Source organism: Canis lupus, chromosome 34 (genome assembly GCF_003254725.2).
Source record: "Canis lupus dingo isolate Sandy chromosome 34, ASM325472v2, whole genome shotgun sequence".
NCBI classification, from domain to species: Eukaryota; Metazoa; Chordata; class Mammalia; order Carnivora; family Canidae; genus Canis; species Canis lupus.
The window spans coordinates 42,169,585-42,241,673 of NC_064276.1; the positions used below are offsets into that span (position 1 = coordinate 42,169,585).

A 72,089-nucleotide genomic window follows, 5' to 3' on the forward strand; every position below is an offset into this window, starting at 1 on the left:
TCCAGGTTTCTAAAGTGATTGTTTTTGGTAGTATTATCCAGTTCTATCACTGTTTGGAGAACAGAGAATTTGCTCTGCCTGTCACTCTACCATTGCAAAAGCCTGGCTCCCCAGTCTCTAGAGAGTAACTTTAAAAAGAGCCATTGCCACATCACAACTGTACTCTCATTAGTGGAAGGAAAGAGAAATCTCCAGAAATGCACGCTCTGCACAGTTGGAATGGGCCTGGATAGAGCAGGAATTGACAACAATTTAGTTCCTCTTTTCCTTCAAGCATGTTTATTGTCTACATTTCTCAATATCTCAATGGTAAAAGAAAAGGATAGAACTGCCTAAGCCTATATTTTACAAAATAAAAGAGTTTGAAATCTTCATAGAATAATCCATCCATCAAGATGCAAATTGCTACAGCAATTGCAGATCACTCTGTATGCACAGAGAGAAAACATTCGCCTGTTATTATTGTCCATGGACCATATTGATTCACTTTAAATATTTATGAAGTTTTTTACTTTATAAATATATAAACCTGTTATTATAAAGTTTCCGTAGCTCTTCTTTCTCTAACTAGGAAGCCAAGTCATCAAAAACCACTCCCATTTATAATGCAGTCTGGCTCAAAGGTGATAAATGTAATCAGTTATTATTCTTCAGGGCTATTAAGACACAAATAAGTCTGTTTTCTCATGTTCTTTCGCCTGCACATACCCATAAACACAACCACAAGATATTCCTGCTTCAGATGCTGCAAGCTGGTAACCTCTGGCTGAAGAGTAGATTTTATTTAGCTCACATTATAACTTTTTAAATATGGAGTTAACAACTTAAAAAGTATAGATTTCATATAAAAATATGAGTACCTGCCTTTCCTTTCCTTTTTTTTTTTTTTTTTGCGAAAAGATCTGGAGATATCAAATCTAAAAATACGTATCCTTTTTAAACAAAGCAAGCAATCTTCAATATGGAATCCCCACCTGTCCTGGTAGTCTCCCTAATACCAAGAACCAATAACAGCTACCATTAATCATTTCACTTGCATTACTTTTCTTTCTATGGTAGAGAAATATTTCATCTAAAAATGTCTATTTTAAATGGAAAGAAAAAATAGAAACCCAGAGGGCTCTTTGATTATCCTTTCCCCAATCCTGCTCACTTAATTATGCTCCCTGTCTGGCCCTGTCGAGACATTGGAGTTTGTGATCACCCCTTTTTATCCCTAGATGAGAACCAAATAATCTCTTGAAATAAAAATAAATGAAGATTGTGGGATTCTTGCTTATCAGGATGGCCTATACCAGAAGGGAATCAAGAAGCTAAAATTGATTATATAGTCTAAGAGTCACCTGCCCAGTTTCTAGAGCAAGATACTTGAATTCAAATCCTGACTTTGCCGTTATGGATTGTGTGATCTTGGGCAAATTATTTAATGTCCCTGATATTCAGCTGTCTTATTGTTAAAATGGGGATAATAATAGCATTTACCCAGTAGGGCCATTTGAGGGTAAAATTAAGTGCTCAGAACGGTGCCTGGTTAGTAGTAAATGCTACATACATTGTAGAACCAAACTAAAATGGAGTCCCTTACGTCAAGGACAAACGGAGATGTTCAACGCAGGTCCATAAAAGAAACCTATTCCTTACAGATACTTACAGCTTTCTCAGAAATCATCAGAGGACACCAGCCAATCCTCAAACACCAAACCTGTTCATGGCACTTCTGAATTTTCTTATCCCCTCGACTCAGCTACCCTGATCCAAATAAGCAAGAAGACCACTAGGCGGCCAGTTAGCTGAAAAAAAGTCAAATAACTTCCATATTTATCCTATGAAAGTCTCGTAGTCTGTGACCAACCCAGAACTCAATGCTGCCATAGCCTTGAGTTTCCAAGATTGCAGGTCAAAAGCCTTGCAAAAACTCATCATTCTGCTTTGTTTGATTCAGTAAGCAGAGTCTGGTTTTTGACAACATGTTCGCTATTATTATCATAAGAAAGGAACTGTCCTTATAAACATTCCCACCTTGTCCAGTGTCGTTGTAAGTGGCATAGTTGGTAAAATTATCTAGCCCCAGAATACATATAAACACTTTGATGAAATTATGCCTACACAATTAAAATTAAATAGCAAAGCAATTATCGAATAAAGTGAGCTAATGTAGATGGTTAATTTGCCTGGATAATTCATGTCCTAATTTTTTTAATCTTATAAAGTAGGTAGTAGAGCTCAGATCCCAAATGTCTAAGTCTCTACATAAACTCTCCAAATTCAATTGGCCTACATATTCCTAATTTAAAAATAAATAAATAACTTGTTTAAAAACAATAACAGTTATGTCTTCAACAAGAAGTTCGCCTCACGGCTCTACAAATATTCATGCCTCATCTAACTAGTAGTCCCTTGAGCTCACATTTCTACCTCTGACTTTTTCCTTTCCAAAGGAAAAGCAAACTTCCTTCTCACTGTCACCGAAATCTCTATGTGGATGGTCAGGGACTTATGACAGGGTGGCAGGATGATATGGGGCAGGAAAGGAAAGAAAATAAATCATGTACCTAATACAAAGGAAAGCACAGAGCACTAATTGTAATTTTATAAAGAAGAGAAGATACGCAAGTATTAATTTGTCACATGCATGTTCCATAAATGCACTAAGGGGAAATACATGGACATGAGTACCCTTGAATAAAGTATAATGAGTCTTAACTATCTTGCCTGGAAGCAATCTATATGCTGAAACGTTGCCCAGCAGGACAGGGAGATCCTTAGCAGCTCTAACCTGCACATAAAGAATCTTTCCCAGGCCATTCCAGTTCCCAAAGGCTCTAGTTTCAACTCCAGGGCAATTTATGATATCTACCGGAGACTCTCAGGGCAAAGCAAGACATTATATTGGCTGATTTGATGAATCAAGTCAAAGTAGCCACATCAAAATGTAATTCTCAAGTCACGTAACCTACAAATATTCTTCATCTTTACCCCAATCTTGCAGCCACGGAATAAAGGGTAAACTTCAGGATGAGACATCTCATATAACAATTAATTTTTTTCCTGAAAGTTTAATGATTCTTAGAAAATTACCAACTTGGACATTCTAGATGCTTCCATGGAAATAGAGAAATGCTACAATGGGCAGTTTTAAGTTTCAAATGGGGCCACTAAAGAAGACATTAATAAAACAGTGAACATCGGGTGCCCGCCATATAATAAGTACTATAAAAAGTCTAGGGGTCAAATAAGTAGCCAACTTTTTCCTACTCCATCCTGTCCAACAAACCCTCCCGGCTTCCAAATTCATTTGCCAGCATTAAATTCACCTTTATGTAAAACTGAATTAAGCTCTTCTGGATTAAATAATTTAGGACAACTGGAAAAGAGGCAAAATACATTTTTCTCCTTTTAAAATAGTCACTTAGAAAATAAAATATACCCACAATACTATAAAACACCCCCACAAACAGCACATATACTTGAGCAGAGCAATATAAGGGTCCCATGTATTTTTAGACCAATGCAAGCTTTGGACCAAACAAGGTGGAGGGAAATAAAGAGTCGGGCAAAGGTCGCCTGGAATCTAATCCTGAATGCGGACACTCGGCCCCTGTAACCCTGCACAGAACACTGTTCCTCTCTTGGACCAGTAAATGAAGAGACTAGATGAGATTTTAAAAGTTCGTTTCAGGGATGCCTGGGTGGCTCAGCAGTGGAGCATCTGCCTTCGCCTCAGGTCATCACCCTGGGGTCCCCGATGGAGTCCCACATCGGGCGCCCCGCAGGGAGCCTGCTTCTCCCTCTGCCTGGGTCTCTGCCTCTCTCTCTCTCTCTCTCTCTCTCTCTCTCTCTGAGTCTCTCATGAATAAATAAATAAAATCTTTAAAAAAAAAAAGTTTGTTTCAGCTCTGATGAGAGCTTAATACAAAGAATACCAAAAACTTTCAAAAGGCTTATTGCTGTATTCCATAATGATTGCTTAAAATTATTAGGCAAATCCTGAGATTTTCACTTCAGTGGTGTTTATTAGGACAGGCTTGGTTCCCAAACTGAACCTTTACATACACACGGTATATACAGAACCAATCAGTACAAGGTAGAGTTAAATGTGAAATCCTCCGGGGGTTTAACCCGAGGGAAGATGATATGTTTAAAAGGACAAATATCCTCTAGAAAAAATACACAAACACACATTTTTCATGCAATTTTAGAAGATTCACAAAACCTTAGATTAAATTTTGAGAAAAACTGGAATTTGAATATGGGAGGCAAAGGGGGGTTTTACTTAATGAGAGCTTCCTAGCCCCTGGGGAGAAGAGTATCTACATGGCATTTTGCTTAAAATCTAAATGCATTGTATTCGACAGCCACCTTATGACATTACTGCAGCTAGTCTCCAGCTAAAATTCAGATCTCTTGAAACTATAAGGCAAATCCAGCTTTTTAGTCATAATTAAGCTTTCAAAAACATTAACAGAATATTTTCATTCATTCATTCTGAGAAGGAAATGCTGTTCATTTTCATTCAAAGACCTGCTTCCTTTTCATTCTAAAACAAAACAAAACAAAACAAAACCCAAGGAATCTGAAATAAAGCATGATGAGATGCCCTCTTGTGTTTCTAAACAGTTAATGCAAGGATTTTTTGAATTCTAGCAATTTGGAGGATTTCATATTAAACAGTGAACACAGCAGGATTTTAAAATCCTAAAGCACTTCTGTTGACCTCCAGCGACCGGAATATCTCCTTATGCAACAGAAGTTCCTCTTTGCCAATTAAAAAGTCCTCATTCCTCTCTCTGTGTAATAGCACATCCTGTTCCTGGCTGAGAAGAAAATAAAATTAACCTTGGGCTGGCGGCTGTGCGCCTGATTTCCCTGGGCGAGTGAATGAGCTCACCAAATGTATAAATAATGTGCCCAAGTCTCCTTCTTGCTCAGGTTTTTTCTTTTTTCTTTTTTTTTAATTTTCATTGCCCAGAAGCCTGGAGCACAATTGCAACCTGCTAATATGTTAATACTTTCACCAGGGCTTGATTCCAGTTGCTGAAAAACCAATAAGATAACAGTAAACACAGAAGGATGGCCCAAACTTCCTGTTCTTTGTTGGCAGGATTTTGGTGTGCAGCTTGCAAAGTTTGACAAATTATGCAAAGAAACAAATGTAAAAGGACAGTTCGGAGATCTAAATTGAGGTGCTGGAGCTCAGTTGTTTTAGTGGAACTGCCACTGGACTGCTGCCAGTTGCATCTGGGCAGGAAGGAAATGCAAATTAAAAGGAAAAATTAGGCCATTTTAGAGCAAAGCGATTTTTCAGCAAAAGCTCGGTGCTGACACTAGCGAATAAAGAAGGTATTATTTAGTGTTAGATTGGATTGATTGATTCTTTTCCTCGGTCATTCTAAACTGCGTCTTTGGCTCTTTCCTGGAGTCACCGAGGTGTTTTGATTAGGGCTCGTTATCTCGGCAGAGTACCAGTTGTCATCTTTGTTACTTCATACAACCCAAGATCTATTTATTTTAGAGATGGACAACGGAGAGGGAGAGAGAGAATCCCAAGCAGAGCCCCCCCCCCACACACACACACACACAAGCGTGGAGCCCAGTGCAAGGTGGGACCTCGTGACTCTGAGATCATGACCTGAGCAGAAACCAAGTGTCGGTACTTACCCAACTGAGCCCCCCAGGCGGCCCCATACAACCTCTTCATCTCATCGTACTACAGAAAGTGCTTCTGTCCTCATGTAGGACCTGTACACTTGACTGAAATCAAAGGTAATTGCTTTTTTTTTAATGGTCTTTCCATCATCTTCAAAACTTGAACAAACAACAATTTTGATCTAGAAGATTAAACTTTGGAATCAAAGCTGGATTTTAGACACCTCTCTACTACTTACCAGTCCTGAGAACTTGAGATCCCTCCACTGTAAGAGAAATACTGGTTTCAATTAGATCATCAGGTGGCTGTTAGAATAAAATAGATACATATGGAAATGCACTTTGATACTACTCTTCGCACAGATTTTTATTAAGTCATTTAATCCTTACAACTTCATAAAGATTATTTCATCCCTATTTTACAGATAAGAAAACTGAGGCAGAGAGATTAAGTCACTTGCCCAAGGTCTCCAACTACTATCTGAAATCTCTGAGATGCAGACCCACTTAGCCAGAGTCCAGAGCTCCCACCACACCACCTTTACACATACCACCTTCCAGTATGGATGTCAAGTATTGTTATGCATTCATTCATCAGCTCCATATCGACCATCTACTACCATAAGCCTCACATTCTGATTACAATTGGAAATTATCAAATCAATGAGATTTGTATTGCTTTTCATTTTCACACTCTCCATTCTTCACCCTCCAGGAAATAAAGAGAACAGGACCTAGGAAGAAGAAAGACGACTCAAAACCCATCACTGAGACCCTTTTGAAAATAATCACACAGAATTTTGAGACGCTGCCATTCAGTCGAGAAGACCCTTTGTGGCATAGACTCACCTACCATTGGTAGGAAGAGTTGGAGGTGAGGAAGGCAATGATGCCCAGCACACAGTGTCCCCTCCACAGGCAGGTGTGCAGTCTGGACCAGGGTTTTCAGCTCACTGAACAGCAGAATCACATAGTGGCAAGCCTCAACTCCCAAGCCACCTAAGCCTCAGCCTTCTTCAGTAGGTCATCACAGGGCCCAAGGAGACGATGTCCATGAACATAATTGTTGGACTGTGAAGGGCTCTTTCATGTTAGAGGTAAAGACCAGGAGACTTGCAGCAAGCGACTCCTAACCTCAACAAAGACTCCAGAATTGGCAGCTGTATACGGGAGACATAGATATATTTTGTTTTTTAAAATGGGAGAATGGGGGATTAAAATCTCAGAATTTGTTTATAATTATTTAGAAAAAAATGACCGTTAGAAAAAGGGTAATTAACAGTTTCGACACTAATAAGGCTTTCTCTTCCAAAGCAATATTCTCCTAGAACTTCAAATAAGTTTAACCTCATTAATCACATTCTCGCATAGTAAGTGGTCATTACTATTAGTTATGTATTTTTAAGAAAGGGAAAATTTAAATAAAATGAGAATAAATGGAACTGTAATATAATAACAAATATATATTTTATTTTCATGCTCAGTTTCTAGCACAGAGCTCCAAAACCCTAGTAATTTCCTAAGTGATAGAGATGAGAGAAGTGTCTTGTTATTCAAAATAAGCCCCTTCCAAACCTACCTGAGTTTGTGCTAAAGTGCTGACTGCTGGATAGGTTTGGGTGGGAATTAGTTGCCAGAGGAGTCAATCAAGTGATTAGAAGGTTAGAATTTCCAGCCCCATTCTTGACCTTTAGAAGGGGAGAAGGACTGGAAATTGAGTTAATCATCAATGGCCAATGATTTAATGATTCATGCCTACATAATGGAACCCTCATAAAAAAACCTAGATAGTAGGGTTCTAAGGGCTTTCAGGTTGGTGAATGTATTCATGTGCCAGGAGCATGGCCATCCCAGACTCCACTGGGACAGAAGCTTCTACACTGAGGACTTTTCTGGATCTCACCTTATGTACCTCTTCATCAAGCTGTACATTTGTATCCTTTATAATAAACTGGTAATGGTGAGTGTTTTCCTGAGTCCTGTGAACCATTATAACAAATTATTAAACCTGAATAAGGGGTCCTGGGAACCTTTGATTTGTAGTCAAGTCAGATAAAAATGTGGGTAACCTGGGACCCACTAACTTGCAATTGGCATGTTAAGCTGGGAGCAATCTTATGGGTTGGGAGTTCTCTTAACTCTGGGTTGTTAGCATCAAAATTGAATTAAAATGTAGGAAATCTAGTTGGTGTTGACAGAGAACTAGAGAATTGCTTGGTGTGGAAAATCCACACATGTGGCATCAGAATTATTGGTAGTAAAAACAGATAAGAGAAGGGCTATCTGGGCATTTCTACACAAAGCCACAGCATGTCACCTGCCAGGGAAAAGATTCCTCTATCAGGGAACATGCACATTCTCTTTGCTTGGAAGTGTCAACTCCTCTTTGAAAACGCTGGTTACATATGGACTCTGTCTTCTATAATTTGCCATTCTGATAAACAGTAATGGTATTAGCTTGGAAAGTATAGCATCCCTCTCTCATCATATCCTTCCACCCATCTTCTAGGACACCTAGAAAGAAGAGGATCCTGGGGGCTCTTGTCAATCAGTTCTCATCACACACCACATCACACACATACACACCGTGCATGAGAGGGTACACAGGTTCTGACTCTGAACTTGCTGGTAGAAGCTTCATGGACATAGATGGAATGCATAAGAGATTCCCTAAGTTCACAGTAGCCACTCAAGAGGTCCAAGAGTAACCCTAGTTACTCTATAGTGCCTAGACACTCTTCTTTAGAAAGACCTATGGAGCCTAGGAAGAAGCACATCATAGCAAAAGGGATAAGTCTCATCTAAAAATGTACCACAAAACAGAAAGTAGTTAACACACTGTTTTCCCAAAACCTAACAAGGGGAGATGTAAATTCTGTAGATTTGGGGGACATGTATCCTGAAGGGAGAAGAGCCAACTAAGTGACATGGGATTACAGATCCTGGAAAATGCTTTAGGGATATAGACACTGATTCTACTCGACATGGCGCTCTACCCTTTGACTAAGAATTTCCAGTGTCCACAAGCTACTAGCAAGGCGGTCTTACATTTTTAAATGCTAATTTAAAAGAATTTTTTTTCTTTTTATCTTGGGCTGAAATCTGCCTCTATTAACTCACATGTACTAAACCCAGGACTTCTGCAGTAATGAGAATAAGTGTCTATGACAGGTCCTGAAAACTAAAAAGAAAGATAGTTACCAGTCCCTCTCCAAGCCTGCTTTTCTCCAAACTTGCTACAGTTCCCTTTGAAACTCAGATGGCATGGTTTCTATGTCTCTCAAAAGCCCGAGAAGCTATGTTTTGGGGTCTAATTTCAGTGTGTTTAAGAATATCTGAGATGCTTGTTACAGATGAAGACTGCCAGTCTCCAGTCCCCCACCATGTTCTAATGCAGGTGGGACATCTGGGATGGGCCTGGATCAGAATGCATGGGCCTCCCCTCCTGACACAGGTAGCCTATGGCCACACTTGAGAGAGTGCACTAGTGTATTCTTGCAACACTGAAGTATGACACCACAAACTGGACATGGTCCCCAAAACTCCCTCCTACTAATTCAGGGCCCAATGAGACCCTTACCTTCTCTGGTCTCAACACATGTCTATTTCCAAAGCCTCACCTCTTTTAGACAAACATTTTGTCAATCCTACCCTTTGCTAATATAACTGCAAGGTGCATTAACTGTGATATCTAAGTGAGCATGCTTCACGTATGACCCAAATCAGAATAATGGGAGTTCTGTTTGGATGTATCTTATGAGGGGAGCAGACCTAATTCAAAAGCAACCTTTCAAGTCCTGATGGCCCTGGCTCTGCCTAACGGTGAAAAGTCCTGACAGACCAGGAATATTCTTTTTTTTTTTTATGATTTTATTTATTTACTCATGAGAGACACAGAGAGGCAGAGACACAGGCAGAGGGAGAAGCAGGCTCCATGCGGGGAGCCCGACCTGGGACTCGATCCCAGGAATCCGAGATCACTCCCTGAGCTGAAGGCAAATGATCGACCACTGAGCCACCCAGGCGTCCCAGCCTAAGAATATCCTTACACACTGATCTCTTTCTAGTTGAAATTTGTCTTTACTATTATTATGCTCTTTAGAAAGTTTCTTACTATGTTAAAGGTTATATGCCTGTTCTTATTTTTGATCAGACCCTGTCAATATTCTTCATAACCCCCCAACGTCACAGGTTCTGTTGAAAATTACAAGATCCTCTTCTGGGAAAAACAAAGGACAGAACAGACTATTTTCAGCTGGGGTCAAATGGCAAGAGAAAAAAAAAATGGCAAGAGATCTAGTGTCCTACCCAGCAGAATAGTGAGGTGGAAAACAGGCACTCCGGGCTCAAGGATGAGTCGGGAACAAGTACGAAGTCCTGTCCTGGCCAGGTATCTGATACGACCAACAGAACTGAGATCTCTTCATGAGCAAAGACAAGCGTCCATATCAGATGCAGGCGTGTCGACCAGAATAGAGACTTTTCTTGTCTCTGATCTAAGCAGAGAACTTTGGAAGAAAGCAGTTCAAGAGCCAGGCTGGTTCAGACACTCCAAAAGAATAATGTTTATAGAAATAAAACAGAAGATACTGATCATCAACATTCATTAAACAGTTCAGAGAGGCCCCATGTACCCATCAAGCAGTTTCCTCAAATGGCAACAATTCATGCAACTATAGTATAATAGCAAAATTCAGAAATTAACAATCACAGATCTTACTCGGATTTCTTTTTTTTTTTTTAATTTTTTTTAATTTTTATTTATTTATGATAGTCACACACACACAGAGAGAGAGAGGCAGAGACACAGGCAGAGGGAGAAGCAGGCTCCATGCACTGGGAGCCCGACGTGGGACTCGATCCCGGATCTCCAGGATCGCGCCCTGGGCCAAAGGCAGGCGCCAAAACGCTGCACCACCCAGGGATACTCATCTTACTCGGATTTCACGTGAGGTTTTTTCCCTTTTAAAAATACTAGAAGGTGGAAGGGGAGGAGGGCGGGGGGTGGGGTGAGAGGGTGACGGGCACTGAGGGGGACACTTGACGGGATGAGCACTGGGTGTTATTCTGTATGTTGGTAAATTGAACACCAATAAAAATTATTTTATTAAAAAAATAAAAATAAAAAATAAAAATAAATAAAAATACTAGAAGGAAGGAGCACCTGGGTGTCTCAACTGGCTAAGCAGGTGCCTTCAGCTCAGGTCATGATCCTCAGGCTCTGGGATCCAGTTCCCTGCTCAGTGGAGAACCTACTACTCCCTCTCCTTCTGCCCTGCACAACCCCCCCCCCCCCCCCCGCAGGTCACATACTCTCTCTCTCTCTTTCTCTCTGTCTCCAAAAATAAATAAAATCTTTAAATAAAAATATAAATAAATAAATAAATAAATAAATAAATAAATAAATAAATAAACAAACAAACCTACCTGGATTTTAAAGTTTTTATTCAAATGCCCATTAGTTAAAATACAGTGTAATATTAGTCTCAGGTGTACAATATAGTGATTCAACACTTCCATACAATACCCAGTACTCATCACAAGTGTAAAATTTCACCTGTTTTATACACACTCACTTCTGTTTCTCTGTGTGTGTGTACTTCTATGTAATTTTGTCATATATGTAGATTCATGTAATATTATATCATGAGACATGATCATGATATATTATGATACCATAAGATCATACCATGATAATATTATCGGGTTTTAAATTTCCTAAATATAGTCATTTAATCTTTATACTTCCGTGTTTTGGCAAGGTTATTGAATTAGCATTGTAGTGATAGTCATCCTCAATATTAATCAAAGAAATACTATTTGAAATCTTTTTTCTCCTTTAAATCAGCAGGTTTTTGTTTGTTTGTTTGTTTTTTAACTGACAGTAGTTAACTTCAAAGTATGGTAAGTCAGGCATTCTTTCTTAGGAGAATGTTGCTCTTAGAAGTCAAAATCAGTAAAAGTGTTCTAGCAATAAATGTGTATCAAGAACCTTTTAATGTTTCACACCCTTTCTTCTAGCAATTCCCCTTCCGGAAATACATACTAAGAAAATAATTAGAAAGTCAGGCAAATAATCCTATTTAAAATCGCTCCAAAAATGATAAAGTACCTAGGAATACACTTAAAGAGAAGAGAGACCTGTACTCTTAAAACAATAAAACATTGATGAAAGAAATTGAAGATGACGTGGGATGTTGCCTTTTTGCTTCATCCTCGTCCTATCTTTTGTTACCATCACAGGAGTGAAAGGTCACTGCCAGCTGAGGGGCTCTCAGCCTTCTCAGTAAGGCAAGGGTGATGTAACACTACAGTAGACACATGATCCATAAAAATAAATGTGGGAAAACCAGCCACAATGGGGAAATGGAAAACACAATTTCCCTTTCCCATACTGTCTTCTCCATTACTTTACCCACACATGCACCCACATGTTGGCCGGCTTACTGTGGCTTAGGTTCCAGGGGACGTTGGTAAAAGCGAGTCTCGCGTTCCACGTCCAAGTGTTCCACGCACACTCCCGCCGTGGCTCCCCAGCTATGCTCCTGCCCGAGCCGCGTCCCCGCAGGATGGAGAGGAGAGTGGGAGGATTCCCAGACACCCAGGATATTAAGCTTCTTTAATGGCAGAGGATATGGAAACCTCCATGAGAGGGTATAAAGTGGCAGTAGCACGAATGGGAGCAAGAGCTGTCAGGTCTTGCCCACACTCTGCAAGGGGATGCATGCTGTGGGGACGCCACCCTCCCGGGGGTGAGAACTTGCTACGTGGAGGGAGCCTTTTCCACCGAGACCCGACGCCTACCTGCTCTGGAAATAACTCAGCCTACGCCTGATTACAAAACACCCAAGTCCTCCCTAAGTTCTCACAGCCACGTTAGGAAAACCAAACCACGTTGGAAAACCAAAGGTGCTTTTTCCAGAACCACGCTCCTCCTGGACTGAGGCTTCTGAGTGGCCGAGGTGCATTCCTAGAACTGTCATTTCCAAAGCACCCCAGAGCCTCAAGCACTGCTTTCTGGAAGTGCCACGGGGACAACCCACAAGAGACAGTGATGCTGTTGCCGAAAGTAGTTTGGCTGCCAAGTACTTGGCAACGTGCTAAAAGGCAGGACAGTCTTACTGGCGGTTCAGGACCTCTTGCAAAATCAGAGACCAATGTACTCTTCCTGGTTTTTTTTTTTTTTTTTTTTTTTTTAAGATTTTATTTACGAGAGAGAGACAGAGATGCAGGCAGGGGGAGCAGCAGGGTCCCCGTGGGGAGCCCGATGGGGACTCGATTCAGGACCCGGGGTCACGGCCTGGCCGGAGGGGCCGCTCAACCCCGGGCCCCCTGCCTGGGCCTCTTGCTTCCAAGCTCCCTTTCTCTCGGGCCAGAGGCTGTCATTGCCAGCAGCCTGGGGAGGTGATTCACGTTGCGAGTCTGTTGTCCTCTGTCCCTCCTTCATCCTTTGCAGGAGGATCAGTGAACTTGGCTCCCCGGCCCTCCTCTCCGGCTGGGTTTGCTCCTGGCAGCCTCCTCACCCTCCTGCCCAGTCCCTCTTGGAGGACGAGCCGGCAAGGGAATGAGCAGCTTCATAGTTCTCTGCTGTGACCACCGTTCTACCGCTTGGCAGCTGGCGAGCAAAGGAGGATTTCATCTCTGGGCTCAAGGACTTTGCAAAGTCACCACCAGGAAAACTGGAGCCTGTGCTGGATTTCAGGGGAGATTTGCTCCCTCCTAACCACCGTATTGCAGGTGGCTGCCACTTTGGAATTTATGGGCTCATGGGCCAAAGAACAAAAGCCAAGAATGTGAAAAGGGGGCATATTTCCAAATAAGATCTTGCCATAATTTTGCTTAAATACCTTCAATGGTTAGCCACTGCCAAAATTTTCAATTCTATTATAGAATTCAAAACCTTCTTAAATCAGAGACCACAAACCAGCAGCCTAGCTAGCACCGAATTTGTCTTGCAGATATAGACAATGCGTTTTAGAAAAAAAATAGAATTTCCAAGAGACCAAGGTCAAGGGGCTTAACATAAAAATCTGGATTTTTGTCCATCTTGGCCGGCATTACTGTATAAGGTTAAATAAGAAGCACTGTGGATAAACACTGCAAGTAGAAGGCATAGAAACTCTTCTCCATAAAACGTAAAACAACGTATTTAGAAATAAATAGAAAAGGGTTTGGAAGGATAGCATTATGTTAATAATACCAGTTACCTCAAGGAAGGAAAAAGTGAGATTGGGGAAATGGAGATTCCTTATATTTAAGGAATATTTCCCCTTTATAAAAGTTCTGAATATTAGTGAAAATGTATGTATGTCTGCTTGTGTGATTGAACATTAAGCAATGGAAAAAAAGAATTTCTTGTCCCTGAGAAAGTTCCTTCAGGTCACGTACGTATACTTTGAAATCCAGTTGTTATTCAAGCGCTCTGTTGTACAACCGCGTCACAAAAATGCAGAGTGATGGGAGAGAGGAAGAATTAGCCCCAGACTCCCCAGGAGTTTTCCCAGTTTTGACTACAATGGTATACTGCTGGGCAGAAAAGCTCACATCACTAAATGACAAAGTCCCAAGTTCTCGTCCTTCGGAAAGCAGTAGCTTTGCGCAGCCCCACCAGTGCCTGCATGAGGGAGAGTCAGGGCCTCCCAGAGCAGAAAGCAGGGCCTTCACCAGCCTGCGGTGCATTCCTCCTCCTCCTCCTTCTGACTTTCTGGTAAATGGCACTATCCCACTCAACATGCCAAGGTTTTAAGTGAAAAGCAAATTTTCCAACAAATATTAATAATAAAGTGCTTTTTAGGGCTTATCTGATCCTTACAAGGGCCTTACAAGTATGTGTTAAGTAAATCAATCTCTGTCAACTAAAAACTAATTGTACTTAAAATAGGATGAAGCATGTGCTCAAGTGTTTTCATAATTTACTGAATTAGAAGTTCATTTTAGTACCACCTGGCCATATGGGTAAAACTCTCCTTTCTGCAGTGGCATCCCAGCAAGAGCCAAGCACACACAAAATGCAGTCTCAGTTGTTTTGGTCCAAGCAGTCATTTGAAATCTTGGCTACATATTCAAATCACCTAAGGAGCTTTTAAAAACCCCTGGAGACCTGGGCACACCCTAGAGCAATTAAATCAATCTCTGGGAGTATGGCCCAGGCATAAAGTTGTTTTTGCTTTTTTTTTTTTTAAACTTCCCAGATGACTTCAATGTACCAACTGCTCAAACTTCAATACGCTTATGAACACCTTACATAAAGACCTTACTAAAGGGTTAATTCAGCAGGTCTGGAGTGGAACCTGGGGCTGGCACATTGGTGTTTTTTTTTTTTTTTTTTTAAGATTTTATTTATTTATTCATAAGAGACAGAGAGAGAGAGAGGCAGAGACACAGGCAGAGGGAGAAGCAGGCTCCATGCGGGGAGCCCAACGTGGGACTCCATCCTGGGTCTCCAGGATCACACCCTGGGCTGAAGGCAGGCACTCAACCGCTGAGTCACCCAGGCTGCCCGGCTGGTACATTTCTAAGGACCTCCAAGGTGATGCAGCAAGGATCTGGTTTCTAGAAACTTTCATACAGAAGCCTATGGAGATGTGTAAGAAACATTCACTGCAGTATTATTTGTAATAATAATGAAAGTCACCTAATAGTCCATCAACACAAGGATGAATTAATTGTGGCATACACAGACAATGGAACATTATATAGCATTTAAAATGTATAAATTATGGCTACATGTAACATCATAGGTAAATCTCAAAAGGCTGAGAAAAAAACTACAAAGGTATTTGCACACTATGATGTCATTTAAATTTTGAAAGCATAAACACTACATATTGTTTACAGATATGTATGATATTAATATAACAATGTACATGAAAATACTACCAGATTCAAGATTATGTTTATCTGGAGAGGGAGAAAGATTAGAACTAGGGAGAGGTACATGGGCATCCGCTGAAACCATGCTTTCTCTTCAAAATAACAGCGTATAGCAAAATGCTAGGATTTGATGGTGCTGGGGAGCTTGGTGATAAGTACCTGCAAGTAAGATAATTTCATTATCTTCTATATTTTTCATCTTTGAAATAACTTCCTTTTGGCGGGGACTTGGTCTTTGGTTTTGGGGTCAAGGTAATGCTGGCCTCATAAAACGAGTTAGGAAGCATTCTGTCCCTGTCTATCCTTTGAAACAGCTTTAGTAGAATAGGTATTGTTTCTTCTTTAAACATTTGATAGACTTCCCTTGGGAAGCCATCTGGCCCTGGACTTCTGTGTCTTGGGAGGTTTTTGATGACTGCTTTAATTTCCTTGCTGGTTATTTACCTTTTCAGGTTTTCTATTTCTTCCTGTTCCAGTTTTGGTAAGTTGTGGGTTTCCAGAAATGCGTCCATTTCTTCTAGATTGCCTAATTTGTTGGCATAGAGTTGCTCATAATATGTTTTTAAAGATCGTTTGTATTTCCTTGGTATTGGTTGTGATCTTGCCTCTTTTGATCATAATTTTACTAAGTTGAGTCTTTTTTCTTTTTAATAAGGCTGGCTAGGGGGTATCTTATTAATTCTTTCAATGAACCAGCTCCTGGTTTTGTTGATCTTTCCTACAGTTCTTCTGGTCTCCATTTCATTGAGTCCTGCTCTAAGCTTTGTTATCCCTCTTCTTCTGCTTGGATTAGACTTTATTTGCTGTTCTGTCTCCAATTCCATTAGGTGCAAGGTTAGCTTATGTATTCGTTTTTTTCCCAGTTTTTTGAGGGAGGCCTGTTTTGCGATGCTTTTCCCCCTTAGGACTACAACAGAACTTGAACTTGGCCACAGCAACTTCTAGCAAAATACATCTATGAAGGCAAGGGAAACAAAAGCAAAAATGAATTATTGGGACTTCATCAAGATAAAAAGCTTCTGCACAGCAGAAGAAACAGTCAACAAAACTCAAAGACAACCTACAGAATGGGAGAAGATATTTGCAAATGTCATATCAGATAAAGGGCTAGTTTCCAAGATCTATAAAGAACTTATTAAACTCAACAGCAAAGAAACAAACAATCCAATCATGAAATGGGCAAAAGACATGAACAGAAATCTCACAGAAGAAGAAGACTTAGACGTGGCCAACACACACATGAGGAAATGCTCCGCATCACTAGCCATCAGGGAAATACAAATCAAGACCACAATGAGATACCACCTCCCACCAGTGAGAAAGGAGAAAATTAACAAGACAGGAAACAACACATGTTGGAGAGGATGTGGAGAAAGGGGAACCCTCTTACACTGTTGGTGGGAACTGGTGCAGCCACTCTGGAAAACTGTGTGGAGGTTCCTCAAAGAGTTAAAAATAGACCTGCCCTACGACCCAGCAATTGCACTGCTGGGGATTTACCCCAAAGATACAGATGCAGTGAAACGCCGGGACACCTGCACCCCGATGTTTATAGCAGCAATGTCCACAATAGCCAAACTGTGGAAGGAGCCTCGGTGTTCATCAATACATGATGGATAAAGAAGATGTTGTTTATGTATAGAATGGAATATTCCTCAGCCATTAGAAACAACAAATACCCACCATTTGCTTCAACGTGGATGGAACTGGATGGAACTGGATGATGCTGAGTGAAGTAAGTCAATCGGAGAAGGACAATCATCATGTGGTTTCACTCATACGGGTAAGATAACAAATAATGAAAGGGAAAGGAGGGGAACTGAGTGGGAAAAATTAGAGAGGGAGACAAACCCTGGGAGACCAACAAAGGGTTGAGGAAGGGGAGGCGGGCAGGGAGGATGGGGTGACTGGGTGTCAGGCACTGAGGAGGACACTTGACAGGATGAGCACTGGGGGTTATACTGTATGTTGGCAAGTTGAATTTAAATTTTAAAAAAGGTAAAAAACAAAACAAAAAATGCACGCATTTAAAGCTACAGAAAAGTAAGGAGCACCGAGGTGGTTCATCCTTCCAACTCTTGGTTTCTGCTCAGGTCATGGTCTAGGGGTTGTGGGATGGAGCCCCTCCTCAGCTCAGTCCTCCTCAGGGAGTCTGGCTTGAGATTCTCTCTCTGCCAATCCCCTGGTCATTCTCTTTCTCTCGCTCTTAAATAAATAAATCTAAAAAAAAAAAAAAAAAAAGCAGCTACAGAAAGGTAAGAATCCAAAAGAGAACACCAACAATTGATATTTATTTTCCCTTTTCAGTAGGAGTTTGTTTTCAATGTTACAAAGCCCAGGCATTTTGCCCAGAAGACAATAGCAAATACGTTGGTTTGCTGGGATGCAAAGTTAATGGAAATTCAAACCAACGTTTTTCTGTAGAGAATCACAGACCTAATCAGAAACTTAAATGTTCTGTTCATTGGTAACTCAGAGAGACTGATTCTAATGCGTAGCCACAGGCACGTCTGGGTGAATAGCCTACGGACTCCCTATGTTATAATGTTCAAGTAGTTGGACGTTATGGAGAGAAGTATAAATAAGGTTTTCTACAGTTCTCAAAAAATGATGTGTGGGCTTTGGGGCGTATGCATAAGGATGAAGTCAACAAGCTCATGTCCTGCTGTCTTACTACCTGATATCAACCCTGCAGCTCCATCTGGGGAAGGCTCCTGTCTGTATGGAAGGCTGTTTAATGGATAGCTATGGATTTGTGGTTATTAATGTGCCTCGGTTTAAATATCATGAAATAAATAAGTAGGTCATTATTGACTTAAATACTCTTCAGTAAATGTAATAGTATAATTGTGATTGAGTTGCATGAACTTTTTACATTTTATTGTTAAATATAAGCAAGTTATTCATCTTAATTTCTATGTTGTGAAAAATAACTTGTCTTCTCACAGAAAGAGGTGCTTATTTTAAACTTTTTGTACTTATAATGTATCCATTTCCTAAGTCCTTGATTTAGTCACCTTCCAAAAATTATATTTGACAAATGCTTTACGGGAAAGAAAGGGCTGGCCGCTGTGTTGTTCTATCAGCTTCTTCTATCACCTCTATAGCCAGTGACCTGCATTAGATTCTGTGTGTCTAAACTCTTAGAGTGGCTTGTTTCCCCAGTTGGACCCTGATGACTGGTACACCGTACAAACCACATGCTGCAGGAATGTTCCCTTGGCATCTGGTCCCAGGCCTGGCACATGGCAGGTCCACAGCGACTGTCTGGGTTTCCTATTGCTGTGTAACAACACAGATATTACAGTTCTAGAGGTCAGAAGTCTGACTAGGCCTCACTGAGCTCATATCAAGGAAGCTCTATGGATGAAGCCATTTTCTTACCTTTTTCAGATTTTCCAGCCTGTATTCCTTGGTTTGTGGCCCCATAGTATATCTTCATAGCCAGCGATGGTAGGTCCAGTCTTTCTCTTGATGTCACCACTCTGGTTCTGACTCTCCTGCTTCCCTGTGTGGGGACCTTCGTGATTCCACTACAGCCACATGGATAATCCTAGATAGTCTCTATTTTTGAAGGTCTGCTAATCAGCAAGCTTCATCCCATCTGCAACTTTAGTCCCCCCCTTGCTGTGTAATAGAACATAGTCATAGGCTCAGTTGTTTCTAAACCAGTGTAAATACCCTTAGATAGTCATTTCTTGGTTATGATAAAACATACTGATTAAGTTAGGGAAACACTTGTAGTTCTTATCTCCTCGTGTAATAACTCCTACTTTGGACATAACCTAAATCACTGACTCCATCAACAATGTTTATTGAGTTCCTATTTTGTGCCCCTGCTGCTTATCTAAGAATCAGCATGTGCATCTTCTAAACATTGGTCTCACAGTGGGAAAGTTTTCTTAAAAATTTTGCATAAGAATGTTTATTGCAGCATTATTTATAGGTTTTCCAGGATCCAACATAGCTCCTGGCATATAGTCTTCAATGAGTGAAATAGACAGATGAACAAACCAACAAAACAAACCAACAGCTAGTAGATGCAGAAAGAATCAGAAAATCACCATTGGTAAATAAGACAGGACTGATAGGGTTCACACAATCACCACTGGGTGCTGCATGTGTGATAAACAAGGTGACCCATCATCTCTAAGGCTCTTCCTTAAGACATTCATTAATTCGCTCCGGTGGAGAAACCTGGGGAAACCTGGCAGACACCATTTTAACTAAGTGACACAAATATTTCTAGTAACAGGACGAATCGGCGTTGTTTACCACCTGAGAAGACATATGGAGCAAACGAACAGCATCACTTCTGTGGTGTGAACAACATTTTGTAGAGTAATGGTCTATATTCTACCAAAACATCAAGGTCACTGACAAGAAAAGGGTCAGCAGCTGGCCTGCAGCCCATTTTCCCCTCTCTACTAGGGAACGCGGTGTGTGTGGGGGGGACTTGCTCAAATCCCCTTGTGATCCTCCCAATGACATCTCCCAGCAAATCCACGAATTCACTTTTCTATGGAATGCTGATAACAGGATGTTCCTGGCCTGTCTGGAATTGGTTATGGTAAAGAAATCTGAAATTTATGAATTTATGCAGCATAGTTGTTTGAAAAATATCACATAAGGTGTGTAATTACACAAGTATAGAGCTTCTGCAATTGAAACAGCTCATCCTTTTGTGTTGAGCAATGGATCACGTGCACAACTCAGACCTGGGGTTAAATGTGAGCTGGATATTACTGTCACAAGAGGGGCCTGGGAAGCATCATCAGCAATCCTGATTTCCTCATGTTTCACCTATTATCATTACTAAAGCTTAGTTCTGGGTAATATCTTTGATTTTGTGGCTCTGATGATCCAACCCTCTGTTCTGTCATGAAGGAGAAGGACAGACTGGGGAAGTGCTGAGTATGGAGAGGGGGTAAGGTGGGTGGGGGATGGGGTGACTGGGTGAAGGGCACTGAGGAGGACATGTGATGAGATGAGCACTGGGTGTTACACGATATGCTGGCAAACTGAATTTAAATAAGATCTAATTAGGGACGCCTGGGTGGCTCAGTGGTTGAGCTGCCTTTGGCTCAGGGCTTGATCCTGGGATCCCGGGGTCCTGGGATCCAGTCCCCCATTGGGTTCCCTGCAGGGAGCTTGCCTTTCTGCCTCTCATGAACAAAAAAAATCTTAAAGAATAAACAAAAATAAACCATAATTCAAAAACTTTTTAAAATTACAAAAAGAAAGAAGGAGGATAAAAGAACACAGGCTAACTAAATGTGTGATCTCAGATCAGATTCTGGACCAAAGAGGAAAAGGAAAGAGAAGTTTCTTGCTTATTTCTTTAAATATTAAAGGAGTTTATTAGGGAACTGGGGAATTTGCATGGAATCTGTGGACTAGATGTCAGTACTTTAACAATATTAAGGTCTTAATTTTGATGGGTTTGCTATAGCTATTTAGGAGAGGGTCTGCGTTTTTAGGGATCTTAGGACAAACTGGTCATCATGCCAGTAACCTACTCTTAAAGGATTCAGAAATAAGTTATATATACACAAAGAATAATAAGGTAAATGTGCTAAACTGTTAGCAACTGAGGAATCTCAATGCAGGTAGCATATCTACTATTTTTAAACTTTTCTGTAAATTTGAAATTATTTCAACTTAAACTAAAACATAAAGATGTAATAAGCATGTTGAGGCAAAAAAGTACGAGGGGTGCCTGGGTGGCTCAGTCAATTAAGTATCTGTGACTCTTGATCTCAGCTCAGGTCTTGATCTCAGGGTCATGAGTTCAAGACCCATGTTGGGCGTGGAGCCTACTTAAAAAAATAATAAATTAGACATTAAGGATTAGGCTTTTTAAGTGAAAACTTGTTAAAAGAACATATTAAGTGTAAATTGAAATTTATAATAACCAAGACATCAGACTTTAAAAGTTTAAGTCAGGGCAGCCTAGGTGGCTCAGTGGTTAAATATTAAATAAAAAATATTTTAAAAAATGAAGCAATGATATGATTTTATATTAAATGACAGAAAGCTCTTCATTAAGAAAAAATATTTTATTTTTTTTGTAGATTTTATGTATTTATTCATTCATGAGAGACACAGAGAGAACGAGAGGCAGAGACACAGGCAGAGGGAGAAGCAGGCCCCATGCAGGGAGCCCGACGTGGGACTCGATCCCAGGTCTCCAGGATCACGCCCCGGGCTGAAGGCAGCGCTAAACCGCTGAGCCATCCGGGCTGCCCAAGAAAAAAAAATATTTTAAAGTTTACATACTATGATCTCAGGGTAAAAAAAATTTAATGTGATGGGATCCCTGGGTGGCGCAGCGGTTTGGCGCCTGCCTTTGGCCCAGGGCGCGATCCTGGAGACCCGGGATCGAATCCCACGTCGGGCTCCCGGTGCATGGAGCCTGCTTCTCCCTCTGCCTGTGTCTCTGTGCCTCTCTCTCTCTCTGTGACTATCATAAATAAATAAAAATTAAAAAAAAAAAAAAAAAAAAAAAAAAAAAAAAAAATTTAATGTGTCTATATTCAGCCACATAGATAGAACAGCAGGAGTATATACACCAAATATTAACAGTGGTTATGTTCTGGTAGTATTTCAGATGATAGTGTTTTTTTCCCCTCGTTTTCATTTTCTCGTTTTTTAATGGTAAAATATATATAGTTTCTAAAATATGAAGCGATAAAAGGATATTTATGACTATGTAGAGGTGAAGTGGAATAGTTCATGATCCTTTTGGTAATTAGGAGGCTAGATCATCTGCTCAAAGGGACGGTAGGGGTGGATGAATTAAAAACAGTGAAAAGATTTGAAACTGTTCTTGTCAGCAGTGTGTTAAGGGAGCAGAGTATGGAAAGACCTTGGATTTGGAATTGAAACAATTCAAGACCCATCTCTGCCATTTTGTCTCGTCTGAGCTTTATCTTGCTGATCTCTTCTTTGTAAGAAAGATCCCCCAAAATAAAAGAGTTAAGCTGAATTATGCTTTATAGATGGAAGCACTTAGTAACATACCACAACAATCCTGGAAACTGTGACTTAAAGAAGGTAGCATGAGTTCGTAGTGGTTTAGAACTTGGCACAGTTGCACAATTTGGCAACATTTCACTTGTTGATTGAATGGATGTGTATTGAGAGTAGAAAGTGCCGATCTGTAGAGGTGAAAGATGCAGTCCTGGCCCTTTAGGTTCTTACAGACTAAGGGGAAGACAAGTGATGAAAGTATAATATGCAAAGGGCCATGATGGAGCTGTGTTTAGGAATCTGGAGAATACAGAGAAAGGGTGCCCCATTTAAAAGGAGAGGACTTTTGAGTTATCTTGAAGAATGAGGAGTTGGCAAGATGTAGAGGATGGGGACCAGAATGGGGAAAGATATTCCAAGGAAAGGGAGCTGCATGTACAGAAATTCAAGAAGTGTGTTATATTAAGGGTCATATTGACAAACCTAAGAGCCGAAGTAACCCATCAAGACCACTCATATAAGATGGAGTTGAGTTGGGACTTCAGGTAGGTCTTTGGGACATGAGAATACTAGTTTCCTTGAGGTGGTATAGCTATTGTCTAGAGGTGGGGAGGAATCCATCCCACTTTGTTTTGTGTGGGTTAGTATAGTAGATCAGCTATGGGAATGTTGCAGTTGAACTTTTTACATGGTTATTTTGAATAACTTTTGCTTGAGCACATTATGATTGCAGGTATTCATAATCTTGCTTTTGCAAATGTGTGATTTGTGGCAAATATTTTCACACTTAAACTTTTTTAAAAAATATTTTATTTATTCATGAGAGACACAGAGAGAATGAGAGGCAGAGACACAGGCAGAGGGAGAAGCAGGTTCCATGCAGGGAGGCCGACGCAGGACTCGATCCCAGGACCCCAGGGCCACGACCTGAGCCAAAGGCAGATGCTTAACTACTAAGCCACACAGGTGTCCCAAATCATTGCTTTAATAGTTTCAACATATTCTATTACATAATTAAACAATGCCTTATTCTTGGACATTTAGATTACATTTAACTTCTTGATGTTATAAACAATACTGTGGTGAAAATCTGTCCATTTTGACATAATTTGTAGGTCTCAATACAAACTTTTTATATTAATAATAAATACCAGTTAGATGCCTAAACAATTCAGCTCAAATAGAGCTAAATATCTAGGTTGGAATTATTCTACTGCTGTCTATTTTGGATTTTTATTTCCCACATCATAGCCTCCATAAATTGCACGGCAGATACAGAAATCTCAAACTGAGTTAGAGTTTGCAATCACTACATCTTAAATAATAATTATTTTGAGTTCAATAATGACCATTCTCCTATTTACAAGTCTACCCAAAGAATAGGTGCCATAATACATCTAACATTTACATAGCAAAGCTCTCTCATGTTATCTTCACAGTTCTGTATGGATGAGAAATTAGATATTATAAACTCATTTACAAGAAAGGAAACTTAATCTCAGTGATTTCCAAAGTCATACAGCAGATGTGTGGCTCCAACTCAGCCTGATTCCATAATCTAAACTATTACTCTTCTTCCTTATAACACATCCCTGGATCTAGATACATCTTTTGGGTCACTGTTGAAATTCTTACTTTCATTTACTAGTAACGCATCCCGAAATGTCCCACCAAAATCAACGTTCTGCAGCACACTATGTTCTGGAAGTACTTGTTCTATAATCCCTGGTTTATGTAAAAGGGCTCTGCCAATAGAGATTTTTATTTAAAAATGATTTTAGATAAATTAGAGTTTCATTATTGTATTTGGCAATCTCACAAATAGCATGCATAATGCATTAGTATATGGATCTCATGTCTTAAATCCTAATATAGGTAATTTTTAAAAGAAAATTTGTTTCAGGAATACCTGGGTGGCTCAGGAGGTTGAGGGTCTGCCTTCAGCTCAGGGTGTGACCAGGTCCTGGGATCGAGTCCCACATCAGGCTCCCTGTGAGGAGCCTGCTTCTCCCTCTGCCTGTGTCTCTGCCTCTCTCCTGGTCTCTAATGAATAAATAAAATCTTAAAAAAAAGAAAATTTGTTTTTGGAAGTTTCCTTGAAAGTTATACATGGTAATACGGCCATCGCTTTCAGTTAAATATTAACATCAAAACAAGAGCTCCCTATTATTATTAGAGAGAAGAGTAAAATTTGATCCTCTTCAGGTCTTACATTTTCATTATTTGTGAGAATTTGATCATAGTTAGAAATTTGTCTCAAGAAAAAAAAAAGAATATACGAAGAATATGATATAAATAAGATGTCATAGAGACCTTTAAATGGCCATATAACTATATTTACCTGTCCTCTTCTAAAGAATCTTTCAGGAGAGAGAACTGAAATGTAAATTTCTCTGTAATACTCAGATGTCCACAAACAAAAGAAACCTTATTACTATATACATGTGGCAAAGGGGAATTCTAAAACAATATACTGATTTCTATACCCCAGTGGAGAGAATGGGGGGGGGGGGGGCGGAATCCCAAACCTGGTCAGCTAATTTCTCCAAATGTCTGTTTCTATATAATACTTAAGTGAGAAACAAAACCAGATTCAAAGTTGAACTCTTTACATTGGGTCTGTTCTAACATTACGTAGCAGCCTATCATTCAAGTCTTTTTAAATGTTCCAACAACCCCCCACTCAACAGATCAAAAATAAAACAATTTCCTAATTTATGTATCAGAATAAAACATAGCAGAGCACAAAGGGTGGGAAGAAGGAAATACTGGTATAAACATATAACCAACCCCCCTACTGGGAGCTGATGATTTCCTACTGACCCTGAAGCTGAGCCTCACTTATTTTAGTATATTCAGCAACAAAATTGTATCATACAAGAACCCTGAATTCAACATACAAGAAAGTTACTTGTGTTTAGATCACATCTAAATCTAAACGTCTAAGTCCGACAAGATTTTTGTGTATTAAACGATATTTAGAGGTACCAAGTATTCTAGAAGCACGTGCATTAAGCTAGCCAGTTAAACACCCTACACATTTCCAGCTTGAACGTGCGTCATGCTGTCGGGTGACGCGGAGGCCACCACGTCGCGGGTTGGCTCGGGCAGCCGCGGCGCTCGTTGGGCCCCGATGCTTCGGCCGCTTGTGCCTCCTCGTCCCCTCAGGCAGCCGCCGCGGGAGGGAGCGAGCCTCCGAGGACACAGCTGCACGTCGGCGGCCTCATTTGACCCACGTCCTTCAGGCCCAGACCTGCAATGCAGTCACACTGCTGGGCCCTGCTGTGACCCCGACATCCCCGTGCTGGGATGGAACCCCCACTGCGGAGCGGGCCTCTGGGGATGTCAGGGGCTCCTGAATGATGGAGGGGGTGAGGCTGCAGGGGATGTCGGGGGCACCTGAATGATGAGGGGGTGAGGCTGCAGGGCATGTCGGGAGCACCTGAATGATGGGGGGGTGAGGCTGCAGGGGATGTCGGGGGCACCTGAGTGATGGGGGGCGGCAGGGGATGTCGGGGGCACCTGAATGATGGGGGTCGGCAGGGGATGTCGGGGACCCCTGAATGATAGGGGGCCACAGGGGATGTCAGGGGCACCTGTGGGGGCACCTGGCACTCCTGTGGCACAGCCCCACCCCGCGCTGCTCACAGGGCCACGAGCTTGCCAGCCCCCATCCCGGCACCCCTTGGAGGCCTGGCAGCTGGCCTGTGCTCGGGGTGGGGTGGCTTTAGGGGTATCTGCTCACCGGGGCTGCCCCCGCTGTGGGGGGGGGGGTTGGGGGGAGCAGCCCCAGGCCGACCCCTTGGCCCTACCCGCGACCTCTGCACCCCGGAGCTGACCCCGTGGTGGACCTGGAGGCTCAGGCAAGGTCATCGTTGCAACAGGAAGACCTCGACTGACCTGCATGTCTGGTTTTTTACAAAACGTGTTGTGCCCATGTGCGGCGGCGCCCAGGGCCCGGACCAGGTGGGGGTGACTCGTGGGCGTGCAGCGCGGCCTGCTGCCCCTGCAGCGGCGTCGGGGCCCTCGAGGGTAGGCTCCAGCCTCCGGCCTCCGGCCTCCAGCCTCCAGCCTCCAGCCTCCGGCCGCCGCAGCCCGGCCAGCCCGGGTTCTGAGCGGTTCCCAGCCTTCCCCCCTGAGGCCAGCACGGGGCCCGGCACGTGGCAGGCGCTGCGGAAGCGGGAGACCGAGGGGGAATGAGGCCGGTGCGTCCCGGGGAGCCTGCGGGGGGCCGGGGCGGGGGCGGGGGGCGGTGGCGCCTGGGCCAGGCCCACTGCCCCGCAGCCTCCCGGCCCTGTCCCCGCTGCTGCCTGCAGGCGCCCCTGCCCCGGGCACACACCGGGCCGCCGTCCCAGCAGCGGGGAGGGCGGTGAGCAGACGGCGGGAGGGAGCCAAGGCTCGGCCCCGATGCGCCGGGCGCCTGGGTGCTGGGCTGCCCCGGTCCGTCTGCTCACCGCCCCTGGGGAGCCGAAGCTCAGCACCTCGGCCTTGCGATGGCCCCGCGTGGGGAGAAGCCCCCTGGGATGGCTGCTGCGTCCCGGCCCCAGCTGGTCTCCCTGGCCGCTCCGCTTCCACAGGAAATACGGAAAGTAGCAACTTGAGCCTGGGGCCTGGCCTGGACTGAGCAAGGGGTGGGGGGCCGCGGCGGGGCGAGTCCCCCCTGGAGCCCTGCCCGGGGTGCTGGTAGCAGCCGGAGGCACCGGCATAGGGCTCTATTGATAGTCAGTTTATGCATTTGCTTGGAGTTTACACTAACCTATATTTAAGGTATATGATAAAGATAATTTAGGTTGACATAGTGAGATACAAATTTTTTTCTTTAGAAATTGTCCATACATTATTCGCGCAGGAAATAGTGACCTGACACAAGACACCTGTCCTCAACTTCGCACTGTGGTGAGAGGTAACCAGGATAAACTGCACTTTACTATGAAAACCGACACCCACTTCCATCCTGCCAGGGTCTTGCATCGGTTGCCTCATTGTCAAGGGGACTTTACTTTCCCTGCTCACATCACAAGGATGTGGCGAGGACCAGGTATATGGAACTGTGTTGGGATCTGTAAGAGACACACTCCAGCCAGCCAGCCATCTGTCCATCCATCCGTCTGTTTGTCTATTTATTGCCTTTATTGAGCTTTCATTCACACTCACGCATGCCGATGCTCACAGAGCCCCGAAATCACAGTGTCCTCTTTTACAGACTAATAAATGGAACTTGAAGAGGTTAAGAGGTTTCCCCAAGGTCATGCAGCTGCCAGGCAGGTGCTGGCGTGACCATGTGTTGTGACAGGCACTGGATGGTGACTTCGGGTGTGTTAAAAGAAGGCCCCTTGTGGGTTGGGAAGGGGCAGGGATGGGCAGGCTTCTTCACTGCCCTGCAGCTTTCTCCCTAATGCACGAACCTCATTTGAGCTGTTCTGCTCCACTGCACACAGCCCAGAGGGCCATGAATAATGCGGGAGGAGCTGGGACCTCTGGGGGAAGCAAAGGGTCGGCTTTTGGGGGAGACAGGCCATATCAGCTGGGAGTACTGTTAAGTGAGGCCTGGGAAATGAGTCCCATTTTTAAAATGTCATTTCATAAACTCACCCTGGAAGCAAACGCATTCTCTGCCATGCGAGGAGCTCCATGTGGAGCAAAGCAAACGGTGGTGATGCTGGTGATAATGACCATTGACATTTATTGCTATTTTGGGCCAGACTTTATGCAGCATCCCAAAATAGGTATAAGTGCCAATTTTACAAAAAAGAAATGGGCTACACATTAAAAAATACATAAAAGTGTAGGTTGAGTGGGGGCCCTATCAGGAATAAATGTGTTTGTTTTTAATGTGCCAGAACATAATTAATATTAAATGACGTGTAAACTAACTAGGAAAACGTGGCTGTAGCCGGCCACAATCTACTCTTTTCCATCCAAGAGCAACAGCTCACCTCTGAAATTCATCAAAGTTCAGTTTGAACACAGAAGAGAGAAAACTGGAGGCAAGCATAACTTCAATATTTTCAGCATTACTTTTTGTTAATTTGACATTTCATGTTGCCCTTTTTATATTTTGGGGAGCTGTGTTTCCTGAAATATTCTCCCTTAAGAAGTACTGTCTTGTCAGGGTTCTCCCAAGAAGCAGAACCAATAGGATTTATGTGCGCTACCCATGTCATCTCTCTCGATCTACAGCGTCTCTATCTTTATCCTTCATCACTATCTGTATATGTGGATCGTGCCTCTCTCCCGCAGGCTGGAGACCCAGGAGACGTCATGCTGCAGCTTGAGTCCGAAGGTCAAGGTCGTCTGCCATCAGAATCCCCTTTCTCAGAGAGGTCAGTCTCATCTCTACTAAGACCTTCAACCAACTGCATGAGGCTCATCACACTGGAGAGCCTCCTCTGCTTTACTCAAAGTCTAATGATTTAAATGTTAATCACATCTAGAACATACCTTCACAGAGAAATCTAGAACAATGTTTGACTAAATAGGCCTAGCCAAGTTGGCACAAAATCAACCATCACAAGTGTCATTCATTTAAAATATATATATATTTGGTTTTTAAAATATTCTTGAACAAAAAGGATCCTGCATCTAGTCAAACATTTAGAGCTAACTTCTACTCTGCAGGTAGAAGGTCTAGTGAAACAGCAGTCCACAGACACCAGGTCCCAACTGGGGAATTCTGGGGGATGGGTACACCGCTCAGTCACTTGTGGCAGTGACAGCACAGATCCTGTCTCCACTCGGAGAGGGTGGGCGGGGAGAGAGGTCTAGGAGGCACAGAAACAAAATACAGCGTGTGCACCACGTTTGAGTCCTGATGGGAATAAAACCAACCATCAAGGGACCCCTGGGTGGCTTAGTAGTTGAGCATCTGCCTTTGGCTCAGCACATATCCCGGGGTCCTGGGATCGAGTCCCACATCAGGTTCCCCACAGGAAGCCTGCCTCTCCCTCTGCCTGGGTCTCTGCCTCTCTCTGTGTGTCTCTCATGAATAAATAAACTAAAAACAAAAAACAAAAACAAAAAAACAAAAAAAAAAAACCAACTGTGGAAGAACATTTTCTTTTTCAGAAATGGCAAGTTTAAATTTGAAATAAGCACAAACTGACGTTAAGAAATCATGGTGAGGGGATCCCTGGGTGGCTCAGCGGTTTAGCACCTGCCTTTGGTCCAGGGCGCGATCCTGGAGTCCTGGGATTGAGTCCCGTGTCGGGCTCCTGGCATGGAGCCTGTTTCTCCCTCCTCCTGTGTCTCTGCCTCTCCCCCCCCCCCCCCCGTCTATCATAAATAAATAAATAAATCTTAAAAAAAAAAAAGAAATCATGATGAATTTTCATAGGTGTGAAAATGCCACAAGTAAGAAAATGTTTTTTCTTTTAAAAGATTTTATTTGAGTGACAGCCAGAGCGAGCGAGCGAGCAAGAGAGAGCATGGGGAAGGGCATGGAGAAGGACAAGCAGACTCCCTGCTGAGGGCAGAATCTGACCTCAATCCCAAGACCCTGAGACCATGACCTGAGCTGAAACCAAGAGTCAGACAATCACCCAGGAGCCCCGGAAAATGCCTTTTTTATTTGAGATGCGACTGATGGTTTTCCAGGTGAAATGATGTGTTTAGGGTTTTCTTTGAAATTACTCCAGCAAAAAGAAAACTGAAGATCAGTGAAACAAGTATGGCAAAATGCTAATGATTGCCAAAGCTGGGTGACATGTATGAAGTCCACTGCTCTATTCTGTGTATGTGTAGATGTTTTCATCAATAAAAGTATACAATAAATAAACCTATTAAATATTAAGAATTTGCATGTTTACATATATAAATATAAATAAGCCTATTAAAACATGATGCTGATTTTCCATATAAAAAAGCTTACATAACAATTTGAATTTGTGTTGGTAAAATTGTATTTATTGTTGAAATTCTTTTCAGCATCTTCCAAGTGCACCTTATACTTTATCTGTATGCAAGATAAAAGTCGTCTACTTCCTCAGTTGTTACATTAATAAGCCAGCTGTTCCTTCTGCATTCCCATCTCTGCTCTAGGACAGAAGTCTCAACAGGGCAGAATTTCAGTGATGCACCCTAACACCTCTAACACTAATATTTGTTGAATGAATAATTGTTTTTCTTGCCAGAAAATACTCTGAGTCGTGAATAGTCATTTCATAAATTTGAACGATGCTTCCATTCAACAATGGAATGATGAGCCAGTGCAACTTTTCAGTAATTAATGCATGAATATAGCATTAGTTTTGCATCTTTTCAGAATTTTTTTTTTATAGTCCATACATTTTACAAGCCTGATAATATAGTATGACCACACATTAAGATTACTGGCAGGTTACAAAAGATTCACATTAAGTCGTCGCAAAAGCATATTCATGAAACTCCGCAGAAAATATTCAAAAATGTCTTGCACTTTTCTCAAGTACAACCTGACACGGGCACAGTTCGGTAGCGCGAGGCCGCCTGGGGGTCCGGCCGGGGGGGGGGTCCACTCCTTGGGACTCGCGTCCTCTAGAACATGGTGTTTTGTCAGGAAACCCAGGGCGTGGGTTACAGTCTGCAAAGCCCAAATCAACATCTGATGAAAACTGGCTTCTGAGCAAACAAGAAATGGTTTTTGAAGAACAGAATTCTTTACTGGTCGCTTCCGGGGCCCCGGAGCCCACGAAAATGGATTTTAGTGACTTAGGGCGGGTCACGGGGTTAACGGCCTCCTCGGGCGAGGGCGCCACGTAGATCCGTGAGAGGAAAGATAAAGTCTTCGAGCTGGGTTCTCCGCTTCCCAGGCAGGGCTGGAGGATTCGCAGGCCGGAAAGTGTAGACCTTGCAAGATAAAACGGTTATTTTACCAGCAAAACGGGTTTCCCCAGGAGCAGCAGAGGCGCTGCAGCCTGTAAGCGGCGGGCGGGAAACGCTTTTATATGGAGGGGGGTGGGCGGGGCTGTATGGAAGGACAGCCCATTGGAGGGCGGTGGCGGCTTCTCACTGGCTGCAGGTGATGGTGGTGGCTTCTCACTGGCTGCGTGTGGCGGCGGCTTCTCATTGGCTGAGCGTGGCGGAGGCTTCTCATTGGCTGCAGGTGATGGTGGTGGCTTCTCATTGGCTGAGCGTGGCGGCGGCTTCTCTTTGGCCACCGGTGACTGCGGCCCGCCCGGAAGTCTTGGCGCTTCCTGCCGCCCTGGGCCGGGTGAGGCCGGTTTCCCCTTGAGGCTGTCCCGACGGCAGTTCCCGCGAGGTCTCCTCGGCTCGGCTCCGGCTCCGGCTCCGGGGCAGCAGCAGGGGAGGCGCGGAGGCCCCGTGGAGCCCTGGCTTCCGGCCGGGCGGCGGAGCAGCTCGGGGCCTCGCCGCGGGGCGGGCAGGGGGAGCACGCGGCCTCCGCCTCGAGCTGTGCGGGCGGAGGCACCTGGGCCCCGAGCCCGTGGCGCGCCCGTCCCGCGGCCCCGTCTGCCTCCGGCCGGCCTCCCAGACGCCCCCCTGGGCCCGCCCGTGGCCGCCGCGGGAGCCCTCCCCGGCGCAGCGGCCCTCGGGGCCCCCCGGGGACGGGGACGGGGACGGCGGCGCGGCTCCGGCACGTCCTGCCCCCGCGTGGCCCCGCGTGCCCGTGTGGCGGTGTCGGCCGCCGCCGCCTGCAGCTGGGACGAAGCCGCCCGTACCTCGACGCTCCTCGGCGGCCGCGGCTCCCCGTGGGTCGGGCCGTGGCTGCTGCGTCGTGTTCCGCGTCCCTGTCGGGCGGCTCGTGTCCTCGCCGCGAAACACGGGCCTGGGCCGAGGCCGAGGGCGAGGGCGGGCGCGTCGCCGGGATCAGCGCCCTCAGGACCCCGAGCGCCCTGCGACGCCCGCGCCTGCGCCTGCAGCCCCGGGAGTGGGGCCGGAGCCGGGCCCGTCGGGGGAAGCCCTGGCCTCGGCCTCGGGGATGCAGGGGTGAGGCCCCGCCGTGCAGGCCGCCCCGCCCCGCGGCTCCCTGCGCCCCACCCGGCCGAGGGCGGCGCTTGTCCCCTTGGCTGCGCCGCCGCCGGAGCCTCCCCCGGGGCTGGAGGCCGCGTGCCCAGCGCCGACCACGCCGGGCCGCCTGCGGGGGGCCGGGGCCAGCCTGAGCCGCCGGAAGGGCCCCGCCCCCGCCCCCGCCCCCACGTGCGCCTGCCCAGGGCCTGACCGGTCGCCGCAGACCTGGGGCCGAGGCCGGACACGGATCTCTGAGAGGCCCCGTCGGCCGCCCCGGGCCCCCGCGGTGTCCCCGAGCTGCCCGGCCTCTCCCAGCGCCCGGGGCGTGCCCGGCCCGTCCTCCCGCCCCGCCCCGCCCTCGGGACCCTCCCGGGAGCCCGGAGTTCTCCGGAGGACACGCGGCCGCTCGCCCAGACCCGGTGCGCGCTGGTCGCCGCAGGTGCCCCCCCCCCGTGCCCGGCAGCCCGACCCCACGCGGGCCCCTGGACGTTCCCTCCGCCCCTCGTCCTGCGGGCCGCGGTGTCCCTCGGTCGGCGCGGGCTCCGCTCACCGCGGGTGCCTGGGGCCCGTGTGCCGGCGTCGCGGAGCCCCTGCCTGCTGGGAGCGCGGCTCTGGCGCCGGCAGGGGTCGAGAGCGAGGGCAGCCGCGGGGGGCTCGGCGGCTCCTGCGGCGGCTTCGTTCCAGCGACGAGGACGCAGCCCGCAGCGCAGACGCCGCCTTGGGGAGCGACGAGTCGGGGTCCCCCGTGGGTGCCGTGGGGGGCGCGAGCGGCCGCGTCTGGGTCCCGCCGGCTTGCTGCGGAGGCGCCTCCACCCCGGGGCGCCGCGCTCTGGGGCCCTCGTGCCCGCGGCCGCCGAGTGCTCCGCCGCCCCGTCCCGCTGCGGCCCGCGCAGGCCCCGCCCAGTCCTGTGCTCTGCCGGCGGCGGCCCGTGTCCGTCCTGACGCCCGCCCCGCGAGGGCCGCCCTGGGGACCCCGGGCCCGAGGCCGCCCTGGTGGATGAGGCCTCTTGGGATACGAACAAGATTCAGCCTCTGCGGAGGGCGGAAGTGGTTTTTCTGTTGAAACACGGAGCCCCTGCGGTAGCGCGTGCCCCGAGACTCCCCGCCCTTTGCTCCGCGTGCGCGGCGGGCGCTGCTGGGGCCTGCGGTCGCGCCCGCCGCTCCGTGCTGGCTGCGTGTTTCCAGAAGGGTGAGCCTCCGTTCACATTTGATTGCTTTTTCTTGGTCCCACACGGTTCCCCCTTGTCCTTACTCCCACCCCAGGATTGTGTTTATTTCCTAGACAAAGTCACTTGTATCTTTGTTTCTCTGGTTCCCGCCAAGCGTTAGGAGCCATGCTTCCCTGCCCAGAGCACATGATCAAGATTTTTTTCCCCTGGCAAAATGCCTTTTGGAGTTGTTGTTTTCTTTCTTTCTTTTTTTTAAAGATCTGAAGCATTAAAAATGTAGTTATTTCAGCTTGAGAGTGGGGAGAGATCACAGATTGACTTTTAAGGTACTCTGAGAAAAGTGATGATTTGTCTCAATAGATAAATAAGCCCTTACCATACAAATAAAGATGCGGTGATCTTTCATGCCACCCCTTCTTTCCTAAAGAGGAGACCCAGCCTCTTCTGTGGCCACTCACCCAGTGGTGATGCATGTTCCTCCTGAACTGTCTGTTGTACTTCTGGTTTGGGAGGTGAAGATCTGTTACATTTGAGCCACCCAGAACCTGGATTCCTTGCTAAGGTACCAGCAATATATCTTACTTACTTACTTATTTATTTAAATATTTAATTTATTTATTCATGAGAAAGAGAGAGAGAGGCAGAGACACAGGCAGAGGGAGAAGCAGGCTCCATGCAGGGAGCCCGACGCGGGACTCAATCCCGGGTCTCCAGGATCAGGCCCTGGGCAGAAGGCAGCGCTCAACCGCTGAGCCACTCAGGCTGCCCAGTATATCATATTTAGAAAGAAAATGTTCAAGTGCCCAAAGGTAGTAAAAATGAAATACGGTATGCTAATATTGCTAATATTTCCATATACACAAAAGATATTTTTCCTTTGTACGTTTGTTTCCTTTCTTGTGTTTGATGGCTTATGGTATGACTTACACATACATCCCTGCCCCTGAGTCTCACACCTCCTGAAACAGATAGGACGCATGCAGCATCACCCTTGTGGGGAGAGGTGCTGCTCTTTGACTAGCAGGTGGCTGTCAGGGATGGACATCAAGGGTTTCTGACTCTGCCCTGTGTGACTCTCACCCACATGGCACTTTGGTTATAGAATTGTCTGAAAAATGGAAGGAATAGGTATAGAATACTTTATCCAACCAGAAGATTGACTTGATAATTAAAGATAAATTCAATAAGATTTGAAATGAAATGTTTTTTGAAAACCTCTGAGGCCCGGATTCTGCTATTACCATAACCACTGACAGGAGATAGATTTGGAAAATGTCATACAGTACCCGAAGAAGCAAGTCTCCTTCAGAAAACAGTTCTAGATTGACCTGTGGAGAGGCATGCTCACTTCCTCCTGGATTCATGGGTCGGTCAGCTGGGCAGTCTGCAATGCTGTCCTTTAGGGTGGCTGAGGAAGAGAAAATGTCATTGAAAGCAAATGTTTAATGTTCCTCTTTGGCTTAGCTCTTTTTTTGGTCTATTTTTTTATTGGAGTTTGATTGGCCAACATATACCATAACATCCAGTGCTCATCCCATAAAGTTCCCCCCTCAGTGCCCATCATTCAGTCACCCCGTCCCCCCACCCACCTCCCCTTCCACTACCCCTATTCACTTCCCAGAGTTAGGAGTCTCTGATGTTCCATCACCCTATCTGATATTTCCCACTCATTTTCTCCCCTTTCCTCTATAATCCCTTTCACTATTTTTTATATTCCCCATATGAGTGGAACCATATGATGATTGTCCTCCGATTGACTTACTTCACTCAGCATAATACCCTCCAGTTCCGTCCACGTCGAAGCAAATGGTGGGTATTTGTCATTTCTAATGGCTGAGGAATATTCCATTGTGTACATAAACCACATCTTCTTTATCCATTCATCTGTCGATGGACACCGAGGCTCCTTCCACAGTTTGGCTATTGTGGACATTGCTGCTAGAAACATCGGGGTGCAGGTGTCCCGGCGTTTCACTGCATCTGTATCTTTGGGGTAAACACCCAGCAGTGCAATTGCTGGGTCGTAGGGCAGGTCTATTTTTAACTCTTTGAGGAACCTCCACACAGTTTTCCAGAGAGGCTGCACCAGTTCACATTCCCACCAACAGTGCAGGAGGGTTCCCCTTTCTCCACATCCTCTCCAACATTTGTGGTTTCCTGCCTTGTTAATTTTCCCCATTCTCATGGGTGTGAGGTGGGATCTCATTGTGGTTTTGATTTGTATTTCCCTGATGGCAAGTGATGCAGAGCATTTTCTCATGTGCTTGTTGGCCATGTCTATGTCTTCCTCTGTGAGATTTCTCTTCATGTCTTTTGCCCATTTCATGATTGGATTGTTTGTTTCTGGGGTGTTGAGTTTAGTAAGTTCTTTATAGATCTTGGATATGAGCCCTTTGTCTGATTATGTCATTTGCAAATATCTTCTCCCATTCTGTAGGTTGTCTTTTGGTTTTGTTTACTGTTTCTTTTGCTGTGCAGAAGCTTTTTACATTGATTAAGTTCCAATAATTCATTTTTGCTTTTGTTTCCTTTGCCTTCATAGATGTATCTTGCAAGAAGTTGCTGTGGCCAAATTCAAAAAGGGTGTTGCCTGTGTTCTCCTCTAGGACTTTGATGGAATCTTGTCTCACATTTAGATCTTCCATCCATTTTGAGTTTATCTTTGTGTCTGGCGTAAGAGAATGGTCTAGTTTCATTATTCTGCGTGTGGATGTCCAATTTTCCCAGCACCATTTCTGAGTTCTCTATTCTGTTCCATTGATCTGTGTGTCTGTTTTTGTGCCAGTACCACACTGTCTTGATGACCACAGCTTTGTAGTACAGTCTGAAATCTGGCATTGTGATGCCCCCGACTCTGGTTTTCTTTTCCAATATTCCCCTGGCTCTTCGGGGTCTTTTCTGATTCTACACAAATCTTAAGATTACTTGTTCTAATTCTCTGAAGAAAGTCCATGGCATTTTGATAGGGATTGCATTGAACGTGAAAATTGCCCTGGATAGCATAGACATTTTCACCATATTAATTTTTCCAATCCATGAACATGGAATATTTTTTCATATCTTTGTGTCTTCCTCAATTTCTTTAAGTGTTCTGTAGTTTTTAGGGTATAGATCCTTTCCCTCTTTGGTTAGGTTTATTCCTGGGTATCTTACGCTTTTGGGTGCAATTGTAAATGGGGTTGACTCCTTAATTTCTGTTTCTTCAGTCTCATTGTTAGTGTATAGAAATGCCACTGATTTCCGGGCATTGATTTTGTATCCTGCCACACTGCCAAATTGCTGTATGAGTTCTGGCAATCTTGGGGTGGAGTCTTTTGGGTTTTCTATGTACAGTATCATGTCATCTGCAAAGAGGGAGAGTTTGATGACTTCTTTGCCAATATGAATGCCTTTTATTTCTTTTTGTTGCCTGATTGCTGAGGCTAGGACTTCTAGTACTATGTCGAATAGCAGTGGTGAGAGTGGACATCCCTGTCGTGTTCCTGATCGTAGGGGAAAGGATCCCAGTGTTTCCCCATTGAGAATGATATTTGCTGTGGGCTTTTCATAGATGGCTTTTTTAAAAATTTTTATTTATTTATGATAATCATCAGAGAGAGAGAGAGAGGCAGAGACATAGGCAGAGGGAGAAGCAGGCTCCATGCACCGGGAGCCCGACGTGGGATTCGATCCCAGTTCTCCAGGATCACGCCCTGGGCCAAACCGCTGTGCCACCCAGGGTTCCCCATAGATGGCTTTTAAGATGCTTAGGAATGTTCCCTCTATCCCTACACTCTGAAGAGTTTCAATCAGGAATGGATGCTGTATTTTGTCAAATGCTTTCTCTGCATCTATTGAGAGGATCATATGGCTCTTGTTTTTTCTCTTGTTGATATGATCTATCACGTTGATTGTTTTACGAGTGTTGAGCCAACCTTGCATCCTGGGGATAAATCCCACTTGGTCATGGTGAATTATCTTCTTAATGTATTGCGAGAGGACTCAGGCCCCCAGCTCTGCCCAGACCCGGGCCCGGACCAGCTGAGGATCAAGGTGTTCCCCAGGAAAGCAGTTCACAGCACACGACTGGTAGACAGCTGCTCTCCAGGGCAGCCCAGGGCCCATGTGTGCCCCTTCCCTTGGGCCATCCTGGGCAGGGGGTCAGAGCGAGGGCAAGGGTCTGAGGTCTCCACCACTGTCAGTGGCCTGCAGCACAGCCCAGTAGGTGGGGACAGGCCCGAACTAGCGACATGTGGGCAGGCTGCCTGGAGACAATGGGAGAGGCAAGCAGAGGACCCATTCAGGGTCTTCGAGGGCTGACAGGCCTGCAAAGGACCCCTGCCTCCCTCCCCGCAAAGGATCCCAGCCCCTGTGGGATTCATGTAGCCTAAAATTAACCATTTTAAACTGAGAAACCACCACCTCTCTCTCCATCCAAGATACTGTCCACACCCCCAAAAAGAAAGCCGGTGCCCATTTAGCGGCCCTCCCCGATGCCCTGACCCCAGCCCCTGGGGTCACAGTGGACCCCTGCATGGACAGTCCACCACACTGCTGTACGAAACTCCACAGATGCTGCTGCTTTGCAGTTACCCCTGCAGCTGGGTAATTTCATAGTTCTCAGTGTATTTTCAAGGTTGACTAGACCCATTTCATCTTTGAGTTTCTTTTCGAGCAGCTGTAACCGTCTGTCCCGTGTTGTTCAGGCCCAGAGTCTTCCTTGGGCTGTCTTCCTGTGTGGCTGCTTACTAGCTATGGAGGGGATGTGCTCAGCTGCATCACCCAGTTTACTGCGTACAAGTCCCAAGCACAGGAATGGGTTAGGACTAGCTCTCAGCAATGACACAGTGGATTAGCAGGTAGGACATGGAAGAGTAGACTGTGCCCGTTACATGGTAAGGAATTTTAGGAGAACAAGTGTCCCGGGAGATGATAAGAAATAGCCCAGTTCATAGCTTCAGAAAAATGAGCCCTTTGTTCTGAGCCAAAGCTCTGGAAGGTGGAGGAACATTTAATTTATCACAAGAAATGATAAAGCAAAGGAAGGAAAGAAGTTAGACCATCCGCTAGGACCTCTCCTCTGCACCTGCCATTCTGTGAGCCTGGTGGGAAGCCCGTGCCCGTCTCCTTCCACAGAGAGCAGAGCCCAGGGTCCATATGACAGGCTGGGCAGAGAGACACACCTGCAGTCTGGGTCACCTATTGAACCTGAGCTGAACGTGGGGCCTTCTTCCTGTGTCCGGGACCCAAACACTGCGGTGCTGCTTCTGCCTCACAGAAGGTCAGCGCTTAGAGCTTGTGGGCAAGCTCCTCTCGTAACTTGATCTGGAGCCACACAGCCGCTTACCTGCAAAGCAGCTCTTCACCTTCAGGTAGCCCACGACCAGCCTGAGGATGCAGAGCTTGTCAAACCGGTCTGCACGTCCTCGGGGAAAGGCAGCAAGGTGTCAGTTTGCTCAGCTCTGGATTCCGACGGTCCCGGTGCTGCTTCGAAGGGTTGCATTTGGCTCCCTCTGGAGGCTGTGGCTCAGGACTTGGCGGGGAGAGAGCAGCAATCATTCTCTACCTCCCTCTGTACCTTCACCTGAGTCACCCGCAGGGCCCCCAGGCCATGCTGGACACCATCTGGCCCCAGGTCCTGGTGCTTGGAGGCAGGGACCCTTGTCCTTCGGGTTCGGGTTCTGTCCTCACTGCCCTCCTGGCCAGCGGGCCCTACTCATACTGTGCACATGCGAGACCTGGTGGCCCTCAAGGCACTAGGGGCCCGGGACTGGCCATCCCCTCCCAACTTTCTGGTAGCCTGACATGTTTGCAACCATTTTTTAAAAAGATTTTATGTACTTATTCATGAGAGACACAGAGGCAGAGACACAGGGAGAGGGAGAAGCAGGCTCCCTGCGGGGAGCCCAACGTGGGACTCGATCCCAGGACCCTGGGGTCACGCCCTGGGCCGAAGGCAAGTGCCCAACTGCTGAGCCACCCAGGGGCCCCAACATCCATACATAAATTTTAAATGAGTAAATCTCCATACCACAATTAACACCGAAAAGGCTGAAGCTCCATTTAAGAAATTATAGTTTAAGAATTGAGCCTACACACACACACATTGACATACATCTACATGTATACTCTCTTTCTTTCTCTGCATGCACACACCCATGCACACCCCAGACCAATGTACATCATAATTACATTGTTAAAAACCAGGGATGGGGAGAGCCGAAGGAAAAAAGACCCATTTCATACAGACAAATAAAGACAGAATAAATGACTTCTTGTCAGAAAAAATGCAAACCAAAACACAACAGGGTGATATCTTTGATGTTCCAAAAGAAGGAAGCTGTTAACCCAGAATCTCGTATCTGGAGAAATGATCCTTCAAAATGAGGGCAAATTAAAGAAATTTTCAGACAAAAATTCAAAGATTGTATCTCCAGAAGATTTGAGCTACAAAAATATTAAAGAAATTTCTTCAAGCTGAAGAAAAATGGCACTAGGTAGAAATGTGGATCTCCACGAACGAATGAACAATGTTGTAGACAATAAAAAATTTAATGATTTTATTTAAATGGTAATTGTGTAAATAAAAAACAGTATTGCATCATGGGGTTTGCAACATATGTAGAAGTAGAATTTGTGAAAACAATAGCACAAAGGATGGGAAGTGGAATTATACTGTGAGGTGCTTATGTCGTCCATGAAGTAGTACAATATTATTTGAAAGTAGACAGTAATAAGTTAAGATGTGCATTTTATGCCTTATGGCAACCACTTAAAAAATAAAACAGAAGTACAGCTAATCTGTACTTATTAGAGGAGAAACATGAGATACTAAAGAAGAATGAAATCCAAAGGAAGTAAGGAAAAGAGGAAAAATAACAACAGATGGAACAAAGAGAAAACAGCAAGATGGCAGACTTAACCCTATTGATAGTGACAAAAATGTAAACAGAGGCTATCAGACTGACCTGATATATGGTGTCTGAAAGAAACCCAGTTAAAAGGTAAAGACACAGATTAAAGTGAAAAGATTGAAAAAAGACATACTATGTACACATTAGACATAGGAAATCTGGAGGTGCTGACAAGACTCACCAAAGAGAAAGATATTTTCATAATATTAAAAAGGTCATACCAATCATATATGCATTTAATAACAGAGTTTCAAATATGTGAAGCAAGAACTGCCATAACTGCCAGGAGAGACAGGCGAATCCATTAACTAGAGTTGGGGACTTCTGCGCTATTCTCTCAGTAACTAATAGGACAGATTGCTAGAAAATCAAGGACATACAAGACATGAACGCTATCCTCTAACTTGGTATGATTGACGTTTTTAAAACAGTGTACCCAACGACTGCAGAATATAGATTCTTTTCATGCACATGCAAAAATTCACCACAGGAGACCATAAAACAAGTCTTAGTACATTTAAATAGATTCAAATCACTTAATCATTTATCATAGAGTATATTCTCAGACCATAATGATATTTATGAATCAATAATTAAAACATATTTGAAAAATCCTCAAATATATGAAAATCAATACATTTTAAAATAACTCATGGGCCAAAGAAGAAATCACAGGGAAAATAAAAACATTTCTAAGTGGTAATGAAAGACAACATGCCAAAATTTGTGGGGTACAGTTAAAGGATTGTGTAGAAGGAAGATTATAAGCTTATATAAGTAAAGGAGGAAGTTTTACAGTCAATGATTTGAGTTGCCTCCTTAAGAAGCTAGAAACACAAGAGTAAACTAAGCCCAAAGCATGTAGAAGGAAAGGAAATAATCAAGTTAAAGCAGAACAATAAAACAGAAAATGGAGGAGCTAAATGAACCAAAAACTGAAAATATCAACGAAATTGTTAATCATCCAGCTAGAGTAATCCGTTCCCGCCAAAAAGAAAATGCACATTACCAACAGCAAGGAAAAAAGGGAGATAGTTCTAGATCCTACAGACATTGAGAGGAGAAAATCTTTGTGACCCTGCAATATGCAAAGATGCCTTAAATGGGACACCAAAATCACTAACCGTAGCAGAAAAAGATTGATAAACTGGACTTCACCAAAATTAAAAAACTGAAAAGGCAAGCCACAGAATGGGAAACAATACCTGCAGTACATGTAGCTGAGACAGGAATTGTATCCAGAATACATGAAGGACTTTCACTAAGCAATTAGAAATGGGCAAATAATTTGAATAGATACCTCATTAAAGAAAATATGCAGGGATCCCTGGGTGGCTCAGCGGTTTAGCGCCTGCCTTTGGCCCAGGGCACAATCCTGGAGTCCCAGGATCGAGTTCCATGTCAGGCTCTCGGCATGGAGCCTGCTTCTCCCTCCTCCTGTGTCTCTGCCTCTCTCTCTCTCTCTCTCTCTCTCTTCTATGTCTATCATAAATAAATAAATCTTAAAAAAAAAGAAAATATACTAATGACCAAAAAGCATGTAAGATCATAGGCACCATCATAATTCATCAGAAAAATGCAAATTAAAGTAAATTACTTGTATACATATATTAAAATGACTAAAATTCAGAAGATTGACACCCAAGTGTTGGAGGGGATTTAGAGTAACTGGAATTGCCATTAGTGGAAAACTTTGTTTCTTTTTTTTTTTTTAACTTTCAGTTTCTTAAAATGTTAAACATGACCTAGTAATTCCATTCCTGTCTACTCACTGGAGTGAAATGAAAACATGTGTCTGCAGGGGACTGTTTATAGCACTTTATTCATAATGGCCCCAAATGGGACAAGCCAACCAAGCCGGTGAGGAGGGGCTCAATAGCTCAGCCCCCACCCCCACCCTGTAAGACTCCTTGGAGCCTGCTAACTGGGGGACCCTGTCCCACGAGGTCTGCCCTGGTCTTCTCCAGCCGGATCCCAGCCCCTTTGAACAAGCCACAGAGAGGGGCCGGGTCTCTGTTGGGCAGCTCCCTCACCACCCGGCTTTGGTGACTCGGCCCGAACCCGGAGGATAACAGAAGTCTCCACCTCTTAGGTTGCCTGGGGATCAATGACAACACAGATGCCATGGTGCAGAACCTGTGCCATCCTCGTATGGTTTGCTGACAATGTTAGTTTGTGTGTCTCATCACTGTATTATGTGGAAATGTGGACGATTTCATTTTACATTTAAAAAAAAAAGGGCACTGGAGGATGTAACTAAGTTCAAAGGACTTTGGGTAGATTCGTTTGTTAAATCTTCACAAACTGCTTTGAAACAGAGCCCTGAGGAGGTTTGTAGGGCAGGATGATGCCACCAACACCTGGATTTGAATCAGCAGAACAAAATGGGCAAATTGGTATATGCTGATGTTTTTTTACTCTCGAAAAAAAAAAGAAATACAATTTTCAGTATATGTAACACTCTTAGGGACCCCTCGCCCCATTTTAAACATCTTTTTCAATTAACCAGTGATGACTGGTTTCCGTGCCCTGGAAAAATAACTTCTGATGAGCTGGTTCTGGAATACCTATGCCCCTACCAGGAAGTTTTATGATATATATATTTGTGGTAAAATACACACATCATAAATGTTACCATTTTAACCATTCAGTGGCGTTTAAGTACACTCCGGGTGCTGTATAACCATCACCGTTGTCTGGTTCCAGAACTTTTCCATCAGGCCAGGGAAACCCTTCACCTGGTAGCAGTCGCCTCCCCTCTCCCACTCCCTTGCAACTACCCATCTACTTTCTGGATTAGCTATTCTGGACATTTCACACATGGTGTCATGGGCCATTTGCTGTTTTGTACATGGCCTCGATCGCGGCACTTTACGCAGAATTAGGATCGGTACTTTTAGAGGCTTTGGAAATTTCTCACAAACCTGCCACCAGGTGCTGGGAAGGAATCCTACGCCCCTGGAGGCTGCTCCGGGTCTCCGCATCCCTGGGGAAGCGCTCTGAAGCCTGTGGACGCCGGCCGGGCTCTGCGGGGTCCCCCGGCTCTGCGGGTCTCCCGGGCTCTGTGGGTTCGGGACACCGCCCGGCAGGGTGTACCCCGCTCCTCGGTGGTTAGGGACACTCCCGGCAAGGTGTACCCCAGCTCCTCGGTGGTTAGGGACACTCCCGCAGGGTGTACCCCAGCTCCTCGGTGGTTAGGAACACTGCCCGGCAGGGTGTACCCCGCTCCTCGGTGGTTAGGAACACTGCCCGGCAGGGTGTACCCCGCTCCTCGGTGGTTAGGGACACTCCCGGCAGGGTGTACCCCGCTCCTCGGTGGTTAGGGACACTCCCGGCAGGGTGTACCCCAGCTCCTTGGTGGTTAGGAACACCGCCCGGCAGGGTGTATCCCGCTCTTCGGTGGCTGCTGGTGGAGCTGGGAGCGCCCAAGCGGGGGCCTGTGCGAGTGCGTGTTCATGTGTGTGTGCCCAGGAGCTGCTCCCCCATTGTGCCCGCTGCATGTGTGATGCTCCAGGTGCTTCAGGCTCCTGAAGAGTAGGCTTCGCACCCCTCAGGTATGGGGATGACGTAGGAGTGCTTTTATTTTGACTGATCATAGAATGAAAATAATCAAGGGCACTTAAAAAACACCAGTAATACGATACATTAGTGACCGACTGTACATGCTCCAGGAGGCGTGATGGGCATCTCGGTGTTTTCCTTTGCACATCAGACCCCTTCCTTGAGTTTAAGGAAGTTGATTCGAGGAGTGGAGGCAGAAACACGGGGCCCAGTCCTGAGAGCGGCTTACCTCCAAGTGTTTGCAGACGTCAGAAGAGCACCCGGCCAACTGTGAGCTGCAGTCGGAGGGGTCTAGGGCCCGGGCTGAAGGTGGAGGAAGGGAAGCGTTTCCTGCCCATCCCCCCAGCAGCGCCTTTGCAATCCCTCCACAGCCATAGCTGGAGACCCCCCTGACAAGTAAGAGGGTCATGGTGGTGCCACAGAGACGGCGCTCCTTCCTGGGTTCCTCTCCCTCTTCCTTCTCTTCCCGGGTGATGCAGAGGCCATTTCCAACAAAATCTGGGAATACATTTCATAGCCTGGGCCTTAAGGGCCAGTGCTGCAGGTTCAGGGATCCATGCGCCACAGCCTCTTTATCTCTACTAATGTAATGGGGGCTGAAAAAGTGGTCTCTAAGTCTTTTATGATCTTTTCTCAAAAAAAGACTTTTAAGACTTCTGCTAATTCAGTGGCATCATTATTCCTAGAACCACTTGAGTTTCAATGGTATTGCCTAATTTCCCTGTCCTCTAGTGTTTTTTCTCTGCATATTTTTAAAAAACAGATGATGTGGATAATGTGAGTATTAAACTGGACCCTTTGGACTTTACAACAAGGAAAACTTGGTAATAATTAATTGGATAAAGGGTATAGGCTTATACCGTATAGGCTTCCTAAAAGAACCAGGGTGTGTGTTTCATTGTATGATTGGACATGCTCTGCTCACTGTTAGCAAGGGCACTGGGTCTCGGTGCCTAGCACCTGTGGGGAGGAGCCAACATTGTTAGCGTGCTGGCTCTTTACTGCGGCCATCATTGAGGCAGTGCACAACTGACGCATTTCATTTCAGTCCTGCAGATTGGACAGCAGGAAGTTGCCAGCTGGAAAGTCTCCTGAGATTTAAGAGTGCAGAGGACCAGGGCCACTTACAATTCAGCAATTGTCTACCTTCTTGAATTGCAAAAGCTGAATTATTTGGCCCATGGCAGCGTTAGGGATGGGATCATCAAACTGTGGTATTCTGGAAGCCGGGATGTGAAGCCTGGAGGATCGGGGGATCCTGCCCCCCAAACCACTCTTGATACACCTGCTGCTGCTGAAGGCCTCTGTGCCTCTGGCTCTACCATAAATCTGGGTGGGGTGGTGGCCTGGGGACTGAGAGGTGTTCTCGGACTGGTTGGGGCCGCCTGGCCATCCCAGTTCTTTGTTCCCACTGCTTTAGAGGCAGAGAGAAGGCTGGGCCAGAAGCCACTGACTAAAGAGATAGGACCAATAGTCATGGCAGGACTCAGGAAATCAAGCAATTGGCATCAAAATAGTGTTTGGGGCAGTGTCAGCGAAGGGTGCCCTGGCGCAGAAGCCTCTTACTGTTCAGTCCCCAAGGCCACCTCCAGGATAGTTACCTCCACCCTCAGAATGCTGTCCCCAGGCAATAACCCTTTTAGTAGGGCCACAGAGAACAGAAGGGAGCAGAAACCAAGTCTTCGTGCAGGGGGAACCCAGCCAGCCAAGCTGTCCATTGAGCAGGACGTCACTTTCTCCCTATCCAGAGGGGCGTGATGTGTTATTCAGACCACTGATGACTGGATTTACATTTCCTTTTCTGAAAGAGAGTTTTTATTCTGATTGCTCTATTTTCCCTCCTTGATTAGGTTAGATATCTGGGTAACTGTTAAATCCATGGTTGCAAGATCATGAAACTGAACATTTTCATCTTCCATGATGCATGTACAGCACCTCCAGGTTTTCAGCTTGTTGCAGTATGATCTACTTGGATCCAGTCCTGAGCCATCTTCCAAAGGAAGAGGAGTTTTTTGTGATTGAAAGAAGGATTGTTGCATTATGAGAAGTGCAGTCTTTGGAATAATTAGTTAGGGAAAGGGTGTGTGTACATGTGTATGCAAATCTGCATGCATACTCGGGAACCGAGGGGGTGGACTGTGGTTGAATATGTAATGTTTTTTGCTTGCTCTGTTGTATTAATTGTCAGTGGCTGTTGTAACAAATTTCTTGGTGGCTTAAAACAACACAAATGTGTTCTCTTAGAGTTCTGTAAGGAGTCAGAGGTTTAATACAGGTTTCACCAGGCTAGACTTAAGGTGGTTAGCAGGGCTGTATTTCTTTCTAGAGGCTCCAGGGGAGAAGCTGTTTCCTGTTCATTCAGCTTGTTGGCAGGATTCAACAAGTTGTCGGACTGAGGTCCCATTTCCTTGCTGGTTATAAGCTGAGGGCCATTCCCTTCTTCTTCTCTTCTTCTTCTTCTTCTTCTTCTTCTTCTTCTTCTTCTTCTTCCTTCTTCCTTCTTCCTTCTTCTTCCTTCTTCTTCCTTCTTCTTCCTTCTTCTTCCTTCTTCCTTTTTCCTTCTTCTTCCTTCTTCTTTCTTCTTTCTTCTCCTTTCTTCTTCCTTCCTCCTCCTCCTTCCTCCTCCTCCTTCTTTCTTCCTCCTCCTCCTTCTTCCTTCTTTCTTCCTCCCCTCTTTCTTCCTCCCCCTTCTTTCTTCCTCCTCCTTCTTCCTTCCTTCTCCTCCTTCCTTCCTCCTCCTCCTTCCTTCTTTCTTCTTCTTTCTTCTTCTTCTTCTTCTTCTTCTTCTTCTTCTTCTTCTTCTTCTTCTTCTTCTTTTCTTTTTTCTTTTCTTTTCTTTTCTTTTCTTCTTCTTTTCTTCTCCTTCCTCCTTCCTTCCTCCTTCCTTCCTCCTCCTTCCTCCTTATTCCTTCTTCATCTATTTATTTGTTAGGGAGAGAAAATAAGTAGAAGGGGCAGATGGAGAGGAAGAGAGAATCCAAAGCAGACTCTGTGCTGAGTGTGGAGCCTAATGCGGAGTTTGACCTCATGACCCTAAGATCATGACCTGAGCCAAAGCCAAGAGTCAGATGTTCAACTGACTGTGCCACCCAGGTGCCCCCATTCCCAGCTCCAGAGGCCACTCACATGTCTTGATTTGTGACACCTTCCTCTATCTTCAGTGCCAGCAATGGTGAGTCCAGTGCTTCTCACAGACTCTTCTGCTTTCCTTCTCTATGGACTCATCTCATTAGATTGGAACCACTTGAGTAATTCCAGATAATTTCCCTATTTCAAGGTCAACTGATAAGGTAACCCTAATTCTATCTGTAACCTTAATTATTTTTTGCATGTAGCAGAATATATATACAGATGCTGGGGATTAGGTGGCCATCTTTGAGGTGCCATCATTCTACCTGCCACAGTTACATGCTCAGGAGAGGGGGGACTTGTGGAGCGTAGAATCTGCATATGATCAGTTTTACCTGATTCTGCTAAATAATTGTCCAAAGTGGTTGTACCCACCAAACACTATTCTGTTTTGTTGATCTATTTGTTTAATCATATGCTCATATCATACTGTCTGAGTTTCTGTAGCTTTTAATTAGTAAGTCTTAATATCTGGTAATGTAAATCTTCTTTCTTATTCTTCTTTGATATTGTATTTGCTATTTTAGTCTTGCATTTCCATATAAATTTTTGAATTAACTTGACTTCCACAATACCTGCTGGAATTTTGAATGGGATTGTTAGATTCTATAGATAATTTAGGGGAAGAATTCACATTTTATAATAGAGTCTTTTGTTTTTAAAAGATTTTATTTATTTGTTCATGAGAGACACAGAGAGAGGAAGAGGCATAGACACAGGCAGAGGGAGAAGCAGGCTCCATGCAGGGAGCCTGATGTGGGACTCGATCCAGGGTCTCCAGGATCACACCCTGGGCTGAAGGTGGCATTAAACCACTGAGCCACCCGGGCTTCCCCTGTAATAGAGTCTTCTAATCCATGGATAAGGCATATCTGTCTTTATTTTGGTCTTCTTTATGTCTCTCAATAATGTTTTACAATCATCTATCCATTTATTTATTTGTTTTAGAGAGAGGTGCAGATGGAGGGAGGGGCAGAGGGAGAGTGAGAGTGAGAATCTTAAGCAGACTCTGTGCTGAGCAGGGAACCTGACATGAGGCTTCATCTCACAACCCTGATATCAATGACTGAGTCAAAATCAAGAGTTGGACACTTAACTGACTGAGCCACCTAGGCACTCCAAACACTCAAGTTTTTATTTTTGCATATACTTTATTAGATCTTTTCCTAAGTGTTTGGTATTTTTGAAGCAATTATAAATGGTGTCATTTAATAATTAATTTTCCAATTGTTGCTGTTGTTTAGAAATATAAAATTGTGTCCAGTAACTCTGATTATTAATCATAGTCGTTTCTCATAGACTTCTTTGGATTTTTTTAGTGTTCATATGATGTAATCAATAACTGATGACATCTTTATCTACTCCTTTCCAGTCTCATTACTTTTCTCTTTCTTGTCTTATTGAGTCTGGGTGGCATCTCCAGCCCATCATTGAATGGGAATGGTGTGAGCAGCCATTTGTATTTTGCTCCAAATCTCAAGGAGAAGGATTTTTTAGACTTCACCATCAAGCATGATGTTTGGTTTGAGTGTTTTGAAGACACATCAACAGGTTAAGTAAATTTACTTCTATTCATAGATTTTTCTTTTTATCATGAATGGATTTTTAATTTTATACAATAATGTTTCTCCCTCCACTGACATGATCATATGTTCTATAGATATGGTTAAGTGCTTAAGTAGATTTTTGAATGCTAAATCAATCTTGCTTTTCTAGAATAAGTCTGTTTGATCACACTGTACTATCCTTTAATACTGTTTGGTACTTTGATAGCATTTTATATCATATAGTTTTGTAATGTTTTCTTTAGTGATTATAGATTTGACTTTCATTACCCTTTTATTTAATGCCTCTGTGAAGCTTTTGTATCAAGGTTTGCTAGCCTCAGATATTGAATTGGAAATGTTCTCTCCTTCCCTTTCTCTGGATAAATGGATATAAGTTTGTGTTATTTTGACATGAAACACATGGCAAAGTTACCCAGCCTGGAGTTTTTGGTTAGAAAGTGACCCAGGAGGGGTGCTTTCAGCCTGGTTCAATGTCCAACAGTCGATTCAGTGTCCAACTGGTGATTTTGGCTTAGGTCATGATCTTGGGGTCCTGAGATCGAGTCTCGAGTCTAGCCCCACACTCAGTAGGGAGTCTGCTTGAAAATTCTCTCCCTCTGCCTCTGCCTACCCCCTATTTGTGGATACAATCTCTATCTGTTTCTCAAATAAATAAATCTTAAAAAAAAAGAAAGAATAACCCAGGCGGGAGGGATGCAGGACCTGCTTGTCATGGAGCCAAGGAATATGATAGGAAGAGGCATCTGAAGGAAACAAAGACGGAATATACAGCACTTTAGCTATGTGGCTCCAGTGGACATGAAAAGGGCATAGTGTCTGAGTTTCAAGGTCTGAAGAATTTTCAAAACCTGTGCCCACAGTTGGCTGACTTTCCTCTGATATGAACCAGCATCAACTCCCAAACTATAAACTCCCTCATTTGCTCTTTTGTTGTCCTTGTTATATTAAGAGTTTAAATAAAAATGCTTTACACACAAAAACAAATAAACGAGGGGCCTGAATCCCAAGACTTCAGGGGAAGTGACTTCCTGCTGCTTCCCCTCAAAGTGCCTGCTGTTTCAGGGCTGAGAAATTGGGCAGAATGGGGCTGATCAGAAGCAAATGATAAGCAGTGAGTTCCAGCACCTGGGGAGACAGAAACTGGAGTTCTGCTGAGAAGTGAGCCTCATACTCTCTGTTTTCTGTCCACAACAACAACAACATTAATCTAGAAATTGGTACTGAGGTATACAATAAGGTATAATAAGGTATATAATAAATAATACATGATGATGAAGATAGATGATAGATAGATAGATAGATAGATAGATAGATAGATAGATAGTAGATAGATAGTAGATAGATAATAGATAGATAGTCTCTTTCTATAACATCCAATAACCATGATCCCAGGTCTTGGCTTCTACAAACGAACCAGAGCTCCATGATTCCAGGGCCATGTTAGGAAAATTACAAGGTGAAGCCTGGAGCATCTTGTGCCAAAAAAGCAAGGAGGGGCTCACAGAGTGGAGGCATGTTACAGGGATACAGGAGCCATCCTGGAGGGCCTCCTGTTGGTCAAGTCTGAGATGGTTTGAATGTCAAGAGAAACAGTGAAGAGAACGGACTAACTCAGTAAAATAGGAAATCATATTACAGATATAAATACATAAGTGATTACATTGAAAATTCTATGATGAAGGGGGTATTTATATAGTTGGAAAGTATTTCCCTACAAAATGCTTAGTAATTTCAAAAGAGAAAGAGTATCACCATGGTGGAGACTGTGGGAGATCCCAGCTTCAGTGTATGATTGTCAGTAGTACAAGGAGAACTTGTGTGCCTCCTACAAGGACATAGGCACAGCATTACCTCAAGATGTTTTGCCAAAGACACACGACATTAATCTACGCACGAGGATATGTCAGATGATCCAGATGAGGGGCCTTCCATGTTCTACAAACAGCTGTGGTGTTAGGGGCCTTCCATGTTCTACAAACAGCTGTGGTGTTAGAAAGTACCCAGGGACTGGAGAGGAGACATGGAGTACCTTTTACTCTGCAGGGTGTTATTATAGATGAGACTTGAGTACAAGCCAGAAGACCAGGTGTCAGCTCTACATCCATGACAGCTCCCTCATTTTCAAGGATGCACTGTAGTTGTGTGTGGGGAAAAGTCCTTGTTTGTAGGAAATACATGCCAAAATCTTCAGGGGTGATGTGGTATCAGTTTTGCAACTTTCTCACAAATGTATGTCTAAATTTTCTCTAAGTTTGTGATTATTTCAAAATTATAAGAAACAAATTGAATTTATAACTTTCCCACTAAGAAAACTCCAGGCCTGGCTGGCTTCATTTGGTAAATTCTATCAAAAACCTAAGGAATAATTAAAGTCAATATTATGGAAAATCTTTTAGAAAATAGAGGCAAGAATACTTCTGAGATCATCTCATGGACCCAGGATACCAGTGATGCCAAACCAGACAAGGATATTATAAGAAAAGAAAATTGCAAACCAGTATCCCCCCATGAACAGAAAAGTCCTCAACAAAATATTGGCAAATTGATGGAGCAATCCATAGAAAGAATAATACATCACCATTTCCTTGTTGTGTGACCTTGGGCATTTTACTCGGCTGCTCTGAACCTCATGGCCCTCTCACACCCTTCCTGAGGATAGTGCCTCGAACATTCATTCTAATGATTTCCCCATCTTTTTCACCGCAGTAGGCCAGGGCCAGTATGAGGACCCCAGCCCCAGGGCACAGTCACTGGGTCGAGGAGCAGACCTGCTGCCTCTGCGGGGCCCATCAGTTTCTCTCTTCCTGGAACTCAGGTCTTGAGGGGTGACCAAAGGCAGCCACAAGAGGACATGGAGGTGGCACCCACCGTTCCCACAGCAGCCAGGACTCCGTCTTCCCAGGTGTCTGTCTCTCCCTTTGGCACAATGAGGAATGACCCTCACCTCTCAGTATATCCCCATTGCTTTGGTGGTTAGAGTGAATTTCTCTTGCTTGTAAGCAGCACTTCTCACTGTGGGAGAGGAGAGGATGTGCCTGCACATGGGTGAGGGGGTGGAACTTGAGGGAAGGGCAAGGAGGGCTGAGTCCCCGACAGCAGGTCAGACAGTCAGCCCTGAGGGGAGTGACCTCAGGGTGGGTAGTGAAGAGAGCAATATTTACATGAACATAGCTGAAACTTGCCTGCTTGATGAAAGATTAAGAGTTGGACTCATTTTTAAAAAAGATTTTATTTATGCATGAGAGACGCAGAGAGTGGCAGAAACACAGGCAGAGGGAGAAGCAGGCTCCTTATGGGGAGCCCAATGTGGGACTCGATCCAGGATCACACCATCAGCCAAAGGCAGATGCTCAACCACTGAGCCACCCAGGTGCCCCCAACTCAGTTTTTGACTTCGGAGTGCTGGCAGCCTCCGAGCCTCACCTTCCTCTTTCCTTTTGTCCCATGTCTGGGTGAGTTGGTGAGAAAGCTAAGTGCTCCCTCCTTTGGCAGGTGGGAGATTCAAACAGAGAGCCCCTGAGCCAGTGTTGCACTGGGGATTTGTGATGATTTCCTAAATTCCATAATATATGTAATTCATTCTGAATGTCCTAGTCCTCAAATGTCCAGTTCCCAGAGGGAGAAGAGGGAAAAATAAAGGGGGCTGGAATAAAACCCTGTCTCTTAATTTCCCCGGTGGCTTCTTTAGCCAGTAGGTTTGCAACAATGGCAGTCTACCTCCCTGCCTGTACCTCCAAGATCAGAAACAGCAATCACAATATAAATCCCTGATACTTGTAGGGAAAGATCCATATTGTCTACGTTAGCCCCCCAAAATCACATTCATGACATGTCAGGGATGCAGACATGGATGTCTGCCATGTGGCCGAAGATGAGGATTGAGTGGCCACCACATGCTGAGAGTGGAGAGAAACCACAGTGTGCTACCCAGTCTTTCCCCTGAAGGCTGCAAGCCTTTGAAAAGACCCAGAATTTCAAAATAGTTACATCAGACATATTCTTCAAGTACAATTTTTGTCTAGAATGGGAGATGTTTTCCTGGAGCTTCCTGCTTTTCCACCTTCTCTAACATCATTCTAAGACCATTCACAGTTATTGTAATCCTTGCCTTTCTGAAAATTTGTTCCAGAGGTGCCTGGGTAGGCTCCATCAGCTAAGCGTCTGACTCTTGATTTCAGCTCAGGTCATGGCCTCGGGGTCATGAGAGTGAGCCCTGCATGGAGTTTGCTTGGGATTCTCTCTCTCTCTCTCTCTCTCTCTCTCTCTCTCTTTCTCTCTCTTTTTTAAGGTTCATTTATTTTTTATTTTTATTTTTTATAATAAATTTATTTTTTATTGGTGTTCAATTTGCCAACATACAGAATAACACCCAGTGCTCATCCCATCAAGTGCCCCCCTCAGTGCCCGTCACCCATTCATCTCCACCCCCCACCCTCCTCCCCTTCCACCACCCCTAGTTCATTTCCCAGAGTTAGGAGTCTTTATGTTCTGTCTACCTTTCTGACATTTCCCACACATTTCCTCTCCTTTCCCTTATATTCCCTTTCACTATTATTTATATTCCCCAAATGAATGAGAACATATAATGTTTGTCCTTCTCTGATTGACTTATTTCACTCAGCATAATACCCTCCAGTTCCATCCACGTTGAAGCAAATGGTGGGTATTTGTCATTTCTAATGGCTGAGGAATATTCCATTGTATACATAAACCACATCTTCTTTATCCATTCATCTTTTGATGGACACTGAGGCTCCTTCCAGTTTGGCTATTGTGGACATTGCTGCTATAAACATCGGGGTGCAGGTGTCCCGGCGTTTCATTGCATCTGTATCTTTGGGGTAAATCCCCAGCAGTGCAATTGCTGGGTCGTAGGGCAGGTCTATTTTTAACTCTTTGAGGAACCTCCACACAGTTTTCCAGAGTGGCTGCACCATTTCACATTCCCACCAACAGTGTAAGAGGGTTCCCTTTTCTCCGCATCCTCTCCAGCATTTGTGGTTTCCTGCCTTGTTAATTTTCCCCATTCTCACTGGTGTGAGGCGATACAGTCAACAAAACTAAAAGACAACCTACAGAATGGAGAAGATATTTGCAAATGACATATCAGATAAAGGGCTAGTTTCCAAGATCTATAAAGAACGTATTAAACTCAACACCAAAGAAACAAACAATCCAATCATGAAATGGGCAAAAGACATGAAGAGAAATCTCACAGAGGAAGACATAGACATGGCCAACATGCACATGAGAAAATGCTCTGCATCACTTGCCATCAGGTAAATGCAAATTAAGATTCATTTATTTATTTATTTGTGATAGACACGGAGAGAGAGAGAGAGGCAGAGACACAGGAGGGAGAAGCAGGCTCCACACCGGGAGCCCGACGTGGGACTCAATCCCGGGACTCCAGGATCACGCCCTGGGCCAAAAGCAGGCGCCAAACCGCTGAGCCACCCAGGGATCCCCAGGATTCTCTCTCTTGATCTCCTTCTGCCCCTCCCACCCTGCTTGTACTCTCTTTAAAAAAAAAAAATGTGTTCCATCTGTTCTTTGTTTTCCAACATTTCCAATTTGGAGATTACTGGACACTGGTTCTAAACTGACACTAATTTCAGGAGACCTAAAATGTCACTGTGGTCCACTAGTCAGCACAAGGGCTTAGGGAGACCAGGTGAGCAAGGCAGTTTGGTGCCAGGGCATCTCCGAGCACATCTGGTATGTTTCCAGAGCGATCTTGTGTAACAGAATTACATTTATTGAATTCACATACTCAGTAACTGGCCGAACTGCGTTGCTTCCCTGGCTGCTGGAATAGCGCTATACCGGTAGGAAGGAAGAGGGATAGAATTCACTAGAACTCTTAGGAAAATAGTAAACCAACAGAAATTCCACATTCTGGAAGAGATTAGTGCCACCATGAAGGACTTGAAAGGACTTGGAAAATTGGGGGGTGAGTGGTGAATCTCTCATAGGTTATTCAATTCACATATCTGGCCTGTGCAGAAAACAGAAGGATCTTGTAAAATGATGGTAAATTCTAGTAAACTTAACTAGATGGTATCTCCAATTGTAAGTGTTGTTCCGGATGTGGTTTTATTGCTGAGTAAATTAACACATCCCCCATACCTGGGTATGCAGCTTTTGATCTGGAAAATGCCTTTACCACACCTTGACATCTATTAGTAAAGACCAACAGAATATTTTTCTTTTAGCTGGTGAGACCAGAAGTACACGTTCCCTGTCCTACCTCAGAGGTATATCTACTCTCTAACTATATATCATAATTTGGTCCACAGGGATCTTAATTGCCTTTCCCTTCCACAGGACACCACATGGGTCCTGATGGCATTATATTGATTGACCTAGTAAGAAGTAGCAAATACTCCAGAGTTATTGGCAACACATTGGCATGTCAGAGGGTGAGAACTAAATATGATAAATTCAAAGGCCTTTCTCCTCAGTGAAATTTCTAGAGGTCCCTTGGCACCAGGCATGTCAAGATATTCCTTCTAAAGGGCAAAAAAGAGGCAGAATGCCTAGTGAGCCTCTTTGGATTTTGGAGGCAACATATTCCTCATTTGGGTCCATTTACTGAGTGACCTTGAAAAGCTGCTAGTTTTGGGTGGGACTCAAAATGAGAGAATGCTCTGCAATAGGTCCAGGCTGTCATGCAAGCTGCTCTGCTACTTGGGCTGTATGATGCAGCAGATCCAATAGTTCTCAAAGCAGCAGTGGTAGGTAGAGGCCTTCTGGATGTGAGTCACAATGTGGACACCTAGTATTTGTGAGGAAAGTCCTATTATCCTCCAGAAACCCTATCATCTCTCTTTGGGGAACAGCTTTTGGCTTGCTACTGGGCCTTGATAGAGACTGAATGCTACCATGGGCCACCAAGTTACTATGCAGCCTGAGCTTCCAGTATTAAGCTAGACATCGTCTGACCAATAAAGCCATAGGGTCGGGCATGCACAACAGTATTTCATTGTTGAATGGAAGCGGTCCATACAAGATTAGGCTTGTACATGCTCTGAAGGCACAAGGAAATTACACGAAGACATAACCCAAAAGCCCACGGACCTCACTCCTGCTACATTACCTTCTCTCTCCTAGCCTGCATCTATGGCCTCCTAGGGATGTCTGCACTGTTAGTTGACTAGGAAAGTAAAAGCTCAAGCCTGGTTTACAGATAATATGCACGCACCATTCAAAAGTGGATAAATGTGGCACCACAGTCCCTTTCTGGGACATCCATGAAGGACAGTGGTGAAAGGAAATCTTCTGAGTGGGAACAATCAGGTGCAGCTAATTGTTCATTTTGCTTTGGAAGAAGTAGTCAGAAGTATGGGTATATACAAGGTTTTGGGCTGTGGCAAACGGTTTAGCTGGATGGTTAGCAATTTGGAAGGAATATGATTAGAAAATTGGTGACAAAGAGGTGTGGGGAGGAGAAATGTGGATAGACCTTTGAGTGTTCAATAAACATGAATATATTTTTGGGAGCTACTGTACTGGGTGGGATCATTGATCTCAATTAGCAAGGGGAAATTGGGCTGCTACTACACAGTGGAAATAAGGCCAAGGGTGTCTGAAATACAAGCGAGCCTTTAGGATGACTTTTACTACTACCAGTTTCTGTGATTAAAGCTGATGGAAAACTACAATGATCCAATTCAGGCAGGAGTATTAATGATCCCCACACTTCAGAAATGAAGATTTGTGTAATCCATCTAAGAACTCCACCTAAGCCCCACACATTATTAAAAAGCTCAAAATGGATATCAAGCATATGTATACTGTAAAACTATAAAACTCTTAGAAGATAAAATAGGAGGAATTCCTTGTGCCCTGGGTCTTGGTAAAGAGTTCTTAAACATGACAAAAAATGGGGCAGCTGGGCGGCTCAGTTAGCGAAGCCTTGGACTTTGGTCCAGGTCATGATCTCAGGGTCCTGGGATTGAGCCCTGTGTGAGGCTCTGTGCTGAGCTGGGAGTCTGCTTGAGGATTCTCTCTCTCCCTTTGCAAACCCCCCCATCTCTCTCAAATAAGTAAATCTTTAAAAACAAAACAAACGAAAAATCCCAGGGCACCAAAAGCATGATCTGTAATAGGAAAAATTGAACTTCATAAAAATTAAAACCATTTGTTCTCTGAAAGATTCTGTTAAAAAGATAAAAAGACAAGCTACATCCTGAGAGAGATTATTTACATGCTATATTATTTGACAAAGGAGTCCTATCTAGATTATGTGAAGAAGCCTGAGAACTCAATGTTTAAAAACCCAACAATCTAATTATAAAATGGACACCCAAAAAGAAAGACACAAAGAGAAATTTCACTGAATAAGATACAAATGACAGATAAGCACATGAAAAGATGTTCAATGTCACTACCCTTTAGTAAAGTATTGAGACCATGATAAGGTATCACTACACAGCTATCAAAATAGCTAAAATATAAGATAATGGCATATTCAAGTTACCTCAAACTGGATTAAAGACCTAAATATAAGATCCCAAACTCCAAAACTCCTAGCAGAAAACACAGGGGAAAGCTTCATAACATTGGATTTGGCAGTGATTTCTGGGACGTGACACCAAAAGCATAGGCAATAATAGCAAAGACAAATGGGACTACATCAAACTTTAAAACACTCATGCATCAAAGGGCACAATGGACAGAGTGAAAAAAGTCTATAGAATGGGAGAAAAGATTTGTAAATCATTAAAGTGATAAGGGATTAATAATATAAGGAGTATGTAGACAACTCCTACAACTCAACAGAAAAAAATCAAGTAAGTTGGTTTAAAAATGATCCAACAATATGAACAGACCTTTCTCCAAAGAAGATATACAAATGACCAACAAGTTTACAAAAAGATGCTCAACATCACTAATCATTAGAGAAATGTGGGATCCCTGGGTGGCGCAGCGGTTTGGCGCCTGCCTTTGGCCCAGGGCGCGATCCTGGAGACCCGGGATCGAATCCCACGTCGGGCTCCCTGTGCATGGAGCCTGCTTCTCCCTCTGCCTCTGCCTCTGCCTCTGCCTCTGTCTCTGCCTCTCTCTCTCTCTCTCTCTCTCTATCTCTATGACTATCATAAATAAATAAATAAATAAATAAATAAAAAAAAAAAATCATTAGAGAAATGCAAATCAAAACCACAGTTAAATATCACTCCACACCCATTAGGAAGAGTACTATCAAAAGATCAGAAAACAACAAGTGTTGACAAGGATGTGGAAAAATTAGAAGCTCTGGAAAACCACTATGGGAAACCGTGTGGCAGTTCCTCAAAAAAAGCAAAAGTAGAACTACCGTGTAATTTATCAATTTCATTTCTGGGTATAATCCAAAAGAATTGAAAGCAGGTCTTGAGATATTTCCACACCCCTGTTCATAGCAGCATTATTCACAAAAGGTGAACACAAGGGGATCCCTGGGTGGCTCAGCGGTTTAGTGCCTGCTTTTGGCCCAGGGTGCGATCCTGGAGTCCCAGGATCGAGTCCTGCGTCGGGCTCCTGGCATGGAGCCTGCTTCTCCCTCTGCCTGTGGCTCTGCCTCTCTTTCTCTCTATGTCTATCATGAATAAACAAATAAAATCTTAAAAAAAAGGTAAACACAAGAAATCCATGAATGGATGGAAGAATATACAGAGTGTGGTATATACATTTACTGGCATGTCATTCAACCTTAAAAGGCAATCCTGTCACACACTACAGAATGGACATTAAGCCTAGTACTATGAACCAGTCACAATATGACAAATACTATATGATTCCAGTTAATGAGGTATCTTAAGTAGCCAAATTCATAGCAATAGAAAGAATGGTGGTTACCAGATGTTGGGATTAAGGGGAGAAGGAGGGCATTGGTTAATGGGCATAGAATTTCAGATTTGAAAGATGGAAAAGTTCTGGAGATCCATTGCACAACAACATGAATATACTTAATACCTCTGAGCTATATGCTTATAAACAGTGAAGATGGTAGATTTTACATTATTTGTAGTGTACCACAATTTTTAAGAAGATAATCACATACTAAATATTGGGGAGGAGTACAGCAACTGGATTGCTCCTACACTGTGGTAGGATTGTAAATGTCCCAGCCACTCTGGAAAACAGTTTTGCAGTTACTTTAAACATTGAATATACCCTGTATCACACAGTACATCAGTTGTGCTTCTGGGCATTTGTTTCAGAGAAATGAAAACTTATGTTTACACAAAGATTCGTATACAGTTGTTCAGAGTAATGCAAAACTGTTGTTTCTTTGTGTTTCTTTAGCCATACTGCAAAACAACTATAGAGTTTGTCAGTAGGCAAACGTTAAATGAACTGTGGGCCACTGATATCAGGAATTTTACTCCACAGTGAAAAGAATTTAGCTACTGATGCCTGCACAACGTGGATGGATCCAGAGACTAATGCTCAGTGATAAAAACTAAATCCCAGAAGATTATATGCTGTATAATTATATGATATTTATATAGCAATCTAGAAATAGCAAAAATAAAGTGATGGAAAACAGATATGTGGTGGTGGGGTGAATGTGAATATGAAGAAGTAGCAAGAGGGAACATTTGTGTAGATGGAATAGGTTTTTTTGTAAAGATTTTTATTATTTTTATTTATTCATGAGAGGCAGAGAGAGAGAGTGGCAGAGACACAGGCAGGGGGAGAAGCAGGCTCCTGCGGGGAGCCTGATGTGGGACTCGATCCCAGACCACCGGGGTCACACCCTGAGCTGAAGGCAGACGCTTAACCGCTGAGCCACTCAGGCATCTCTGGGTGGAATAGTTTTGTATCTTGAGGGAGGTAGCGGTTACATGAACCTACACATGAGCCAAATACTGTACATACACATTGCATCAGCATCAAATTGTTCTATATCGTACCCTATTGTGAAAGATATAATCATTAGGGGAAACTTGGTGAAGGGTTAATATGACTTTTCTGCCCTGATAACCTCCTGTGAATCTATAATCATTTCAAAAAGAAACATTTAAATAAAAGAGATTTTTTCCTGTATTTAAAGTTGTGTACATTATATCACTGACCCTGTATTGAGAATTAAAAACTGGATTGATTTGGTCATTGAACAAGACAAAGCAATATGCTTGTTTTATATGGAAATTTCAGAAACCTGAAATTCAACTGAATAGTCACCACCCCAGCCTCAGGGATGCTGCACTGTGGCCAATGTCCGCATAGTTTGGTCAGCTGAGAGAACTGAACTTCTGATTAGCATCCCATCATTACTCTGGAACCCTGAGGAATAATTTACAACTAGGCCAACCTGGGAGCTGTCTGTTACATCAGAAGGTAATTGTGCACTTGTGACTGACGGTCTTAATGACCCTAACAGGAGACACCTGGCACCACCGAGTCCCGCTCAGGCTCCTGTGTACATGCCGGGCTGAGTCACTGTACACAAGGCCAATTCCATTTTGGATAACAAAGCAGTTAGTGCCCAGGGGGAGATGAAGTCACACGGCCCCTTCCCCATAACGCTGACATCCTGCCATTGCTCTTCAGCACGGCCCATGAGCGTTGTCCTCCTGCCCTGGAGCCACAGAGACGGGCTTTGGTAAGGATGCTGCTGTGACTGGGGTCTCAGGGCTGCAAAGGAGATACTAAGTCCTTTCCTGAACTCTGCTACTCATTTTATTCTCTTCTTTTCAAATCTAAACTTGATCTTCTATCTCATAAAATTTCCCCTTTATTTCAGATTTCTTCTTTGTATTAATTTTTTATGGTACGATAAGCATTTTGGTTTTGCTATACCACTTTATAAAAAAGATTTTATATATTTACTCATGAGAGACAGAGAGAGAGGGGGAGGCAGAGGGACAGGCAGGATCCCCATGGAGCAGGGTCCCCGATGCAGGACTCAATCCAGGGACTTGGGGATCACGACCTGAGCTGAAGGCAGATGCTCAAACGCTGAGCCATCCAGGTGCCCCTACTATACCACTTTTTAAAAATTGTTCTATTATCTTCTTTTGCTATTATATTAGTTAATTCCCCATTCATTAAATCCTTTTCTTAAATTTCTCCTTTGTCTTTCCTGGCTATATCCATCTTTCTTCTTTAATTGCATTTATTAAAAAAAATCTCTACGTTTAATTGAGATAACATTATTAGTGCACATTGTCTTACATATACTTGATGATAGATTGACATACACCATGTACTGATTGCGTAGCCTAGTCTTTGCCTTTCCTCCTTATTCCTTCCTGGTCCTTCACACTTTGGAGCTCATCCAACTTACTACTCCTTCTATTCCCATTTCTTGCTTTCTTTTATTGGTTGCACTTTCTCTTCAGCTTTTATGCACTTTTTGTTGTTGTTTTGTTGCTTTTACAATTAGGTGTTCAATGCATATGAAAATGATATCTTATGTGACATGATATCAGAAATATCTCAGGTCATACTTAGAAAAGAACCTACACTACGGTTGTAAACCATACTTCTTTACTTGATCACATGTATCGGGACTAAAAAACTGTGTTGATTGACTGCTGGGAACTCTAATTTGTTTCATAAGGTGCTCCTGGCACCAAACCCATCATATCTTAATGATGTAGCTTCATACTGATTTACCTTGATACTTCATGGAAAAATTCTTTACATTCTTTTTTTCCTTTAAAATTGCTTTGATTATTTTTGACATTGTGAGTATCATAGACATTTGTAGAGGTGAAAAAATCATCTTGAGAATCAGACCTGGATTCTATAATACTTATGCATCATTGTGGAAACATGGACATTATTTGCATATTATATCTTTGAGGCTTTGAACATGAAAAATTATATGCTTTTTCTCTTACTGCTTTCACATGTCTTTTGTTTTTATTTATACTTACTTGATTTTTTTATACTGTTTAGGTAGTATCTCAACTTTAAACTTTATTTTATAGAAGGAGTTTGTTTCTGATATATAAATGCAAATGGTTATAGTATAGTGATATTTTTATCCATTTACCTTGTAAAATTCTTATTTGTAATTTTTAAACTCTAGATTCTTTGCAGTTTATACTTAGAAAATGATACCATCTAATGAGAAAATTGTGGGGTTTTTTTCCTTTCCAAAATGTGTGCTAGTCATTTTCTTGCCTTAGCTTGTAGATCATCTCCTCTGGTACAAAAAATGGTGAGTCAACCTGGTATTTTCCCGTTCACAGAGAGGTTGCAGTATTTAGTCATTTTGCAGGATGATCACAGGCCCAGATAATAATTATTTTCCTAAGTTAAGCATGTACCATTTTGTTCTTTGTTTTCTACCATTTGTTTTTGAATGCACTTTGAATTTTATCAAGGAATTTTGATACAAGTATTGAGGTAGTCATAGTTTAAGTTGTGAATATAGTTAATTTTATTGACTTATTTATTTGATTTTTTTACTAATTTATTTTTTTAATTTAAATTCAATTTCCTGACATATAGTACATCATTAGTTTCAGATGGAGTTTTCAATAATTCATCAGTTGTGTATAACACCCAGTGCTCATTCCATCACGGGTATCCTTAATGCCCATCACCCAGTTACCCCTTCACCACCCACCTCAGCAACCCTCGGATTGTTTCCCAGACATAAGAGTCTCTCATGGTTTGTCTTCCTCTCTAATTTTTCCCCATTCAGTTTCCCCTTCTTCCCATACAGTCCCTTGCACTATTTCTTATATTCGGCATATGAGTGAAACCATATGATAATTTTACTTTTTCCTGCCCATTTTGAGGATTTTTTTTTCTAATTGCTATGATTGAAAATTCCAGGATAATACCAAAGGGAAGCAGTGAAAGCAGGCATCTTTGTCTTGTGCTTAATCTTAGGAGGGGAGATTTCAGTCTTTCAGGCACCGTTTAGTATGGTGCTACTTTTGGGGTTTTCATATATGCCCTTTCTTTTTTTTTTTTTAATTTTCATTTATTTATGATAGTCACACAGAGAGAGAGAGAGAGAGGGGCAGAGACATAGGCAGAGGGAGAAGCAGGCTCCACGCACCAGGAGCCCGACGTGGGATTCGATCCCTGGTCTCCAGGATCGCGCCCTGGGCCAAAGGCAGGCGCCAAACCGCTGCGCCACCCAGGGATCCCTATGCCCTTTCTCATGTTGAAGAAGTTACCCTCTATTCCTAGAATATTGAGTTTTGTTTTTTTGTTTTTTGTTTTTTTTTGTCATGAAAGGATGCTGTTTTTTCTCCCAAATGCACTGAAATGATGGTATGGATTTTCCCCTTATTCCATTAATGTGCTGTATTACAGTATTTGATTTTATATGTTGAACCACCGTTGCATTCCTAGGATAAATTTCACTTGATCATAGTATGTCCTCCTTTTAATATGATACTGGATTTAGTGTGCTAGTATTTTGTTGGGGAATTATGCATTTATGTTCATAAGGGATTTTGTTCCCCCCCTTTTATTTTCCTTGTGATGCCTTTGTCTGGCTATGATATCAGTATAATGCTGACTTCATGGAATATGTTAGGCACTGTTCCCTCCTATTCTTTGGAAGAATTTGAGAGGCATTAGGATAAATTTTTTATTGGAAATTCACTAGTTAAGCCACGTGATCATGAGCTCTTTTGAAGGGAAAGGTTCTTGACTACTAATTTAAGCTCTTTATTTGTTTAGGGCTGTTTAGATTTATTTTCTATGTTTTCTTTTTTTAAAGATTTTATTTATTTATGATAGACATAGGGAGAGAGAGAGGCAGAGACACAGGCAGAGGGAGAGGCAGGCTCCATGCCAGAAGCCCGATGTGGGACTCAATCCTGGGACTCCAGGATGGCACCCTGGGCCAAAGGCAGGCGCCAAACCGCTGAGGCAACCAGGGATCCGTATTTTCTATATTTTTTTGAGTAGGTATGGTAAATTTTATGTTTTTAGGAATTTGTCAATTTCATCTAAGTTATCTAGTTTGTTGATATAAAACTGTTCATAATATTCTTACATAATATTTTTTTCTGTAAGATTGTTAGTCATGTGCCCACTTACTTTTCTGATTTTAGTGCTTTGAATCTTCTTTCTTTTTTTCTTAATCCATCTAAGATTAGTCAATTTTGTCAATCTTTGCAAGGAACAAACATTTTGTTTTACGGAATTTATTGTATTCTTACTCTCTGTTTTGTTTCTCTGTCCTAATCTTTATTATCATTTTCCTTCTGCTACCTAGGGTAAATTTGCTCCTCTTTTTCTAGTTTCTTTATATATAAAATGATATTATTGTGTTGTGTTCTATCTTCCTTTTAAATATGAACATTTACAGTTATAAATTTCAAATTTTAAGCAAAATAAACAATATATTCTAAAACAAACAATAGGCCAAAGATAAAATTCAGAAAATGCTCAGAGTTAGAACTGATAAATGAATTCATCAACATGACACATGAAAAGATGCTCAATGTCACTGATCATCAGGGAAATTCATATCAAAACTACAAGACATTATCTCACATCTGTCTGAATATCTAAAATCAGGAACACAGGAAACAATAGGTGAGGATGTGAAGATAAGGGGAACCTCTTGTATTTTGGAGAGAATACAAACCTGTGGAGCCAGTTGTGTTCCCTCAAAAAGTTAAAAATGAAACTGCCCTACGATCAAGCAATTGCACTACTAGGTATTTGCCCAAAGGATACAAAAATACTGATTCAAAGGGACACATGCACCCTGATGCTTCCAGCAGCATTGTTTATAACAGCCCAAGTTCATTGACTCATGAATGGATAAAGAAGTGGCATATATATTCACATTCATATTCATATTTATGTATTTCTCAGTTATAGAAAAAGAATGAAATCTTGGCAGTTGCAATGCTCTGGATGGAGCTAGAGAGTATTATGCTAAGTGAGGTAAGTCAGAGAAAGACAGATACCATACAATTTCACTCATATGTGGAATTTAAGAAACAAAACAAACGAGCAGCACCCTCTCTCAAGTAAATCTTCTAAAAATTAACATGAAGACACATGAGCATCTTGATCCCCTCTGCAGAGGTGCCTTCGTGTGCGTAACGAGCGTGTAAATGCCTTTCACGGACCCACCGGGAGTCCTACCAGAAACCCCTTTTCCTTGGTATTTATCGAAGTACAGTCGACACAACGTGACAGTTTCAGACAGTTTCAGGGCTACAACTAGTGACTTGACAATTCTGTGCCTCACTCAGCTCTCCCCACGAGAAGTGGTGTCACCGTCTGTCCCCGTACAAAGTTGTCCCAACAGTACTGACTCTATTGCCAGGCTGTACTTTCTAAATTTCTGGGATTTCTTTATTTAGAACCAGACGCTTGTAGCTTTTCCTATTCATCCATGTTGCCCACCTGCCCCCCGCGGCCCCTCTGGGGATCAGTCAGCACGATCCATCCCATTAACCAGAGAAAGGACATGGGGCGGCCCGGGGGGCTCAGCGCTTCAGCGCCTACCCTCGGCCCAGGGCGTGATCCTGGAGTCCTGGGATCAAGTCCCACATGGGGCTCCCTGCATGGAGCCTGATTCTCCCTCTGCCTGTGTCTCTGCCTCTCTCTCTCTCTGTCTCTCTGTGTCTCTCAAGGGTATATAAATAAAATCTTTAAAAAAAAAAACAAAGAGAAAGGACAAAAAGCATACGATCCCCTCAAGAGTTGCAGAAAAAGCATTTGACAGAATACAACATAAAAAGCACAGTGGGTTTTGAGGAAACGTCTGTCAACAGAGGAAAGGCCGCGTAGGAAGGCCCGCAGCTGACGTCATCCCCAAGGGTGACAACCTGAAATCGTCTCCCCTAAGAGCAGGAACAAGCCAAGGAGGTCCCCTCTCAGCGCTGGAAGTCCCACCGTCGTCAACAGACGGGAACAGCCATGTAGGGGTCGCGTCCACACTGACAGGGGCCCGGCCTCCTCAGGACCCGCGGGGTGGCTTCAGGGTTAGGGTTAGGGTTAGGGGGTTAGGGTTAGGGTTAGGGTTAGCATATTATGCTTAGCATAATACTCTTTCTAGACTTTAATACTTCTTTAAATGTTTCATAGAATTCACTCATGAAGCTATCTGGTCCTGGACTTCTGTGTTTTGGGAATTTTTTTTTTATTACTGACTCAACAGGTTTGCTGAGAACTGGTCTATTCAAATTTTCTATTTCTTTATGTTTCAGTTTCGGTAGGTTATATTTTCTAGGAATTTATCCATACACAAAAGTAAAATCAAAAACTAGAAATTTCATTCTTTGGCTTGTGTCTATCCAGTTTTTCCAACACCATTTGTAGATTTTTTTTTCCCCACTGGATATTCTTTCCAGCTTTATCAAAGATTAAATGACTACATAGTTGTGGGTTCATTTCTGGGAGGTCTATTTTGTTCTCTTGGTCTATGTGTCTGTTCTCGTGCCAGTACCGTACTGTTTTCATCACAGCAGTTTTGTGATATAACTTGAAATCTAGAAATGTGAAGCTTCCTACTTTGCTTTTCTTTTGCAAGGTTGCTTTGCCTATCTGGGGTCTTTTGGGGTTCCATGCAAAGTTTAAGATTATTTATTTTAGCTTTGTGAGAAATGCTGGGGGCATTTTGATAGGGTTTATATTGAATGTGTGGGTTGCTTTGAGTTGTAAAGACACTCAATATTCTTTCAATCCATGAGTACAGAATATCTCTTTCCATTTCTTTGTGTCATCCATTTTTTTTCATCATAGTTTTCAGAGTAAGTTTTTATAGCTGTTTCCTTAGGTTTTTTCTTAAGTATAATATTATTTTTTGTTTAATTTTAAATTTATTTGTATTAAATTCTTAATTTCTCTTTTTCTTACCTTCTTACTGATGTACAGGAATACAACAGAATTCTATGCATTAATTATGTATCCTGTGAATTTACTGAATTCATTTATAGTTCTAACATTTTTTTGTTTGTTCATTTTTGTAGTTTTCTATATATAGTGTCATGTTGTCCATTTCTTGTAGGTTGTCCTATTGGCATATGGTTTTTGATATGCCATCAAGCCCTCTTGTCTCCACAGATTCTGTCAGAACCCTGCGTTCACCCTGCCTGTGTCCGAGTTTTTTTTTTTTTCTTTATATCTTAGACAAGTGACTGAGTTTCAAACCTCCAAGTTTTAGGGGCTGCCCTGGGGGAGACCCGTGCTTCTCCCGCCCGGGAGGGTCTCCTCCCACTTCTGGCCTTTGCTGGCCTGGCCCAGGGACGCGTCCCCGTGACTGCACAGGGGTTTGCAGTTTGTGGCCACACAGGGCAGACAGCTGGCCCTAGTCCCGCGGATCTCGGCCGGGGTCCCCGCTCCTGGGCCTGGGAACCATTGGCGCCACCGTCCTTGGGACCCCGGGGACCCTGAGCCCACCCTGTCGCTCCAGGGGCCGCCCCCCACTTCGCCTCCTGAGCACCGTCAAGGCCTGCGTGTCCCCCACTCTAGCAGACTTCTGGAAGTTCTGACTTTGTGCTCTGCTGCTTCTAATACTGTGCGTAGACCCGTCAGCTGGCTCCCTGCCCCTGTGGGATCCGGGGCTGTGTCTCCCCCAGACCGACTGATTGATTTTCTTTTTAAGATTTTATTTTTCTGTCATCTCTACACCCACATGGGGCTTGAACTCTCCGCCCCAAGAACAAGAGTCGCGTGTTCTTACGAACCACACCGAGCGGCCAGGCTCCCTTTGATTGATTGATAGGTAGTAATTGAAGCCGACGTGCTGCCTGTGTCAGGGCAGAAACTGAGCCCCCGCATCGAGGTGCGGTGGAGTCATTGGGACCTTGATCGATGTTAAAGAAAGCAGAGCCTCCCCGGGAGCCCAGGGAGCAGGGCCCACACACGTGACAAGTTGGCCATTTCCTTGACCAGGAGTCATTTGGCTGCCGATTTATTTAAATTGCTATTCAATGGCGAAGGTCGTTCTAGGATGGCGATACAGCGAGAACGTTCCGGGTTCGGAGGTAGCTAAAGCTCCCCCGTCATGGACTCGATGTCCCAGTTGGGTGCAGAGATAGGCGAGCCAGCAAGGAGATAAGAAACATGGCCCTGGGGTGCCTGCTGGCCTGGTCGGGGGGCCTTGATCTCAGGACTGTGAGTTTGAACTCCATGTTGGGTGTAGAGAGGACATAAAAATAAAATCTTTAACAAATAATAAATGGATGAACTAACAAAGCATGACATCGAAGGTGAGTGCTCGCTTCAGGACAAACCTCAAAGCGGACTATGTCTAACCTGCGACCTGTTCTTGATCGCCCCGCTTGCACTCCTTGGCCCAGATGACGTCCTCCACGAGGGACGGTCCCGCCCGAGTGGGAGTGGGCTTCCTTCCCTGTAAGGCCCGTGCCTCCCCTCGTTCTGCAGGACAGAAGAGCCGTGGAGGCACGAGCTCGGGGATCAGCATAAACCTCGGCGATGCTCCTTCCTGATCCCGGGGAGCCAGAGCTCGGCCTCCTTTTGGGACCCGACGTCGTAAAGAAGCCCGTGTGGTCAGTGGCTCGGATGCAGGGTGGAGGCCGAAGGAGAATCAGGAAGAACAAAATAGGGGGGAAACCAGAAGCTGAAGGAGAGGAGGACAGATGTCAGCATCCGGAGCCTTCGCGGGGACCCGGCTTCCTTTCCCAGGAGGGGCCCCCCTCTGTAGGGTGCTTCCCGCCGCCCTGCGCTCCCCGTCGGCACCCACAGGCACATCCCCGGGGCCTCCAGCGCCTCTGCAGCCATGGTCTGGAGCGTCCTCCGTGTGTCCTACCAGGGACCCCAGCGTCGTGTCTGTAACCGTCCGGCTGCTGTCTGACAACGATCGGGGGATTCCGTGTTTGTTGGGTTTGGGGTGTGTGTGTGTCTGTGGCCGTGCCGTGATCTGATCCTCCGGCCGCGTCGTCCTGACGCCGAAACGGTTGAAACACCATCATTTCTGGTGCTGGCGCTGGGCGGCTAGCTGGGTTCTCCTGGCCGACCCGGGCTCCCTCGTGCCGTGCCATCCCGCCGGAGGGTCAGCAGAGCTGGAAGGTCCGGCTCGGCCACATTCCCGTGGGTGGCAGTGGGTCCCCCCTGAGCGCCGGCTGCTTCTCTTCTCCCCGATGCCTCTCCAGCGGGGAGCCAGACCTCGGGGCCGCCCTGGGGGAGCTCCTGAGGAGCCGGCTGCCCGTGGGGGGAGCCCTGGGGCTGCCTGTGTGTGGGAGTCGGGGTGGGGACAGGGCTGGGGTCCCTCGGTCCTCTACGCTGCCTGCCCCCAGGCCGAGCCCCATGCTCACCCAGCCCCTACTCTCTAGGGCGTGCAGGGTGCCCTCCACACTCTGGTGCGAGAGATCCAGCAGCACCAGGTGTGCATGCTGAGCCCGCCCGGTGAGGGTGGCCCAGGTGTGAGAGCTGCAAGGGCCTGCTGTCCTGACGTCCCCTCCGGGGCCACGCTGACCGCCCCGTGGGCCCTCTGTGCCTCAGGGAAGGGAGGAAGCACCCCGGAGCCCGGGCAACCCAGGCCCCCTGGACAGAGGGAGCACAGACCTCCCAGGGCACTTAGCACAGACCCTGGTGACCTGAGGCTCCCCGGCTGTCACTCTGTCCCAGGCCCGTCCTGGCCGTGGGCACAGGCTGAGTCGCAGTAGAGTCTGTGGGGTCCTGACCCTGGAGTCTGGCTGCCCCTGGAAGGCACATGGGGACGTCAGCTGTGTGTGCCTGGCGGCGCCCCTGCAGGGGCTGGTCGGGGCCTGGGCGGTGCCCCCTCCTCCCCTCTGGGGGTGTCTCTGCACCCCGTGCACAGAGCTCCAGGAGACGCAGAAACGAGCCGGCCATGCATTTTCACACAACAACACTTTAATGAACTTGCAACAGCAAACAGGGGCTCAGAGCCGAGGGTGTGCACCTTCCCCTGGGAGACCTTCCTGTCCTTAGAGGAAAGCAGGAATCCCACAGGGGTGCGGGTGCTGGAGTCCCCCACCTGGGAGCCTGTGCAGACTCGACTCCGGGTGGGTGCGCGTGTCCTGAGGTTGGGGCGTTGAGAGGCGGTTCTCCGGACAGCAGGGCTGACGTGGACCCATGGGCTCCTGTGCTGGGTCCCCGCAGGGCAGCTGGACCCCGGCCTCGGGCCCCCTGGGGCCAGGTGACTGACTGCTGGAGCCCCAGCACGTGGAGGAGCCTGCCTCCTGGTGTGGGTGCGAGTGGGGCCCACGGGCCTGCCCCTGCTGCCCTGCCCTGGGGTGTCCCGGGATCCCCAGGGCTGCCCTAGGTCAGCGACCTGGATCTGTGGGGCATGCCCAGGGCCCAGGACCGGCCACATCCGGCTGTGAAAGTGCTCGCTTAGCCCTGGGCCAGAACGCAGACCTGGCCAGGGCCTCGGGGCGCTGGATCCCATTAGTGCTGGGCCTGGGGGGGCTCAAGTCGCCCCTGCCCCCACAGAACCCGGGGCCAGGCCAGCCCAGGTCCCTCTGGGTCAGGGGCTGGTGTCCTGTGCGGGGGGTGCCGCCCTCCGGGAGGGACATTGAGACGAGGCAGGGCACGATGACGGCGGGCCAGAGCCTCCGGGCCCCCGCCCTCACCGCCACGCTCTGCCCCCGAGGCCCGCGAGCATCGAGCTGCCCCATGGACGCGGAGGGCAGAGGGTCCCAGGCCTGTGCGGGGCCTCGGGGCAGCGGGCTCAGCGCTGCCCTGGCTCTGCCCTGGCTGTGCCCGTCACTGCCCAGCGAGGGGCACGAGCTGCAGTGGCCGCGGGGCAGGAAGCGTCGTCCCTCGGGGGCTGGGGGGACCCCGTGATGGGAGTCCTGGGGGTGCTCCAGGGCCTGGTCCGTCGCGGGGCCTCTGGGGTGGCCCAGGAAGGTGCCGAAGGGAAGGGGACCCCGTTTTTTGTCTTGAAGCCCACCATGTCCGGGGGCCGCCTGCCTGCACCGTCTTGTTGCACTGGGAGGGTGGAGAGGCAGCTCCATCGCTGGGGGGAATGTTGGACGATGGCCTGGCAGGGAGGGGGTCCGGGCGGCTCAGGCTGGGTGGCTGGGCCCAGGGAGGCCGGCTCCTCCACCCTGGGCGGTGTCTCAGAGGCCGGAGAAGGGAGGAGAGGCCCGGGTGCCGGGGACACTCGCTCCAGGCCCAGGGGCCTCGTGGGGAACTCCTCAGGTCCCGCTGGAAAGAGACCACAGGGTCAGCGTCTCCAGCAGGCTGTGTGTCCCCCGCTGGGGGCCCCGGGGGTCCTCATGGCTCCCACGTGGCCCCCCGGCCTGACCCTGTGCTCAGCCCCCCACACTGGTGCCCGGGCCCTGCAGTGGGTGCTCGCCCGCCCAGCCCAGGCCTGGGGTCCCCGAAGCTGGAGCAGAAGAGGAGAGCCCCAGAGATGAGGACGGGGGCCCCGGGGGCTCTATCCCCTGTGGGCGGCCCCAGCAGGCTGAGTCGGGAGGGGCCGGGGCCCTGAGCCCACCTGGGGGCGGCAGGTCGAACTGCATCCTTCGGAGCTGGGTCATGGAGGCCCAAAGGTGTCTGAGCACCGCCTCGTCCTCCAGGGCCCAGGCTGGGCCAGAGAGTCCTGGAGGAACTCCCGGAGCCCTTCCAGGGGCAGCTTCAGGAGGCGCTCTGGGCGGTGGGCGAGAGTCAGACCCAGAGGGCCTCACCCTGGGGCCCCCGGTGCCCCCAGGCCAGTGGCTGGGGTCCCGCTGTGCCCAGGAGCGCTGTGGGCAGTGCACTGGCCGGGGTGGGCCCTGCCCGCTGCTCTTCTCAGGGAGCCCCGCTGCACCCGCCTGCCCCGCCATCCCCCCGCCCCAGGTCTGGGTGCTGCTCAGAGCACAGGGTCACCGCCCCTGCCCCCACCCCCGGCACACCTGGGCTCCCAGGGGCTCACTTACTCCTGTGCACGTTGAGGATGGTGTAGGCCATGGCCGTGAGCACCCTCTCCCCATCGAGTACGTAGGCATCCCACAGCTTCAGGGTGAGTGGAAGGGGGTCTAGGGGACAGCGGGTGGGAGGAGCGGCCTGAGCAGGGCCCCTGGGGGGCTCGGCTGGGGCTAAGCTAGGCCTGCCATCTGCCCCCCGGCTGCCTCCGACGAGGCCCCACAGCCCCCCCGTGCGTGCCCTCCTCCCAGGGAGATCAGGGCTCCCGGCCACTCCGGGCTCCGACCCCGGCCAGCCACTCCCGCACCCCTGGGGGCCCAGACTCTGCCCACACTTGACAACACCACGCCTCGAGAGGACCCCAGGCTGGCCGCCCGATGGGCCGAGGGCCCGTCCACACCCCGGGCTGACCCGGCCTTCCCCGGGGGAGCTGAGGCAGAGACGGCCCGCCCCCCAGAACCTCGTCCAGGGACCCTCTGAGCTTCTTCAGGACGGGCTGGGCTTCGAGCCTCAGCCTCAGGGCCCCGGGGTCGGGCCTGGCTTGTCTGGGGGGTGGGGCTGAGCTGGGCCCT

At 45.3% G+C, this 72,089-nt stretch overlaps 1 long non-coding RNA gene across 1 annotated transcript; it reads right to left on the reverse strand.

Annotated features, from left to right (window-relative positions):
- Window positions 1–3,999: 3,999 nt before the first annotated feature.
- LOC125754301 (uncharacterized) lies at window positions 4,000–17,734 on the reverse strand. Its single transcript, XR_007408196.1, has 3 exons — window positions 12,094–17,734; window positions 6,500–6,806; window positions 4,000–6,380 (listed from the first exon to the last, which is right to left on the reverse strand). It is a non-coding gene; the product is annotated as an uncharacterized LOC125754301 (long non-coding RNA).
- Between the last annotated feature and the right edge of the window lie 54,355 nt (window positions 17,735–72,089).